Source organism: Acinonyx jubatus, chromosome E1, assembly GCF_027475565.1.
Source record: "Acinonyx jubatus isolate Ajub_Pintada_27869175 chromosome E1, VMU_Ajub_asm_v1.0, whole genome shotgun sequence".
Taxonomy (NCBI): domain Eukaryota; kingdom Metazoa; phylum Chordata; class Mammalia; order Carnivora; family Felidae; genus Acinonyx; species Acinonyx jubatus.
In genome coordinates this window covers 20,777,922-20,850,010 of record NC_069397.1, presented here as the reverse complement: position 1 = coordinate 20,850,010, position 72,089 = coordinate 20,777,922, and the positions used below count along the sequence as shown (strand labels likewise).

At 44.8% G+C, this 72,089-nt stretch overlaps 1 pseudogene; it reads right to left on the bottom strand.

Annotated features, from left to right (window-relative positions):
- Positions 1 to 42,740: 42,740 nt before the first annotated feature.
- LOC106985239 (THAP domain-containing protein 2-like) lies at positions 42,741 to 71,856 on the bottom strand (annotated as a pseudogene).
- Positions 71,857 to 72,089: the final 233 nt, after the last annotated feature.

Below are 72,089 nucleotides of genomic sequence, written 5' to 3'. Positions count from 1 at the left end.
CTCAGCCTCAGGATGAAGAGGTCCTACTGTGTGTCCCCACCATCTGCTCACTCTCAGTGTCCATTGCCAGGCCCATCCTGACTGGGGTTCCGGGACGGAGAGGTGGTATTGGGATAGGAGGCCAGTGCCCTCGGCTGGCCCTGGAGACCTGGTGCTGCCCTGTAAGGTCAAACCTGGGCATGGGAAGGCACTGTGGAAACGAGATAGAGAACAAACACAGCCAGGATGAGGCATCACAAGAGCTGGGCATGGGTCCTAGACTCAAGGTCACTGTAACATCCTGACACCTGTGTCCTTGTCTGTGGAACGAACCTAACAGTGACATTCCTGCCTCACAGGGCTATTGAGACAATCAGGTGAGAAGATGGAGGTGGCTGCAACTTGCAAGCTGTAAAGCATATCTTGAGAGTGAAGGATATAACTAAGAGTCGGCACAAGATTGGGAACGTAAAACTGGCCCGAGTTTAAGGCCAGCCCTGGGCCTGAACACCTCGTTCTGAAACACCTAGGGCTGAGTTAAGGTTGTGGTCCCCAAACCAAGCAAGCTGCTTGGGGAAGGGGACAGACGGCCAGGTAAACAGAAGGGCCAATGTGGGCAAAGGGCAGGAAGCCTCTAGTAGACTGCACCTGCATGCCAGAGGTGAGGCTCCAGGTGGATCAGGCGAGTCCGACAATCACCTGGAAAGCATGTGGGCATCATCCAGAGGACAGCAGAGCAACAGTGAAGGCGCAAGGGGAGTGCCAAGATCTGATCTGCCTAAGAGAGAGCTGCTGACTAGAGCAAAGTGGCAGACTTGGGAAAGGCCAGAGAGAGCAGACCTGAGGATGATCGCAGTTGTCAAGAGAGAGGGTGTTTCCAAAGAAAGGAGAGGGAAGCAGAGCCAATCACTGCCAGAAGTCAGGTACTCCGGGACATGAAAAAGCATGCAAATGAGGTCATCATGGGGTGGGGGGGCGGGGGGGCTGCGGGCAGCAGTTTCCTTGGGAGGGTGAATCCACATGGTGGGAATGGAGGGGTGACTGGAACGAGAGGGATCAGGACAGGGGCTCTGGCTAGTTGGGCAAGCGCATGCTCAGTGAGGGAGACAAGACGGAGCTGTAGCCAGGGAGAGAGATGTACCAGGTCGAGAGCAGTTTGTTGTGGTTTGGGTTTGTTTGTGTTTTTTTAATGGTGAACAAGCCTTGAGCAGGTTTAAATGCTGGTGCAGTAAATCAATAGAGAGACAGAGGCAGAAGGCAGAGAAGAGAGAAATCATTCAACAAATATTTCTCAGACACCTGTTATGTGCCCGGTAGTGTTTCAGGCACAGGGGACACGGCAAGGACAAAGATTTATGGACTCTTCCTTCTTGTGAATGGATAATCAATGGAGCAGCCTCTTCATGAAGGGAGAAAACTTTGGGATTCAGAGCACAGGTCGAGGATCAGCTACTGACAAAGGGAAAGGTGGAAAAGAGCACAAATACAGGTTAATTGGTAGGTGTTGTGCCAAGCAGTTGAGGGAATTCTTGTCCGATGGCTTCTATTTTTGCTTCAAAGTAGGAAGCGAGGTCATCTGTTGAGAGGACAGGAAGAAGAAGTCTGGGGAAGAGGAATGAAGATTTGAAATAACCACTATGAAGAGTCAGCAAGCGTGGGAGAAAGGGACGATCGGGGTGGCCTAGAACAGGCAGCAGTCCAGGCCTTGAAGGCATCAGAAAGCATGAATTCATGAAGGGACACACCTGCAGCGTTTGCCTTTAGCAGCCCAGATCTCAGAGGACAGGAAAAGAGTGCAATTTATGCACAATTGGAGTTTTGCAGAAAAGGCACAGGGAGGTGAAGACATGGGCAAGGAAAGGTTGATGGCTTATGGGATGGACTAGGGAAGACCAGGCCAGAGAGGAGGAGTGAAAGAGTGGTTGACAGATGATGGTTGAGAAGACAAGGACTGGGGTCTTGAAGAGGTCAAAGAGCAACCTTGGAAGGAGAAACAAGTGAGGGACCCAGAGGGGAAGGAAGGAGGCTCAAAGAGGAGAGAAAGAAGTGTGGGTGTGAGATTCTACAGGTGGAGACTTTCCTGGTGATGGCCAGATCCAAGTGCAGCCTTGGGAATGGGTGGCTGTAGGAGGGCATGGAGGGAAGTCTTTAGGGTTGAGGGCTCCTACAGTTGTTCATGAGGATGGCTTGGTTTGGGATGGAAAGCCAGGCTGAATTAAATGCCTAGACTCTCCCTTCAGCATGACCAGGAGACATTAATGAGAAGGAAAGAAGGAAGGAAGGAAGATAGGTAGAGGGGGAGGGAGGAGGGGAGGGAGGGAAGTAAAAAAAGGAAGGGAAGAAATGGTCAGTGGTCACTCCTTCCTATTGCCCTTAGGAGAAGCCCAGCTCCTCAGCCAGTCTTAAAAGACATGACCTGTGCCCAGCCTCCCTCCCTATCCTCATCTCTTGCTTTCTTGATCCTCTGATGCTATCTTGCACACTCCTCAAGTACCCTTTTCAGTTCCATGTATATGAAGCCTGTTCTCCTTCAGGCCTCCAGACATTCCCTCCTCCAGAGGCTCCACCTACTGTCTTCATTTGTGGCTCCTTCCTAGTCTTCCTGTCTTAACGGGAATTTTCACTTCCTCAGCAAAGACTTAGCTCCACCCCCCTTTAAAATAGTCCAACACATTATTATCTCTCATAGCACCCTGTTCTTTTCCTCAATACTTATTTCTCTGTGTACTTAATGTCTGTCTCTCCAGCTAGACTGGAAACTCCACCTGGGTAGGAACCATAACATTTTTGTTCATCTTATATCCCCAGCTCCTAGCAGAGTGACTAGCATAAAATGGCAACCAGTAAATACTGTTGAATGAATCTAAAAATACAATAGGAAGGGGAACCTGGGTGGCTTAATAGGTTAAGCATCTGACTTCAGCTCAAGTCATGATCTTGCAGTTCAAGGGTTCCAGCCCTGCGTTGGGCTCTGTGCTGACAGCTCAGAGCCTGGAGCCTGCTTCAGATTCTGTGTCTCCCTCTCTCTCTGCCCCTCCCCTGCTCATACTCTGTCTCTGTTCTCGCTCTCTCAAAAATAAATAAACATTTAAAAAATTAAATAAATAAATAAATAAATAAATAAATAATAGTAAAAATGGAATAGGAAGATGACAACCACACCCTAATGGGAAAGCCTGCCTATATTACTTAACATCCTTAAAAGTCCCAAGCCACCTCTAGCTTCCATGCCTTTTTCTGTCTGGAATGACCGTCCTTGGACTTTACCCACCTGATGCCAACTCATCCCTAACACAAAGCATAACTTCCAACCTGATGCCCTTCTAGCCATCCTGGGATGCATGGCCAGAGCATCTCCATTTGCTTGTCTGTCTCCTCCATTCAAGTGTGATGTGCTTGAAGACAGGGACATGGTCATATTTCTATGGGTCCTCAGTGTCTAATATACAGTAGGACATGATGAGAGTCTGATGAAAGAAGTTGATGCAAATGAGTGAAGCCTCCCTTTACTCTTAAGTCAACTGTTATTTAAAGAACTGATTGCAAAAGGATAAGGCTAGAAGAAACTAAAGAGACCTTTTAGTCCATGCCCTCAATTTATAAATGAGGACAATGGAGTCCAGAGACAGGAGGATATTTCTACTAGCCCTACAGCAAGACGGGGGCCAAGTCAGAGCCAGTATCTCCTCATACTGACTGGTAATTCAGGACTGTTTGTACTGCACCATGTGGCCTCCCAATAGATTTGTACTGTTCTGAAATGTGAATTTAGAAATTTTGAAAAATGAAGTTCTAATAGGGACTCTCAGATGTAACTGGCATGAATGTGAATGGACACATCCATTTGGGGGAGAAATTTGGCAATATTTTAAATAGAGAAAAAGGGAGCACTTACCATGTGATCCAGCAATTACACTTCTGAGTGTATATATATATATATATATCCTGTAGAACATTTTTTAACATGAGCTCAAGGATTTATTTGTATAGCAGCATTGCTGATAATAGCAAAAGATTGAAAAGTTTAAATGCCCATCAATATGAAAAATGGAGAAATAAGTTGTGATATGTTCGTACAATGGAATCTGATTTAGCAAGTAAAATAAATGAAGTACATCTACATATGCCATCATAAAGGTAGCTCAAAAGCATAATGTTGATTATAAATCTGATGACTGTGGTGGTGGTGGTGGTGCTGATGTATTCTTTTTTTTCATTTTTAATGTTTATTTTTTTAATTTTTTTTAAATCTTTATTTTTGAGAGAGACAACGACAGAGACAGAGACAGAGACAGAGCATGAGCAAGGGAAGAGCAGAGAGAGAGGGAGACACAGGTTCCAAAGCAGGCTCCAGGCTCTGAGCTGTCAGCACAGAGCCCGATGCAGGGCTTGAACCGATGAAAATGAGTTCATGACCTGAGCTGAAGTTGGACACCCAACCGACTGAGCCACCCAGGCGCCCCAATGTTTATTTATTTTTGAGAGAGAGACAGAGACAGAGTGTGAGCAGGGGAGGGGCCAAGAGGGAGGGAGACACAGAATCCAAAGCAGACTCCAGGCTCTGAGCTGTCAGCACAGAACTTGATGGGGGGCTCGAACCCATGAATGGTGAGATCATGACATGAGCTGAAGTGGACGCTTAACTGACCGATCCACCCAGGCACCCCAGTGCTGATGTATTCTTAACGTCCCTGGGATTGATAAGAGAAGTCCTCCTGCCATGATACCCCATAGGTCCCTCTGGGTAGGTCCTTGTTGGAATGGCCCCTGTGGCACCAGCACAGTTTTCTGAGCCACATACTTGAGCAGGCAGGGTGAAGAGTCTAAAGTCAAAGCTCCAGGACTGGGTGACGTTTGGTGATGGATCCATGCATTTCTTTATTTTGTGAACAGAGCTACCAAATAAGAGTTCCCCAGCTTTCCACCTCACCTCTCACTGGGAGGTGGTGTCTGTGTAAGCCTGGAGACTTTGGTAAGTGTCTTAACGATGCTAGATGTGGGAAAGAAATCAAGCTGCAAGAGAACAGGTAGTGTCCATGGGCAGCTGCTGGTGATGGCCAGGCGGCCACGAGGGAAAGTGGGAGGAGGGAGCAGGTAGCAGCAGCCACCTTTCCCCCTTCTTCCTGGTAAGGTTGCCCTGCCTCCCAACATCATTACGAGATGCAAACAGCCACAAGGTTACAGTGGGAAGTGAGGAACTGTAAGGAGACTTGGAAGTCACTGTAATTTTTAGTGTTTATGAAATCTCTGTGAAAGCCACTCTTAAGTCAAGTCTGGGCCAGACATCGCTGCTTGACCCTCATCATTCAAGAGAAGCCATTCAGCAATAAAGTCCCCTAAAACAATGTCCAATCAACAAAGCCACAACGAAACACCCACATAATGTTGAGTGAAAAAAGCAAATTATAAAAGGATGTCTATAATACAATGGTAATTATATACATTTTCAAAGCAGAGCTATCTAACAAACATATAAAAGCATGGATGGATAGGGTACTCATTAACTTCAAAATAATGTTACAGGAGGGGAAGAAGTATAATCGATGTGTCCATTGTATCTACAATGTTTTTCTTGTTTAAAAAAGATCTGAAGCAAATGTGGCAAAACTTCAACATTTATTAAGTACAGGCAGTGGGTACATGGGTATCTGACTTTTATTGTCTATACGTTTCTGGATGTTTAAGTAGGTCATGATTTCTTAAGGTCAGCTAACTGGCAGGCAAAGAGGAAGGGGAAAGAATATCTCAAGGGTCCAGGTGGAGATGAGAAAGGCAGGGCTGTGGACCAAATCAATGAGCTCATTGCCCTTGGGTGTCGATCATGTCAGCTAATGGGGAGCATAAGAGCAGTTCCGAGGGAGGGAGGAGCTATCATACTCCCTTCCTGGGAGGTTACCTTAGGCTGCCTGTGTCCCTAGACAGAAGGTCAGTGCTCCTCTCAAGGTGGCCTGCTGTGCACAGCTCTCTCCTGCCGGGTTCAGAGATTGGTCCCCTTCCTTCGCCTTGGCCCTGGAGGGGGTGATAGCCTTGCTGCTGGTGGCTCCACCATTCCTTTATAATCAATCCCTTTGTGAATAAACCCTCCTCAGATTACCTTGACCTGCGTGTGCCATCTTCTCTGTTGGGACCCCGTCTGATACAATGCAACTGTCCTCCATTAACCTCTGAACAACTCAAGGGCCGGGGAAAGGTCTGGTTATTTTTTGTATGAGGATCCAGGTTAGGACCTGGCACATTTTGCGTGATCAAAACATAATTAATGAATGAATGGGTAAACAGTACTAATGAATGAGTGGACGAATGGGGTGTGCTTTTGGGTTTGTGAATGGGGTGTGTACAGGTCTTGGGCTCTTGAGAGCAAACAAAGAAAGAGGTGATTCCAGGAGGAAGGAAAAATATGAAAGGAAAAGGAACCTAATAGTTTTGGAGCTCTGGAAGTTCTGCAGAAACGGTGCTAGGCTCTTCATTTATTCCTCTCATTTATTTCATGCCCAAAGCATCACAGGCATAAACCAGAGGTTCGGGGAGGTTACATAATGTGCCCCGCATAGTGTTCTTTTCCCCTTCATGTCATGGGTAAGTCTGATCCACTTCCGGAAGCCCCACGTAGTGCTCAGCCCCACCTGCTGCACCCAAGCCTCCACCCAGGATGGCTGGCAGTTGCTGCCTCGGGGGGTGCCTTGTCTGGGCTGTCACTCATGGAAGGGAACCTGGGGTCTGATTGCCATTCAACCTGCATCCTGCACGTCAGGCATAAATGTCACTGGCTTTATTACAGAGGTGGGCTGATGAGATGTTTATCTACCCCATGCTTTTCAAAGCAATTAGGTGGATTTAGTGCTTGGATAAAGGCCCCTGAAACCAGCGTTCTGGCCTAGAGAAAGAGCCAAATAGGCAGGTATTATGCCAGAATCCCTCATGCCAATCTGTGTCCCTGGGCCTCCCTAGTGGAATCAGATCTTTCCTGCTCGAGAAATGAACCTCTTTTTCTTCTTAGCCTGATCAGAGCCAGCAGGAGCCAAAGTAAACAGGGCAGCAAGAAGGTACTTACTGAGTATTGCATGCCCATGGACCAGACTCTGTGCTCCAGGCTGACTCATTTATTCTTGACCACAATCTTACAAGAGAGGTGTTAGCATTCCCATTCTACAGTTGAGAAAACTGGAGCTCAGGGAGGTAAAGTAGGTAGGCCAAAGTCACCCAGGACTGATGGAACCCAGAGCCCCAGGCTGCCTCACCACCTCACCACCTCACCAAAGCCGACCTGCCTTTTGTGCCTCACCTCCTGGCTGGCCCCTGTGAATGCATGCTTCCTGTTTCTTTCCTTCTCCGGGCAATCACTCTTGCCATTTGCACCTCCAGCCTTAAGCAAAGGTGGAGCCATCATTCCATTACAAAACATTCCATTCCTTACTGCCACCCCTTTGGGTTAAGGATCCAGTGAAGGAGCAAGAACCTGGCAAGGTCAAAAACAGATGGGCTGGGGAGTTCAGACAGACCTGGTTTCTAATCCGAGTCCTTCAATTTAATGACTGTGAAAATGTGCAAAACTCACCTCTTGGCACGTTCATCTTCCTCAGTGAAACGGTGCTGTGACACCTGCTTTATACGATTGTTTTAAAGGTAAAAAAGATGACTCATGCACGGTGGGTGTTCAACAAGTAATACCAGCTACTAGCCTCTGGTTTAAATTCCTGGGCACACATTCCAGCACTGTAAGACCTTCGAGCAAGTTACCTCACCTCTCCAAGCCTCAGTGTACTCATCTGTAAAATGGGGAAATACCATGACTTCGTAGGCTGTTGGGAAGATTTCATTAAACTAGCTAATGCATACAAATTGCTTAACACAATGTTTGGCACATGGAAAGTACTCATAAGACACTTATTGTTACCATAATGAGTATTAGCAAGATCTTCATTGTGGTTACCTAAGAGATGCAATAACGTTTGTGTCCACATAATTACCACATATCTCCTGTGTTATTTTCATATATGGTTGTCTTCTCAAAGTCAGACCATTCTTGACTTTTCCATATAGAAAAGGCAGTGTCTCTTTCCACAAAGCTTCCTTCTTTCCTTTACCCAAAAATAAACACTCCCTTTTCTGTACTTTGACTGCTTGCGGTACCTAACAACACGTAGTATTGTCGAGGTAGCTATTTGTTGGTACATGTGTCCTCCACCCCGCGATTCGAGTACAGGTGATAAAATCTAATTCACTTCTTCATTGCCTCCTCTCATGCAGTGCTGTTCCTAGCACAAAAGACTTGCTTTTTAAAAAGAAGAAAAAGGAAAGAACATCTTTAAAAGAAAATTAAAACAGGAGCACCTGGGTGGCTGAGTCAGTTAAGCGTCAGACTTCGGCTCAGGTCATGACCTCGGAGTTTGTGAGTTCGAGCCCCGTGTCAGGCTTGGTGCTGACTGCTCAGGGCCTGGAGCCTGTTTCAGATTCTGTGTCTCCCTCTCCTTCTGCCCCTTCCCCACTCATGCTCTGTCTCTCTCTCTGTCTCAAAAATAAACATTAAAAAAAGAAAATTAAAACAATTTGTTCGTATGATTTAATTGAAATGTATGTGGATGTTGCTTCCAGAAGACAACTCTGGTGAGTGGTGAGCTTAAGACTTTTCTCGGAGCCAAAAGCAGGGGAAATCAACCAAGATCCACTGAATTAACAAGAATCCACAATGCAAGGCCTGTTCTGCCAGGCTTCTAAAAGGCAAGTGTCATCTGTCAACAGCTAACTCGTTCAAATGACCAAATCCCAGGGTTGGTCCACCAGTTCGATGATCCCATGCAGGTAATGTCTCCTAACACAAAAAGGAAGCTTTTGAAGAGTTTTCTTGCTCTGCTGATCACAAATTGCTCCCGTGAGCAATATTTTTCAAAAATGAAGCTGATCAAAAACATGGAAAGGACAAATGTGATCCAGAGCCATCATAGCAGTCTTTCCGGAGCTGGCGTCAGAGAGGAGGCATGCTGAACACACTCAGTCCTCAGATGTCCTCTGAGCCAGCCAGTCTGGTGGGACCAAACCATCTCTTTGCCGTGCATTGGGTGGACTGGCGAGGAGTTGGACTCTCAGGGGAAAGAGAGAAAGATCCAGAACATATTTCTGAAATCCCTGAGCAGGGGCAGGATGCACACGATCCAGGAGACTTCTACAGAGCAGGCAAAAAAGCAAGAACAACAGTGAGACATAGGGGCCACAGGGAAAGTAGAGTCAGGGGAAAGCATGTACACAGGCCACGGCTGGTGCTGTGAACCCTTCTGGGGTGTCCTTTTTCACCTGTGTGGGCAAGTGGTTTCAAGGTGATTGGGTATGTGTAACTTCTTAAAGGCCCAGGATGGAGGAGCATGAATTTGCTTTCAAATTAAGGGGACCTCTTAACTCTGCAAGAAGGGGCCAACGGATGGTTTACAGCCCTGCTACTCAAAGTGTGGTCCACAAACATGTAGCCTCAGCCTCACCGGAGTCTATTAGAAATGCAGAATCTCCAGTCTCATCCTAAACCCCTGAATAGAATCTTTGAAGAAAGGGTGATTAATATGTATTTTAACAAGACCTCCAGGTACTTCAGCCTGCTAAAGCTTGGGACTGGTTTAGGACACTGACTCTTAACCCAAGGTACTCCTCAGAATCACCTTGGATGGGGGTGGGGGTGGGGCGAGGGCATGTGGATTTCTTCAATACACAAACACCCTGGCCCCATTACCAGAGCTACCGAAACAGGTGGTCTTAAAAAATTTTTTTAATGTTTTTATTTTTTTTGAGACAGAGACAAAGACAGAGCATGAGCAGGGGAGGGGCAGAAAGAGGGGGAGATACAGAATCTGATGCGGGCTCCAGGCTCTGAGCTGTCAGCACAGAGCCCAATGCGGGGCTTGAACTCATGGAGTGTGAGATCATGACCTGAGCTGAAGTCGGATGCTCAACCGACTGAGCCACCCAGGCACCCCAGAAACAGGGATCTGGTCACTTGCAAATTATCTAAAAGATCCCTGCGGGCCTAAGGAGGACAATCTTAGTTTTGAAGCATCAGTCTAGAACCTTAAAAGTTGATTTAAGACCAAGACCCATGGTTGATGATATCCCTACTGGATTCCACTATTACCCTCAATTATAGCTCTTTTCCATGGTCTAGTTCAGACACCAGCTGCTCCATGAGCTTCTTCCTGACCACCACCCCTTCCCCCAGTTAAAATGAATCATTCCTCGCTCCGAGTTCCTGTGACCACTCCATGCATATGCCCTCTTTCAGCTCTTATTCCATCCTGCTTTGCATTGTGCATTACAACTGGTTGTGCGTTTGCTCTTTGACTAGATGTTAGTTCCCTGCTCTGGCCCCCAAAGCCTACGCTTTTAGTCCTCCTTGTTTTCCAATGACATTTAGCTGAGTGCCTAGTACATTGTAGATACATAATACCTTAGCTGCTGCATTAAAAATACTGAAAAATTCAAATTCTCCAGTTTCCATCCTCAAAGTTAAGTAGGTAACAGGAAGCTGACCATATTTCCTTACTTCAGAGGAAATACTGTCATATACTTTTATTTATGGCAGCAGGTCAGATGCTTCAACTAATCTCAAAAGGAAAGATGGGTGCTATTATGATCGCTGTATTGTTCAGTGAGATCACGTGTTTAGTTCAGGGCCACAGCTAACAAGTGAGATTCTAGAGCCCAAGACCGTGACTCTCCACTGCCCTGTCTCCAGACAATGTGCATGGCTTCTGCTGCTCTTCAAACGGGGTGAGGGGGGCTTAGAAATGACCAGTGACACAGTTTCTGCTGTATTCCTTGCGTGTACCCCCATGTTCCTCCTCCTGCACCTCAGGGATCCCTGGAATTTCAGAGGGTGGGGCTGGGAAAATGCCAGGACAGTCTGAATCCAGGTGCTGATGTGCCAGGGAATCTGCAGGGCCTTCCCCCAGATGCACAGGCCAAGCTGCAGCCCTGCCTCTGCCCTAGCTCCTAATGGTCTCTGCACTTTTGCTTAGCCTGGCTCCCTACCCTGAACCCCACCCCTCCTGGCCTAGGTCCATACACTGTGCCTTTTCTACCCCAAAATGTAACCCGTGGGGCTGGACCCTGCTCCCTGCCCCACAGCAGCCAGGTCTCTGGCTGGGGTCTGGCTCCAAGCCACTCAGGCCAACTATAAGCACCTGTCTCTGAGCATCCTCCCTGCCAAGAGCTTCCTTCTGCCAGGCCCTGCCTACTTCTCAGGCCTTTCTGGGTTAGCTATGCCAGAAGGCATCCAGCCAACTTTTCACACCCATTTGGGCACTGACATGGATGGTTGGTCAGTAACCTCACTTCTCTGGGGTCCAGGCCTCCAACCAGGCTCTTTCTCCCACTACCCTGGCCTCCTCCTCTTACTCACCAACCTGTTACATAGGCTGAGCATGCTGTACTCTCCGGCCTGCAGTGCCCACGTTTCTAACAGACCCCTGATCCTGCCATTGGACATGCCTTGAGAAGGAGTCAAGACCACTGACTCTCTCAGCATAAGCAATGGATCTGCAATCAGAAAATAAGGATTTGAGACCTGACTTTGACTCTTATGGCTGTGCAACCTTGAAAAAATGAATTCTTATTTTGTTTGACCCTCAGCTTTTCTGCACAAGTGAGAACATATATATGTACATATATACACGTATGTAGATATATCTCATACATAATTTATCTCATAAAGTTGTGAGCGTTGAATGAGATAATGTATGTAAAGTTACACTGTAATTATAAAGCAGTTATGCCATAATTATAAAGCACCCTAGAAAAATGCATCATGGTATTACTGTTTTATCAAGTTCTGAAACAGAAAAAGATGACATTTCTGTTTAGTAAGCTCTGGTTTAGAACTAGACACCATGGTTAAAGTGTTTTCAAATCAAAAAAGAACCAAAACAAAATGTTTTTCTGCTTAAAGGAGCTGACTGCAGTACCTGGAAAATTAATCCATTTCAGAAATCTCATTCCTGGATGAATTGGTTGTGACTATATTTTGCCATCTGGGAAGTGGGACACAGAACATTGAGATGGTCTTTGCCTTCCCAACAGTTCCACCATCTCTGTCTTCAGCTCTTCTTTGACCAACTGATTTATTCACTGATTTGTCCAACAATATTCTGGAAGTTCAGAATCTATGCTGGCTGGGGAGAGGTGAGGAAGGTATACAACGGAACCCATCGTCCATAGCTACTTACTTCTGCTTCTCAATGACACAGCTGCTTTGCTGCTTTATTCCTAGCCAAAAAAAAAAAAAAAAAAAAAATCTAGAAGGCCATGGTTGAAAAATCCTAGTCCTGGATGAGACCTTCCCAGCTCTCTGATCTTATACCCCCACGATTTGGAGTGTTTAACCTATCCCAAGACAGTTGATGGTTTTCTCACCTTTAAAAACTTCTGGAAAGATGTCCCTCATGTAACCTATTCTCCATCTGTTTCATCAGCAGGTAATCCTTTGATCATCCTGTCCAAACTCACCTTTATTCTTAAACATTCTTTAAAAAGTATGATCCAGTTAGTACAAAGAATCCACGCTCTGTGGAAGTCTTACATCCTAGAACCCCCATGTCCTGATACTCAAGAAGTTCTTCCATAAATCTGACTGCATTCTTCCTGGTTTCAGCATAAGGACACTTTCCTTGGCTGGTCCTTCCAGTCTTTAAGCACTGAACCCAACAGCAACAAGAATACTCAGATATAGAACCTTCCTACACATCCCTGCAAGATGTGTCAGGCGCAAGAGAAGGGGCACAGCACAAGACGAGAGTCAAGAGTCCACGTTCCGGCCTGGCCTCTGCCACCACTTTCCATGTGGCTGGACATTCATCTCCTCCCTTCTCTGAGTCCCAGATCATGCACATTTCAGTGAAGCCTCCCACCCTTCCAACTCTGGAATTTGTCAGCTGACTTTTATCATCCAAGCCCACCCTCAAAGACCTCCCATTTACTACCTTTCCCGAGGTGACTTCATAATGTACATTTTCAGCCCCAGGCACAATTTTCCTGTTGAACAATTATGAAAATTCAGCATTTGGGAGAAAGCACTATAAACCAGCCTGGTGTATTACTGCTCTAACAGTCCCCTGTGCTCCTAATAAAAACAGCCAGGGGAGGCTGGAAGCCAGCATGAAATATGGGCCACTTGTTTTCTTAACAGCCTGCTTCCCTAGGTTATCCAGGAACTGTCAGCTCCAAGTGGAGGGTTGCATAAAGAATAGGGCAATTTCCTGTCTTTTATCCTGGTGTCTCAGGCCCCAGACATTATTTTAATGGAATTCCATTGTATTTTTGTATTCAAATAGACTTGAAGGCAAACAAAACCTTTAAAGGGAGAAGTTTCCTCCTAAGCAGAAAAAGTGCCTTGCTGGTGCTTGTGAACCGTGGAAAGTCCCGAATCAGGGAATCAGGTGATTCGGGGGTCTGGGGATGCACCTTGAGCTTAGTCCAAATGCTTTCGGGGGAGTTGGGGTGGGTAGGGTGGTGTCAGGGATCAGTGTAAAGTGCGGGGTAATGCGCTCAGTAGGAGAGTTCATTTCCAGGCACTTACTGGCTAATGTTATAAAAACATTTAAAAAAGAAAAAAGAAACAAAAGAAGACGAGGCACAGGTGGAGCCAATTAATCTGTCTGGAATCAAAGACGAGGGGCTCTTCATTGAAATGTTCTATTTGGATATCTTCCCCAAATGTCAGTAACAAGTAGCCCCCCGCCCTGTTTGGGTTCAAATACTATATTATCTAAATCCCTCCCCAACACCCCAAGGGGGTCTGGGGCTAGTCAGAGGCTTCGTAGAATATGGCTAGAAATGGGAAGTGCATCCCCTAAGATTCCAGAAGCCACTGAGCAAGCATAATCAAAAGCTACCAAAATCTAAAGACCTGTCGAAACACAAAGAACACAGAGAGGAAAGCCCAGCGTCATTAACTGGAAAGCAGGCTTCAAAGCCAGGGGCCTCAGGACAGGAAAAAATGAACATCAACAGGTAAAGTGTATTTGGTGGTCACACACTGGGGTGTGGTAGCGGAGGCCAGGCAGGAATGGAATGCCAGATGTATTCAGAATCTCTGAACTGAGCTGTTTTGTGCTTTGGTGTTCAGCTGCCTCTCAGAACAGTCTAAAACCAGTATGTCAACCGTGCTTTCTGAGGATTCATTTATTGTATAAACCCTTCCCACGTGCTGGGTGTTGTGCTGATTTCTGGAGACGTGGAAGAAAGGCACATTCACAAGTCATGACTGTTTGGTGTGTGCAGTATACCATAGAGACAGGCACCAGGGCTGAGAAAACACAGAGGGTTAAGAGAGAAACCAGCTGGGCTGGGGGATCCCAGGCATCCAGGGGTTAGAGAGCAGATACCTGCGAGCCTACCCCTGGTTTAACAGATGATTTCGCATGAATACTGAAATTGCCCCTTTTGGGGCCATAAGGGCTAGAGCTCATATAGACAGATTTCATGGAGTAGAGAGCCTCCTGCAGACTATGTCCTACCTGCCCAATTGCCTATACATATATTCTAAGAGAGGCAGCAGACTGCCCTCTAGTTCACTGACTGACAGCAAATGGGAACTATTGGAAGATAGTAAAAGCATTACTTTGTCCCTGATATTCTTCATTTGCCAATATTCAGCCTGAAGAGTAGCTCTGGGAGGTGGTCTTGGTCATGTGGCTAGGTAGAATAAGAAGAAAATAATACGTATGAAGATGGTCCTATAGCTCCAGTTGTCAGGGGACAATGCAACAGGACACTGAGTGGGACTGGTACATGTAGACCGATCCTGGGCCACGCTAACCCAGCCCAATGAGTTGGGTTCATTTGAACAGGCGAACTGAGGGTGTGAATACAGACTGAGTCCAATGCCAGGTTCTTAAAATATGAACCAAATGCACGGGCAGTTAGGAAAGACCCAGGATATGGGGTCCTCAGGAAGACTGAGTGGAATACAACTTCAAGACTGCTGTGTCTTAGGAAATTGCACACACAGGAACAGGAATCTGTCTTTGAATTGGGGAAGTTCAAGATGATATATAACATTAGCAAGAGCAGTGGCAAGCCCAAGGAGGTGAGTGTGGCAGGAAGTAGGTGGGAGGCAGAGGCAGCCCAAAGCACAGGCTGGGAAGCAGAGCAAGGCTCCTGTCACCTGTTCCATCCCTTTAAACCACTCCACCTCCAAGCATCAGCAGAGAAGAGACCTGGTAGAAGTCCTGGGAGGGAATACTGGCTGTACGCGATGGGGGTGTTCGCTGGAGCTATAGCTCAATACTTGCAGTGGAATCCAGTGTTTTATTCTTCCCCAGATCCTCCAGAAATATCAAAGCATGTTGACCACCAACCATTTATAGATCACGCTTACCCAAGAGGGAGGGGACATCTTAGTATCTAATCAGGCTGAATTTCTTGTGCAGAGCTCAGCCTATGGGTGGTTGGTTATCTCGTAAAGGTAGAAGTCAAGCTGCTATTTTCAAAGTGGGGCCAAATACAGTAGTTGTAGTGAGAGGTGGGTGGGAGGTCCGGGGCTGGTGGGTACCTATGCTCCTTCTATTTTATGGCTCTGTCATCCACTGGGGTATTATCCATATGGCCAGAGCTAGATCACTTCCACCTTATCCACACTCCAACCCAAGGAGAGTGGGGAAGAGGAAGCAGAGGACAAGTTAACTTTTTTAAAAGTTGCCACCAAACTGTACACATCTCTTCCACTCACATCCTATTGGCTATAATTTAGTCCCATGGCTACATCAAGATGTAAGAGAAGCTGGAAATGAGTCTTTGGCCATTAATGCTATCTAAAACCTGGTAGTTTCTATTACCAGAAAGAAGAGAGGGTAGATACTGGAAAGCGATGAGCAGTGTCTACCCCCGTGATTCCCAGCTGTTATTCCCAGCTGTCACCTTACCTAGGAAGCTTTTTCTGACTCCCAAAGCCTGGTGTTTCTTCTGGGCTCCCATAACAGTGATTAATGCTGTTAAAATACTTACCTAAATGGATGAAAATACTCTGTTTATTTGTTTCTCTTCCACTAATGTGTGAGCTCCAAGGGCAGAAAATATGTATTATTCTTCTAGGTGCCCTCAATCCCTTACACAGTTGCACATGTCAGTGTTCAATAAAGTTTTGTTAAATGATTGGGTAGATGGGTAGATCAATACATTATTCACCTGATGAGTTAACGGAGCTAGGGTATAACTGGTATAGTCAGGGATCAGGGATCTGAGGGTTTTCTTAGGTGATTTATTAAAGTCACCCTCTAATATATAATCCTGTGTATGTTTGTATTCAAACAGATAAGCCAATGACTCCTTGATAGGGATGGGAGATAGATAAGAAACAGGATGTCTGGGGCATGTATATATATATACATGCATATATATATATATATATATATATATATATATGCATGTGATATATATTATATATGATATATATGCATGTAATATATATGTGTGTGATATATCACATATATATATGGTATACATATATACATTTATATATGTCATATATATCATATATGTGTGTGATACACATATATACATATATATATATATATCATATATGTGTGATAGACATATGTACATTTATATATATCATATATATCATACCCTCTTGGTGTGTTTGACAATACATTCTAGAATATGGGTGAGCATTTGGAAAACCTGGGCATCAGTCAACTCTCAGAAGTGTGGTGCTGTGGACAGAAGTATGGTGCTGTGGACAGTTCCCCCACTGTTTGCCAACATGTGCCCTTTTTCATTACTGTTAATGCCCTTGATCATGCCAGGCAGAATCTGTCTTGACTCCTTTTCTCTGCATTGCATAAAGGGGTGGGTCACAGCAGGGCAGAGTTTGGGCAGCACCAAGAAGCAGCACCCTGGGGAATATCAGAGTGTGGGAACACTGGATGTGAGCATGTGGAAAGATCCCTGACTGGGGAAATGCAAGAGGGGTTATTTATATGGCTGAGGTTGTGCCTAGAAGATAGAATTGGCAGAGGGTAGAGAGGAGCAATGAGACCACATTCCATAACTCCCCACCCCCACTCCCCATGGGACCTGGGCAAAGCCAGCATGTCACCAGCTCAACAAGATTTCAGAGTGTGGATAGACCTGGAGGAGGGTTACGTGTTCCTTCCCAAGGATCTAATCCCATGGAGTGCTTCCTTGGGCTCTTAAACTTGCATCTGGGACTATTCCGGTAAAGCAAGAGCTGAAAGGCAGGTGGAAGTAGGTTGGTTACACACTAATATAGGGCTATGGAGAAGTGTGTTACAGAATCCAGAGTGTCAGGCTTGGAGGAGGATGCAGATGATTTAAGGATGCAACTGGCAATTATCATTTGGGCAAAGGATATGGAATTGAGAAAAGTCGAGAAAGCTCTGGGCGATGAAATTGGCTGGATGGTTGATAGTTCCCAGTAGGAAGAGTCATTGGCTCTGCTTCTGGAAACTGCAGAGTCATAGAATCTTAGAATTGTGAGGATATGAGAAGTCTAATCTCAGACTAAATCATGGCTCTGTCACTTGCTGATCCTGTGACCTTAGACGAATTACTTAACTTCTGTGTACCTCTGTTTCCTTATCTATAAAATGGAGAAAATAACCATACACCCTTCATTAGGTCACTTGGGGGTTGAAACCAGTCATGACATGTAAGTGAGTGTCCAGCATATATTTTCCATATGTACTAGAGAATCTTACAGGATCTGCAATGTTGAAACAGAAAGAAATCGACTTGGTGGTTAAGACCCAAATACAGTATCTTTGGCCATGGGTTTTCTCCATTTCTGTAGTTGATGGGACCATCTGTTCCAAAACTTATCTTTGCAACTAAGAGAAAAACTGGCCCAAAACAAAGTAATTGGCTTGCATAACTGAAGAATCCAGGAGTGGTGCTGGCTTCACTTGTGGTCTCTTCCAGAGACTCATGTGGTCACTAAGGAGCCAGCCCTGCTTTTCCCCATTCTGGCGTCATTTGCACACCAGTGTCACCCTCAGGATGCCCCTCATCAAGGAAGCCAAGAGGGCTTCACTAGGTCCAACCTTGTAGCTCCAGAGCACAGCATCCAGGAGGAGGACAAGGGTGCCTCGTCCACTCCTGGATGGGAGGGCAGTAGGTCAGTCATCTCCTTATTAGTGCCTTGTGTATTATTTGCCCAAACTGTGTCACATACCCAGGAACAGGACACACTGATGGGCTCAAGCCAATCTAAGCTCACCCCTAATGTTGACAGCGTGGGTCAATACCCAAGGGTGATGCCAGGGAGCAGTGGTGTGGACAAAGCAAATCTTCACATTGTGGACAGAATGAAATGGGACATAGATATGTAGGAGGCAAGCAAAATACAACAACAATAAAATGAAATAAGCCATTAGCTGGGCTCTCAACTATAGAAATCTAAGTAAGACTCTGCATATACTGAAAAACCTGGAATTTTTTTAAAAATATAATTTATTGTCAGATTGGCTTCCATACAACACCCAGTGTGCATCCCAAGCTGGGATTTTTTAAAAATCATTTCACAGTCCCCAGAATATTTTTGGGTCATGAACAATGTTAACCGCAAACCAAGAACTAAATGAACTTGGTGCCACCTCATATCATTACCACTCCAATGAAGACTAACCAAGAGATAATCAATTCCCAGCTGTCATCAGGCCACACTGTGGTGCAGCCCACAGGCGAGTGTTCCTTACACGGCAAAGGGAAAGCCTGGACAGACCACGCTGGCGGGCCAGCTGCTGACCCTGAGACCAGCAGGGACCGTGACCTCATCCTCACAGGTACAGCCAGCTCTGTCTGATATTCTGAGGAAGGGACACTCTGACCCCCACAGCTTATTGTGTACAAATATGGATTCACCACCTCTGACTTCCGGCAAGGAGGGATATTGCTTGGAGCCAATCTCCTTTTATCTCTCTGCCTGGATGCTTTCAGCTTCTCACCCCAGCTCCAGCAATGAGCCCGTCGGCATGCAGAGCTCCTTACATTTCCCTTCAGAACATAAAACTAAGACAAAGAAATGCGTTTAGCTCTAATGATGTGCATGGTTCCATTTTTTCTGTTTGAATCTACTCCTGTTTAATGAGCTAAATATCCACTGGGTGAATTAGAGGCACTGATCCTGTGTGCGTCTCCTGGGAGGCAGCCTCTCGGTGGCAGGATGAGCCTGAGACACAGCACATAGGAACCACACAGGCTGCCTGATAAACATGCCGCATACAAGAGCTTAGGTGACGGGGATGTGGACAAGTAGCAGGAGATGAGTCACTCACAGCTGACCCTGCGACCAGCCTAGCAGGCAAGAGACTTAGCAAAGACAAAACTGCCTTCTGATCAAAATGCTTGAATAATGGTAGGACCCCTGGGTGATCGGGGGGGAAAGAAAACAAAACCAAACTGATGAACAAGCTAAGGTAATGAGATCTCTGGAATCGACAGGCTGTTTCAATTGTCTAGCCAGAAGAGGCCTTTTGTACCTCCCCACTGACAACGTGGAGGCTGAATGATGAGGTGGCCCTCGGTCTTGCTAATATTGTCAACTCTGAGAAGGCTCTGTTAGGCAGGAATCTCATGCTGCATGCACTGAGTTATTCCGGTTCTCTGTTTTTATCAGGAAAGGAAAGACCTCAAGTTGTTTTGCTCTTAGCCTTCTTCACCAAAGGAGCCATTTGGAATGAATCCATTTTAGAGGGAAAGGGACCCTGGAAATAATATTTAATCCCTTCATCGATTGATAAGGATTTTGAGGCTCAGTTAGAGAAAATCACGTGGCCAACAGGTCGTTGACCCATGGCCAATAATACTGATGCTATTTTAGGGGTGCTTGTTTTGTAAGCAGGCACTGCTCTAAATGCTTTCTCTATATGAATCTGTCCAAGTCTGTCGACAAACCCATTTTGTGGACGATAAGACTGAGGCTCTGGAGTGTTAACTAATATGCCCAAAGTCATGTAGCCAGGAAGTGATAGAGATGGGTTCCAAACCCAGGGGACTTCAGAGCCCATTATGGTTTTGCCTTTTCAATAAAATCCAATTTTCCTGGCTCCCAGGTCAAACGTGAGGAAGCTCCAAAAATCAAAATGAAAAAATATCTTTCCCTACGGATCTTGAAAAAATTTACTTGAGCTGACAAAATAAAATAAGTAACATGAAGCCTCCTAGCCTTTGTGCTGCCTCTCACAAACTCAGCCTCCAAAGACTTCTAAACTACACTCACCTGGGCTTTACTTGAAAGCTTTCCCCCCAAGAACTCCCCTTCCTACCATACCACCTGCTTCCTGTTTCCCAACCACACCTAGAATTCGGAGTCCCCTTCGTATTGGTCAGGCCAATCCTTCCATCTGGAATCCCCCTTCTCCTCCATCCTTTACCATTGATTTCTGCTTAGCCCTTGAGACCCCGCCCCAAAGACACCTCAGCTGTGACGACTTTAGCAATCTCCCCGATCAGAATCTGGATTCTCCACTCCTCTCCCCCAGTCACTTTGCCCTCTCCCACATTCACATGACTGTTTCCTCCATTATAATTGGTCGTGGAAGGGCACACATGGTGGTTGGGTGCAAGGCCTTTGACACCAGTTGGACTTGAGTTTGAAATCTAACAGTGCTACTTAAAAGTTGTGTGGCATTTGGCAAATTAGGAACTCTCTGACCTTCGTTTTCTTTCCCTTTTTGAGTAAGATTACTTATTTCAAAGGATTCTAATGAGAATTTAATGAGATAATTCATGTAAAGCCCTTAGCCAGTGTCTATCTTACAGTAAGCTCTTTATACATCTTAGCTTTTGTTGTTGAACTATTGCCCTTATCACCACCACCATCATCATCATCATCATATACATATTAATAATATTGCTATAGACTGTAAGCTTCTGGAGGCTTTGCTCATCTTTATGCATGGCCTTTAGTAAGTGCTTAATAAATGGATGTAGAATTGAATTGGTGTAGCAGCTGTTCAATTTGCAATGGATTGTTTTGGCTCCTGGCTATAAATTGTTTTCAAATCATTTGCCCGATGGCTTGCCACTCAGTTAGGTTTTCAGCTCCGTAGAATTTGATATTTCTCCCTACAGAGTATGCACTGAGTAAATATCAGTATATGTAAAAGTATTTAATGGATGCTTAGCTCGCAAACTTCTCAAAGTTCATAGGATGCTCAAGATGTGTACCCACTTGTTTATTTTTAAAGGCTGGGGCTACATTTACAAGGGAAGAGGAAGTAGCACTTATTGAACACTTAAAAATGGCTAACGTTTATTGGCTAACGTTTATTGAGCACTTACTTCACACCAGGGACTGCACTGAGTCCTTTACACGCTTTTGTGTACTTCTCACAGTCAGTTTATTAGGGAGGCACGCATTCTCCCCACATTACAGTTAAGTAAACAGACTGAAAGTGATTCACGAGCTTGCCCAAGATTTACAGTCACTGAGCAGGGAACCCAGGTGTGAACCCATCCCTTTCTGACTCCAGTAGAAAGTGTCTGGTTCTGGGGCACCTGGGTGGCTCTGTCGGTTGGGCGGCCGACTTTGGCTCAGGTCATGATCTCACACTCGGTGAGTTCAAACCCCGCATCAGGCTCTGTGCTGACTGCTTGGACCCTGAACCCTGCTTTGGAGTCTGCGTTTCCCTCTCTCTGCCCCTCCCCTGCTCACTCTCTCTGTCCCTCTCAAAAATAAACATTAAAAAAAAAATTAAAACTAGAAAGTGTCTGGCTCTAGGCTAAGCAATTCAGGCCCTTTGCTGCATTTAGTACTCCCCACAAAACTGACAGAGGTTGACTATCACCCCCACTTGACAGATAAGGTAATTCAGTCTTGCCTGTGTCAGTGACAGAGCTGGGCTTGGAAAGGAGGGCCGTCTGACCCTGCCCCTTTTTTCCTTTCTTTCTGATTCTCCAGGGCCTCGAACTAGAAACTTGGTGTCTGGGATGATGCTCAGTTCATCTCTCTTTCCATCTATACATACACACAACCCCCAAGCTATCCATACTCCAGCAACTATTACCTGTGAGCATCTGGCAGGCTCCCCGCCCACTGCATAGTTAAGAGAGAAGGGATCATCCCAGATAGACGCATCTCCACACAGCAAAAACCCAGCGGAGAAAAGAAATGCCATCAGAAAGATGTATCGGTAGTCACCATCCAGTGGCTGGTGCAGCCTTGAATTATCACTGAAGGATGGGCTCCGAGGGTTGTCGTTATGAGCAGATTTTGTAAGCTGGGAATAGACTGAAGGGGGTGGGAGAGCGCATGATGGGAAATAGCAGCACCTTGGGGGCTGCAAAGGAGTGAGTAGATGGCGTTAAGGGGTCTTGGGGGGCTGGCCTGTTTTATAGCCCCCAGGAAGACAATACAGGGTGGGGAGGGAACGGAACATTAATGAAAGCCAGAGACCCTGGGGTGGGAAGTGCCGTCAACCTTAGTAAAGCCTGGGAAATCAGTCTGCAAAATGAAAGAGGTAGAGAGGAACACCAAAAATAACCTTGAAGGTAACGGATGAGGCAGAGGAGAAAAATCAATTCAAGGAAAACATATTAAGCACAGAAAAACTAAATGAGAACTGGGGATTGGGGGAGTCGGACGGAGACAGCAGTGGACCAGGAGCCTGGAGGTGGGGTTCCTAGTGCAGCCCAGCCACTAAGGAGCTCTGTGACTCAGGGCAGGGCGCCCCACCTCTCTGGGCTGCTGCAGGCTCCTTTTGAAAATGACACAGTTGGACAACGTGGCCTGCAAAGCCCCCCACAATTCTGACAGTCTGCAATAAAGGCTTGTACAAAAGCTTACTTTCATGGAGACAGCCCTGGGCAACTAGATGAAAGTGAGCACATTTAGTGAGTCCTCCAGATATTCCAAATATCCGGGTGCTTGTGAGATGTAAATGGAACCCCACCGGCGTGAGTGTCACTGCTCCTTAGACTTCGGGGGGATTCTGAAATTGATGAGGAAGGAAACTCATGGCATAAGTTAGCAACCATCAAAGAGGCTACTTGAAAAGGGTGCTGAGACTATATTTAAATGCCAGCACCACGAGAAATATGGTAATTGGGCCAGAGGATGGAGGTATTAAACTTACTGCTGTAACCACTTTGCAATATATGTGTGTCTCAAATCATCATGTTGTATACCTTAAACTTACATATGTTGCATAATATCCCAATAAAGCCAGAAAAAGAAAAAAAGGGAAGGAGGCCCAGTGTGCACCCTGTAAGACAACGTTAGAATACCTATGTGCAACAAAAGCCCTCCCCCCAAAGGGGGCTTATAAATGAGAACGAAACCCCTAGACCTCTCACACATGAGACCAGTGTCTATCGCGATATTAACGTGTGGCCTAAGATTGCTAACAGATAACAGAGTAATGCCTCCCTTACCCTGTGGTTATTTACCTACAAACCCCAGTTATCAAGAAAATAACCTCAGACCTGCAAGCGAAGTAATCAAGAAAGCACATATAGCAGAAGAGAATCTAGATGTTATCGGGTGTCTGCAAAGGTTTGGCATCCTTTATACACATCTCAGGGATCAGCCTGTCACCCACCGACGTGTCCACCTGAAGATATAGGGGCTTCACTGTACTGCTGTGCCTTGAGTCAAGTCCTTGGTGTAGTAGCTTCTCTGGGCTACCTTCGGTTCTGCTATAGGCCACTGATTATTATACCATTGGTCACCACACAGAATTAGCACTGTGGATGGTGAACATAGGGAAGCCACGCTGCCCTTTCCTGTCCCTTTATGTCCCACCGTACCACCACGTAAGGCTGGCTGGTTGGGTCGGGCTTTGCAGAGGTTGGAGACAACTAAAAGAAATGTCACCACAAGAGAAGAGAAAGGTTTACTACTGTGTATTTAAGCATATATTCACACAAAGATTTGTATGCAAAGGCTCACAGCAGATTTATTTGTAATAGCCAACAACTGGAAACAACCCAAATGTCCATCAACAGGTGAATGGGTAAACAAACTGTGGTATAAGCCCAGAGGGGAAAAAATGAATGGGCCGTTGTTGCATGCAACAGTAGAGTTCAACCTCAGAGTAATTACACCAAGTGAAGAGGCAGACCAAAAAAAAAAAATTACGTGCTGTAGGATTACATTTATATACACTTGTGGAAAATGCAATCTAATCTATAGTGACGGGAAGTAGATCACTGGTCACCTGGGTACAGTGCTGGGGGATGGGGGAGAACTACAAAGGAGCACAAGTCAGCTTTTGGGGATGATGGATATTATCTTACCTGTGGTGATTATGTCACAGGTGTATACATATGTCAAGGTGCATTAAACCGCACACTTTAAATATATGCAATTTCTTATAGATTGATTGTTTCTCAATAAAGCTTTCTTTAAAAAAAAAAAACTGCAAATATCCTTTGACTGTCATCATAGACCAAGGGAATAAATACAAAATTTTAAAATCTTCATGGGGAGTTGGAGGTGTCCTCGTGGCCATCCACGTTGCCCTTTTTTTCTCTGAAAGCACGTCCTGCTTTGCCTGTCCACATGGACCCCCTCCCCTACCCTTTTTTGAAATGTCCTCCACCATCCATAAGGGGTTTCTGGGTCTAGATTCCATCACCCTCCCTCAGAAAAATCGGTGGCATAGGGACACTTCCCAAAGTATGAGATATTGTAGAAAAATAAGACCATAGACTCAGAATGTAAAACCAGCCTTTTTTTTTTGCCTACAGAAAACTGCTTTACAAGGAGGAAGAAGAGGGTTATCCCCAAGGAGGGGCTAGGAAACCCTAATACACCAATGCCCCACTACATCCAAAGTCACAGGCTTTCTTTTACACATGAGTATAATCCAAAACCCTTTCCCCCATGTACTTATTTACACACTTTGAGAACTGGGGGTGGGGGGAGGAGGGGAGCAGGAAAGAAGGTTGTGTGATACTCCGCAGACAAGGGAAGGCAAACTCCATAGTGTGTTAAGTTAGCAACCTTCTGTGAGCCTGTTTGAAAGGCATGCTAATAACACACCCTTGAAAGGAGTTATGATATTTGTGCAGTGAGACATGAAGGCCCTGATATTTCCTGAGACTTTACCTTTCTTGTGCTAAATACTGACGCGTCAAGTTGTCTGGTTGGGGGAGGAGGGGCTTCATCAATAAAGAACTTGATGATTTTCACAAAAAGTCTTAATTGGGTTCTAGCCCAGGAAACCGACCCCCTTGCAGGTGCACCACACACATGACCTCCTCGTTCTTCCCTGCTGGTGAAAAGCCATTGCAAATGCACACACACACACACACACACACACACACACACACGCATGCACGCACACATACACACACCCTTCTCCAAATAGAAAACATCAATTCTCAGCGACAAATAACATATAAAACCTAGCTCCACCATCAAGATTTTCATTTGCTTTGATTTTGAGCAGGTCAAATCATTCGGGAACAGGGGCAGCATGAGGATGTGTGAACTCCTGACCAACCTCCCCGGGAGCAAGGCCATCTGATTTAAACCTCACAGTGGCCCTCTGATAGATTATTAATGTATCCATTTTGTAGATTAGGAAACAGAGGCTCAAAGAAACCAAGAACATGCCCAAGATTTCCAGCCAGGGATAGGGCCAGAAGTAAATCTCCTTCTATTAGTTCTCACTAACACTAATAGTTCTCTCTGAACAGGTAGGTGGTAGAAAATCTGAATACTAATGAGCAAACAGGCCAGCAGTTAGTGGGGTTTTTTTAAGCTCTTAGTTTACATGCAGCTCAAACTTGGTTTTCCAGGTTTTCATTTCACAGCAGATTAAAATCTGCTCACTACAAGATTTTGCATTAATTCTTCTGTGTATTCGTTCATCTAACAAATGTGTGTCAAGCATTGTGCAGGTGAGGTAGAATAGGTTCTGAAGATACAGCAGTAACTAATACCATCAAAATCCCCACCTTCGTGAACTTCTAGGAGACAATGGCAGTCAACAAACGTGTGTGAATTACCCTGTGGTGACAATTATGAGAGGTACTCTGAAGGGAAAAGAGAGAGTGGTGTGGGGTGTAGAACAGAGGACCTAACCTGGCCCGGGTGGTATGAAAGAGGTCAGGGATAGAAATGAACAAACCATTGAGGATAAGCCATTAAGAATTTTAAGCAAGAAACTGGTACAATTGGATGTGTTTCAAAGTTCAAACCGAAGCTACTCTGAGTAAAAATGGATTAAAGAGAGGGCAAGAGGGACATAATTAGAAGGCAATTGCAACAGTCCAAGAAAGAAATGTCGGTGGCTTAGATCGGGGGATGACAGCAGAAATGGAGAGGAGTGAAAGGATTCAATTATTTTTAAGACAGAATGAACAGGATTGGGTAGTTGGTTTTATGTGGGGGGGAAAGGAAGTTGGAGGCATCTCAAACAACTCCCAGGTGAGATCAACAAGGTTTATAGGGGTGCTGGGGACGGAGAGATGGAACCCTGGAAAGGAACAGATTCTGGGCAGGAGGGGACATGGGGGGGAAATCAAACTTTCCATTTGATATGACAAAAAGTTAACAGTTGGTAAATCCTGGGGAAGGATGTTCAAGAGTTTATTGTATGACTGGAAAATTTTCTGCAAGTTTGACACTTTTCCAAAATAGAAAAAATATTTGTTTGGGGATATGTTAATTTTAAAAATCCTAGGGACACGTCAGGATAGCAGTTGGAAGTGTGGGTATGGAGCTTTGATGAGAAGTCACAAGAAAGAAGAAAAAGAAATAATATTTAGGTATCTATTATATATATTCATATATGTAACATATATTTTATATATAATGTATATGTTATATATTATATATATAATAGATACTTAAATATTATTTCCAGTGTCTCCAAAATAGTTATTAGTTGCTAGCCACAATTTATTAAGCTAGCCCCTTATTTTGGATGGTTCAGCTGTTTTGAAGCTTGAGGTTATTCAGAAAATGCAGCAGTAAGGTTATTTTGTGAATCCATTTATGTAACTTTGGAACCCAGGTGTGAAATTCCTGATCCAAAGAGTACGAAGATCTTTAATGCTCTATGTCTGGAAATTTTTCCGTTAGAATCAGCAACTCTGATTTTTTTTATATACTAAAAAAGTAGTTTCCAATTACTTAGAGCATGAATTCGTATGGACCACTATATTTTCCTGGGAAGTTGATAAGTTGATAGAGGCAGTTGCTTTGACAACACAGTTGTGTCCAAGTAACTGCAACAGGGATGCTTAACAGGAATGAGATCTCTGGAATCAGCTGCATCAGGAGTATGCTACCTGGCAAGAAGCAAACAGGTGATAAGGTGGCTGTGTCAGGAACCTGCCCACAGGAAAGAATAGGGACACACAGGAGAGGGTCACACAGGAGAGGCAGCAGCATGGTAGTCCAGAAGACTACTAACGGTCACCACCTTACAGCAGCTCTTTGCCCCTGACCAGCAATAATTTCTAAAGCTGGTTGGGAGAAAGAAGACAGTTGGTTCTAGGGAGATTATCATGAGCTGAGCCCACCACTCGAAGGCATCATTAAGCTTTTCCTCATCGGGACACACTGTGGTTTGGAGACAGGTATTTACTGGCCCAGAGATAGTCTAGTTGTGTTAGATGTGTTATCCTTAGCCTGGGGCAGGAAGGGGCCAGGAAGGGGGGAAGAGAAAAACAGTGATGTTCTGTTTTCAAAACACTTTCCTACCCATCATTCCACTTAACCCACCAAACCATACTATTGGGCAGATACAATTGCTTTACCTTAACAATGGGGCAACTGGGTTGTTGGGAAATGGAGATGACTGAGAGGCAGGACCAAGAACTGACCCAGACCCCTGATATGCCTCGTCTTCTGACTAGGTTCAAAGACTGCCCTCCAGGGTATTCATTCATTCAACAACCACTGCACACCTAATCCTTTTGGGGTATGTGCGACGTACTGGGATGAAGAGACATGGTCCCTACTTGTGTTCATGCCCTACATCTGTTGTAACAAATCGCCACAAACTTGGTGGCTTAAAACAGTAGACATTTCTTACCTCCCAGTTATGGAAGCCAGAAGTCTGTGATCAGTTTCAGTGGGCCGAAATCAGTGTTGGCAGAGCCCCACTCCCTCTGTAGGCTCTAGGGCAGAAACTTTTTCTTGGTCTCTTCCAGCTTCTGCTGGCTGCCAGCACTCCTTGGCTTATAGCCACATCACTCTGATCTCTGTCTCCATCCTCAGATTGGCATCTCCTCTGTGTGTCCTGCTTATCTCATCTAAGGACACTTATCCTGGCATTTGGGACCCATATGGATAATCCAGAACCATCTCATCTCAAAATCCTCAATTTATTCACATATGCATAAAACTTTACCATATAAGGTAACACTCATAGGTTCTAGGGATCAGGACCTGATATTTTTCAGGTCACCATTCAACCCACCACATTGCCCTCATAGCATTCACAGACTGATGGGGGAAACAGCAACACATATGAGCAATTACAATACAATGGATTAGGTACTGTAATGCAGGTGCATTATGGGAGGAAGAGGGTCTCAGGAGGGCTTCCCAGAGGAAGCAACATTTGACAATAATTATTCTTCCAATCCATGAGCACGGAATGTGTTTCCATTTCTTTGTATCTTCTTCAATTTCCTTCATAAGTTTTCTATAGTTTTCAGCATACAGATCTTTAGCTAAGCCTGCCCCTCCCGCCCCTGTGCACCCTGCGGATCCACCCCGTCTAATACACCCTTGGCCAGATCCCATCGAAGCAGCATCACAAGCCTGGCAGTGTGCAAGCAGCCCAGACAGGGGCCACACCACTCCACAGGAAGCAATATTTGAGCTGTGACCTGAAGGATGAGTGGAAATGAGTCAGGAAGATCAGTGGAATGGGGTCTTTGGGGGTAGGGTATCAGACCCTTTCAGGATGACTGAATGACATGCATGCAGTTGTCTTTACATGGTGTTAATGTGTTTGATTACAGTCAAGCTACGAACTACTTGATAGAAGAGTGAGGGAAAAGAGCACTGCAGAGCAAAAGTAAGATGCCTTCTGCCTTCTGAAAGTCAGGGGGAAATGGGGATGACGAGAGGAGTAAAGGGAATCCATCTCACACATGTGGTTACCACAGGGCATCTAATGCTCCAAGAGGTCCTCTCCATGTGTTTGCAAAGTGGTCTTTGTGTGGTTCCTTCAGCACTGCCCATCTGCACCTTGCCCAGGAATCAGGCAGCCATAGTGGGTGCACATCAGCAAAGGAATCCTTACCCTGTGGGACAGTGCAGGACACATCGGGGCAAATAGACACACTATTTTTTAACCAGGCCCCCCACAGCCCAAATCCTGGTCCATTTCCCTCTATGATGAGCTACCCTGGACAGAGCCACCTTCATCCACTCCCTGAAAGCCTCCTGCCATCGGAGCCAGCTCTCAGCAGCCAGCTTCCCGCTGTCTTTTCCTTGGTCCCCATGTGGTCCCCTCAACTCCCCAAGGTCCAAGGTAATGCTAGAAGCAAAATGTGCATCCCCACATCTATTCCAGAAAGGGGAAGGAAAAAAAAGAAAAGAACCCAATTCCAAACATTCTTCCACCTGTCTTCTAGATCATCATTCCTGCATCCTTCTCACCAGCGGCCCCAATTCTCCATCCTCAGTCTTAAGGATCCTAGAAAGAACATCTGATGGATGGAGCACCTCGTGGATTGACCACATCCTGCCTTGCTCCGAGCCAGAGCCAGCCCCACCACCTCTAGAGTTGGTCATCTCCAGAGTGGCCCCTCCTCACTGCATCCTCTACATGACCTTGCTGCCCACTGGATTGTTCTTTGAGGAGGCTGGGGAAGGAGACAGGAAGGAGTAGGGCAGAACACCCACCATATTATGCCTTTCTGCTTAGCCTTTTAAAAATTCTGCCCTCATTTTCTTGAAGCCTCGCAGGGTGCAGATAAAAAAATCACCGTGCAGGACACCTGGTGTCACTGCCAGCTATCGTTCTTTCTCTGAAGCATTTTCTTCTTTCCTAGAAGCTTGCTTGCTTTATTCTGGGAACTATTGCTTTCCCAGCCCCTCCTCTAACCACAGGAGTTGTGTGCTTCTTCATTGTGACCCTAGCCACAGGTGATTGGTCCAGCGGTGGTCACCTGACCAGAACTGGGCCAATCAGAGCCCTTCAAAGGTGGTTTCTGCCCTGAGAAAAGCAACTCACTCTTCCCAGGTAGCCAGAACTGAGGACGTGATAACTCAGGGCTGCTAGTAGCCACAACCTGATTAGCAAAAAAATGTCATTTGGCAGTGAAAAAATAAAAATGAAGAAAACATAAAGAGAAGTAGGAGGCAAGAGTCAGAGAGAGGAAAATGTCTGGTTTCTTCATGGTAATCCAACTCCCAATGCTGGTTGATCTTTGCAGACATCTCCACCCTTCAATTCTACTAGATGCTTCAGTTATCTTTTTAGTAACCGTCTCCCAACGTCTTTTTCCCCTCTTCAGGCTGCCCAGAACCAGTTTCTGTTCTTTTCAACCAAAGGAGAACTAGCTAATTACAACCAGTGTTCATAGGCCCAGCTCTGAACGACCCTGACTTGCCCATTCACAACTGCTTCTATTGCTTTCCTCTCCCTAATGAACCTCACTCATCTCTCTGTCCCTCATGCCTCGTCCCTCTCATTATGGGATCTGACCGCTCACGCCTGCCTCTGGCTATTTAGTTCCAGTCTCCTGACTTCTCCATTACCAGTAGTACTTTGACAAATAGTTATACCAATAAGCACGCTCTCCTTTGACAGGCCCCCTTGACTTCTCCTGGTTAATGGCATCTTGAGGCAGGCCACCCAGGACACATCCACCACCGGGGACAGACTCTGATTCTGCTTTTCTTCAGATGCACTTAGTCTTAACCTCGCTGGCCCCATCAGGCTTTCAGAAGTCCTCCCTTGCCATCTGATTGTAGGCAATTACATGCAATCAACACTCCCCTGGGTCCTGTGCATTCACACACCAGGACCTGAACTCACAGGGCAGGCAGAAAATGAACAGGGATCATAGCTCATTCTGTAGTAATTCACCTGCAGACACCAAGTGGGGGAGAAGATGTGGCCTTTATCTCCTGGACCTGGAGACTGGCAACCTCCCCCACTGAGAAGGTCTGCCAGATTACAGATGGCTTCAGCATTGCAGTCGGGAATCCACATGGAGAATTCTAATCTTTCTAATTTGGCCAAGTGCCTGAAAGGAGTTGTTTTCTTGCTGTAGCCACAGAGGCTGGGAATCCCAGGCTCTGAGTTACAACTCAAGCTTACAGTTATTAATAAACTCTCACCTAAAATTCAGTTTCATGTCAACCATTGAAATTACCCTTGCTGGTGTAATAGGGTTTACCATGTTCAGGCTCTTGAAGGGAAAAGAAATAATTCATAAGATTAAGCCTCAAGTGCTTGTCCTTCTCAGCAGGGACATCCTTGGGAAGAAAAGTGGCCTATGGACTGTTCCTTTGCAGCATGTCTATGACACAAGGGGGTTTGTTTTCTTAGAGTCCTCTTGTCCTGTCTTTCTCTCTTCTGTAATACAAATGGTCTCCTGATCCCTCTTCAAGTCAAGGAAAGTGCCTAAGAAAATACTACATCACATACTTCACATGAAAATACATAAGGCAAGGGCGGCTGGGTGGCTCAGTCACTTAAGCATCCGACTTTGGCTCAGGTCATGATCTCATAGCTTATGAGTTTGAGCCCCACAGGGGCTCTAAGAGTTCTGCATGGGTCTCTATGCTGACAGCTCAGAATCTGGAGCCTGCTTTGGATTCTGTGTCTCTCTTTCTTTGCCCTTCCCACACCCCCCACTCGCGTATTCTCTCTCTCTCAAAATAAATAAACATTAAAAAAGGTTTTTTTCAAGTACATAAGGCAGCATTCAGTCCACAGGAAGAATGGATCCAAACAGGGGATTTAGAAGGTCAAAGTGAGTGTTCTGTATAGGTCAAAACAAACAGCATATATATGGTGCTACATGGTTTGCAACATACTTTCTCATACAGTAGTTTTGTTTGAACAACAACCCCAAATGATGGAAAGAGTCCTCTGATTTCCTATTTTCAGGGGGTCAGTGCCAAGAGAGAGCCAATGCTTGCCCTGGGGGTCACTGCTGATATGTAACATAGCCCAGACTTAACATCCTATCTTCTGATTGTATGCATGAAGCTCTATCCACATTATCATGCCTCACGGAGGTAATCCACTGCAATTTTAATTTAAAAGAAGAGTGGCAAGCTTTTTTTTCTGTAAAGGGCCATGTAGTAAATATGTTATTATACCTGTAGGCCATGCAGCCTCTGTCATAATTATCCAATGCTGATCATTAGTGCAAAAGCAGCCATAGATATGGAGACAATGGGTGTAGCCAAGTACCAATAAAACTTTATTTACAAAAACAGATGGCAAGCCATATGTGGCCTGCATGCTATAATCTGCCCACCTCTGGTTTAAGAGTATTAGGACCAGGGGGCCCTGGGTGGCTCAGTTGGTTAGGCATCCGACTCTTTGATTTTGGCTTAGGTCATGATCTCATGGTTTATGGATCAAGCCCCATGTGGGGCTCTGTGTTGACAGTGTGGATCCTGCTTGGGATTCTCTCTCTCCCTCTCTTTCTGCTCCTCTCCTATCAGGACCAAATCTTTATGTGAAAGGTAGAACTAAGGTCGAAGTCAGCAACTCCAGCCCACCTAACTGATGCTGATATGCAGGCCATTTCCATTTCCCAGTGGCACACAATTTCCTGCCACCCTACCTTCCTCATCATATGGTCAACACATTTTCATCCCTACCCTAACACCTACCCACTCCCCAGAGGACTGGAAGTTCCAGTCAGGGAGCCTGGGAGAAACACTCATGAAAGCAGTGGCTATTAGCTTGGGCATTAAGGGTAGGAAAGATAGGCTTTTTAAATTCCATATTTTCCAATAGACCATGAATTCAGTTCTTGCCTCCACCTCTGTGTCCCTGTCCCTTTCACTCCTTACTCTCTCTCATCACCTCCTGAGCTCTCTCCACTTCTCAGTCTCTCCAGTGCCCCAACTCACATCTTCCCTGGCATCATTTCTATTTCTGACTTTAAAAAAAGAAAAAGCTTATACTGTTTGGCTCCCTAATGCCCAACAGCACCTTCAAAACAAGGAGAGGCTTAGCTGACAGGTCGCACACCCAGCCTTTTAAAAGACTAAAAAACTTCCAGCTGTAGAGGAGTGAAGAAGTCGACACATCGTCTCTGCAAAAAAACAAACTATAAAACTAGGCAAAATTGTCAAAAACAACCATTTTCAAGTCTCTGGAAATTGGCCAAAGACAAACAACACATTTGGAAACTTTGAAACTTCAGGTATGAACAGCAGGAGTCTAGGGCATGCTTGCTGGCCATAAAAACTGTCAGCTTCCCTGCCAGAGGGCAGTGACTTGATGGAGAGTGGAAGGGACAGTCTGTGCCAGCTATGAATGGGGAAACTACAGCTCTCCTAGCCTCAGGTGGGGATCCCAGGCAAGGTGAACTGCAGACCTGAGGACTAGCCGGAAGTTTAACAGAGAGATCTTGGAAACAAGAGACTACAGGGGGCTTGATAAGCTCTCCACACATCCGTACGTGACCTGGCTATTCAAACACCAGGGACCTGCGAGTGCCTGGTGGAAAGTAAAAACCATGGCAAAGCTGAAAATTGCATGACCTTTAAATGCACTCCCCAGCCCTCAAACAGATCCACCTACAAAAGGTGGAGGCCCTATTGGCTAGAGGAGTTTGAGCACAAACTCTGCCCATTCTTGGATGACCGCTAAGCTAGGTGGAAACAAAGACCCTAGGATGGCAAGCTAAATTAACATGAGAAATCTTTAAGAAACTGAGCAGAGACATAAGCAGCTGCACAGCACATGGCAAAAAATTCCGCAGTTTAAGTCCAGGCAAATGGGCACAGATTACCAAAACTGATTCAAAAAGGAATGCAAAATGTGAATAGACCTCTAACAAGCAAAGGAATTGAATTAATAATTAAAAATCTTCCACACGCATAAAAAGCTCAGCCCCAGATGGCTTCACTGTTGAATTCTTTCACATTTTTAAATAGGGAATAATACCAAACCTCCATAAACTCATTCAGGGGATAGAGGAGTGGCAAACACTTCCCAACTCACTAGGTAACATTAGTACTACCCTACTACCAAAGGCAGACAAAGGCATCACAAAAAAGAAGATCGACAGATCAATATTCCTTATAAACATACATGCAAAATGTCTTAAATATTAACAAACTGAATTAACATATTAAAAAGATTATATATATTATGACCAAGTGGGATTTGTCCCAGGAAAGCAAGATTGGCTTTAACATATGAAAATCAATTCATGTAATATGCCATGTGAGTAGAATAAAGACCAAAAAACACATAATCACAACAGGCGCAAAAATGATTTCACAAAATCTAGCATTCATTCATGATCAAACTTTTTCAACAAAGTAAGAATAGTAAGGAACTTCCTCACTGGATAAAGGATACCTATGAAAACCCTACAGTTTACGTAATATTTAATAATGAAAGACTGAATGTTTCCACTTGAAGATTAGGAAGGAAGCAAGCATATTGACTCTCATTACTCATCTTCAGCATTATGCTGAAGGTTCTAACCAGTGTAATAAGGCAAGAAAAGTAAATTAACAACACACAGACAGGAAAAGAAAAAGTAAAACTTTCTATTCTGATACGGCATGATCCTATATGTAGAAAAATATGAAATCTATCAAATCTATCAAAAAATCTATGAAATCAATCAAAAAAAAAAAAACCCACGGCTAGAACTAATGAACAAATTTTGCAAAGGTGCAGGATACATGGTAATTTTTCAAAATCAGGTGCATATCTATATGATAGCAATGAAAAATCCAAAACTATAACTATGAAAATAATCTTATTCACAATGGCATCAGAAAGGGTAAAATACTTAAAAATAAATTTAACAAAAGAAATGCAAACCCTGATCACTGAAAACTAAAATGCTAAGAGAAAATTTTAAATACCTAAGTAAATGGAGAGAGAGTCCAAGTTCATGAATTAGAGAACTCAGTATTCTCTCCAAATTGACCTACAGATTCAACTCAAACCAGAAAAGTTATCAAAGTTCTTTATTAGGAAACTGACAAGCTGGTTATAAAATTTATATAGAAATGCAAAAGATGTCAAATGAACAGAACTATTTTGTGAAAGTACAGATTTGGAGGATTTAACTACCCAATTTCAAATCTTACTATAAATCTACAGAAATTAAGGAAGTTTGATACTATGCCACACTAAGAATAGACTTAGAGATCAATGGAGCAGAAATGAAAGTCCCAAAATAAATTCTTTTATTGATGGTAAATTAATTTTTGACAAAGGTGCCAAGTCAATTCAGTGGAGCAAGGATGGTCTTTTCAACCAATGATGCTGGAACCATAGGATATTAATATACAAAAAATAACAAATTTGTACCCTCACATCATATCATACACACCAAAAAATAGCTCAAAATGGATGCACTATAAAACTTTTTATAGGAAAAAATCTTTATGACTTTGTATTAGGCAAAGACTTTATAGATACAACACCAAAAAAGAAACAATTTGACAAATTAGATTTCATCTAAATAAGCATTCTTAAAAAGGCACTGTTAAGAAAATGAACAAAATAAGCCACAGAATAGGAGAGAATATTTGTAAGTAATATAAATATTACAAGTAACATAAATATTGGCAAATGATATAAAGGAGTTATATTAAGAATATGTAAAGAACTGTTACAACTCCATTATAAAAGGCAAATAATTCATTCTTTTAAATGGGCAGAAGAAGGGCTCCTGGCTGCCTCAGTCAGTGGAGCATTTGACTCCTGATCTCAGGGTTGTGAGTTCGAGCCCCATATTGAGCATAGAGATTGCTTTTAAAAAAGTAGGGGCGCCTGGGTAGCTCATCAGTTAAACATCTAACTCTTGATCAGGTCATGATCTCACAGTTCATGGGTTTGAGCCTCACATCAGCCTCTGTGCTAACAGTGATGAGACTTCTTGGGATTCTCTCTCTCTCTCCCTCTCTCTTGGCCCCTCCACCCCCTCAAAATAAATAAATAAATAAATAAATAAATAAATAAATAAATAAATAAATAAATAAATAAAGTAAATGGGCAGAAGACTTGGATAGACACTATACCAAAGAAACAACATGAATGAATATTAATAAGCTCATGAAAAGGTACTGCATGCCATAGCCATTAGGGAAAGGCAAATTGAAACCACAATAAGATACCACTACATACCTGGTAAAATAATTCTAATCAAAAACACCAACAATAGTTGATCTCGGTGACTATGTAAAGAAACTGGAGCCCTCATTCATTGCTGGTGGAAATATAAAGTACAGCCACTTTAAAAAACAATTTGGCAAGGGCACCTGGGTGGCTCAGTCAGTTGAGAGTCTGACTTAGGCTCAGGTCATGATCTCACGGTTTGTGGGTTCGAGCCCCGTACAGAGCCTGGAGCCTGCTTTGGATTCTGTGTCTCCCTCTCTCTCTGCCCCTCCCTTGTTCGCACCGTGTCTCTCTCTGTCTTTCAAAAATGAATAAATGTCAAAAAAATTAAAAAAAACAATTTGGCAATTCTACAAAAGGTTAAAGATACAGTTACCATGTGATCCATACCTACCCAAGAGAAATGAAAACATGAAGACTTGTATCCAAATGTTTAGAGTGGCCTTACTCATAATAGCTAAAATGTGAAAGCAATCCAGTTGTTTACTAACTGTTGAATGGATAAACAAAATGTGATACACATGCAATAGAGTATTATCCAGCAATAAAACAGAGCAAACTGCTGAGACATGCTGTGTAACAGAAGAACCTCAAAATCATGATGCTAAGTGAAAGAAGCCATATCCAAGACTGCATCTTATATGATTCTGTTTGTATAGGATTTCCAGAAAAGGCAGATTTATAGAGAGAGAGGTAGATCAGCATTTGCTTAGGGCCGGGAATGGGAATGTGGACTGGCAGCAAAAGGACACAAAAGAAATCTAAAGCTGGTTCATGATGATGGTTGCACAACTCAAAAGTCATTGACTTGCACTTCTACAAGGTGTGAGTTTTATGGTATGTAAATTATACCTGGAAATATCTAATTAAAAATGAAAGGACTAAAACCCATTAGAATCCAATTGCCCTGCTTTGTATCTTCTTTCCCCAGTTGTGTATAGCCTCATTTCTTGTCTTCAAGAAATGTCTCCACCATTTCTTACCCTTGACTCCCATCCACATGCCCGTGTCTCAAGTTCGTTGTCTTCTTCACTGGAAGGAGCAGTCATGCTTCCTCCACTACTAAGTAGATCCTGAGGCCACCCAGGATCTTGTAACCTCTTGAACCCTCTCATCACTCTGTAGCATTCCCTCCTGAAAATGTTTGAAAACATCCAAAGGACTTAAATTCTCCTGTGCTCCTCTGGCTCTTTATTCTAGACACTTATGGAGCTGAGGAAGAGGGAAGTAATTTATACTAGAGCACTTAAAGCAACTTTACATGGAACATTAGATTTTCTTAACATCCTCTTAAGCCATCTCAGGAAATATTCACAGGTCCTTCACCTTATCTTGTTTCAACTCCCTACCCTCTCTTCTTCTTTCTGTCCTTCTCTCCACTCCTTCTTCAATACTCCAAAATATATATATTCCTCTTTCTCACGAAGATCAGTTTATCTGCCTTCTGTGAGGTCTTATCATCTTTCATGCCAAGTGACTTATCATAGCATTGCCTCAAACCATGTTATCAGCCAGATTTCTAAATTGAAAGTTACAAAAAAAAAAAAAAAAAAAGATTCCAGATGATTTAGAGAAGACCTTTGTTGAAAGATATTGGGGTGCTCAAAGAATTGCCAAGAAGACTGTAGATTAGAATAATCCTCGGAAAATAAGCAGGAACACAGGTAGACTGTGCAATATAGTCCACACCCTAGAACGAGACCAGTGAAAAACACTGCTTCTGCCACCATGGAACCCAAAACACTGAAGTTCGCACAAATGAGTCAGCCACCCTGTCCGTAGAAACAGGATGCCACTGCACCCCTCATTACTGCTTCCAGAATTCGCTGCCATCATTGTTTCTTGGCCACAAAGTCTGGAGTGAATGTTTGTGATTGGCTGAACTCAAGTCACGTGCCTGCCTCCTAGCCACAGAGGAGACAGGGGAAATGAGTAATTGGCCTTTTCAGCTGTTACAGTGAAAGATAGTCTCTTCTTCTCACTAAAATTCATACCACAGAGAAGTCTCCAAACATAGGAAGGGAACTCAGATGCTCAAGAGCCCCAAAATAGCAAAAACAGCCTTTATGACTAATTTGAACAATTAGAAATGTGCTTAACAAAATGATTCAGAAATCCTGAACGCACTGATTTTCTTAGCAGAGTAGTTCTGTCCTGTGTGAAGACCCAAGCTAATGAAGGAGAAAAGTTGGGGGTTTGTCCTGAGTAGGAATGAAGGACATTCCCTAATTCTTTGCATTGTTATATACATCTTGGCCCTCTCAACCATGGGTCCCCTCTGTGTAAAGGCCTTGTTTTGTCACGGGCTGGCACAATTATTGAACAGCCCATACCTCCCTCCACACTGTTAAGCAATTATGGTTCTGTAAACAAATGCATACCTTGTCCTGCCAGCTGCCATTTAAAGGAATCTTGAAGCCAAACCCATCTTTAAAGGGAAGAATCCTGATTGTGATGGAAATATACATTGTGATGGAAATATCACAATTACCATGAAATTTTGCATATTGGATGTTAAGGTAGAATTCACCTAACAATATTGAGCCACCATTATAAATATACATTTCTCATGACATTTTCTGGAACTGTCCCAGAGAGCTCCTGGTTAGAATAAAGTAAAAATGTCAAATGCAAGGAGCCCTCTACTTTGAGCCAAGTTTTATTTTATTATTCAGCTCATTCTTGGCTGCCTAATAAAAGCCCATAGTTAGTTTACTCTCGTGACTTCTACGTGTTCTCTGGATAATCTTTTTAAATGTCTAAAAGGCAGGGGAATATGAAGTTGGGGATCCATGTTAGAACCAGTACCCAGTGTCTGTCCTGCCAGGCAGAATTGGAATAAGGAGGTCTTAGGGACCAAAGGGGTCTAGTAGATATGTTACCTTTGTCCTACATACTTATGTAAATTAAGGGACACCTGGGTGGTTCAGTGGGTTAAGCTTCCAACTTCCACTCAGGTCATGATCTTGCGGTTTGTGAGTTGGAGTCCCACCTCGGGCTCTGTGCTGACAGCTCAGAGCCTGGAGCCTGCTTCCGAATTTCATGTCTTTCTCTCCCTCTCTGCTCCTCCCCCACTGGCTCTCTGCCTCTCTCTCTCTCAAAAATAAAGAGACATTTAAAAAATTAAAAAAAAAACAGATATGTAAATTAAAGCACAAACCTTTTGGGGGAGCCTGGGTGGCTCAGTCAATTAAGCATCCACTCTTGGTTTCAGTTCAGGTCATGATCTCACAGTTTCATGGGATCGAGCCCGCATCAGGCTCTGCACGGATAGGGCAGAGGCTGCTCGGGGTACTCTGTCTCCCTCTCTCCCTGCACCTCCCCCCACTCCCGCTGTCTCTGTCTCTCTCAAAATAAATAAATACACTTTAAAACAAAACCAAAAAAAAAAAACCCATCCTTTTTATTTAAAATAAAACTAATACAAAAAAAACACACAAAATAAATTTATAGCTTGAAGAAAATATTACAATATTGTGATAAGACCCTCATAACCATCACGCAGGTGAAGAAATAGCACTTCAGCAGTGACCCCAGCAGTACCTTCCACGTGTCTCTTTCCGGTCACCAACCTCTCCCCTCCACCCCAAAGGAATTATACTCTGACTTTTATAGTAAACCATCCTTTATGTTTTCCCTATAGTTTTATCCCCCAAGTGACCAGAGTGACCAGAGTCACTAGTGACCAGAGTCTAGTCTTGCCTAGAGCAACTACAGGTTGCTCTCCAACCCTTCATGGTTCACACAATGTATCCTGTCTAGGGTTTGCCCACTGCTCACTCGTGAGACAGTTCAACCCGCTCCACTGTCCCCTGCATTTCTTGCAAAAGGGTAACTGGGTCCAGAGGCCCAACCACACTCAGGTTTGACCCCTTTGGCCAGACCACAAGCGATACATCAGGAGGCAACGGATGTCTTTTTTCCTTTCATGATGCTTCCAGCCACTGGTATTCAATGCTTAAAGTTCATCATTTGTTAGAGTTTACAATGACATTCTAATGTAATCACTTCTTTTCCATTTATTATTTCAAAGACTTCTATAAAGAGACACTTTCCCTATAAGAAAAGCAGAATAAATGCTTGATCCATTCTCTTTCTTTTTTTGTTAATGTTCATTCACTTATTTTTGAAAGAGAAGGGGGTGGTAGAGGGCAGAGAGAGAATCCCAAGCAGGTTCCAAGCTGTTGGCACAGACCCCAACACAGGGCTCAAACCCTCAAACCATGAGATCTTGATCTGAGCTGAAACCAAGGGTTGGACACTTAATAGACTGAGCCACCCAGGAGCCCCCATTCTCACCCGATTTCAAGATAATGAACTGTTCCCTATTATCTTCCCAAGCTGACCAATTATATATACATATAAACAACTCCCACTGACCAAAGATGAGTCTATCTGAACTTCAGTAAGCATATTGAAATGGATTAAAACCTATCACATATATTTAAATATTTGTGTTCATAATCATGCTTACACATTTATAAATAAAGTGTATATATTTGCATCTGTATCTCCTTTCTGCCAAACTGAGCCTCCTGGTTTCTTGAGGATGCAGGAGATAATAAGGTTAGAATGATTAATTGTGATTCAATGATTAATTGTGATTCATCATTTGCTTTCCCTCATATTACCCACTCAACAGTCTCAGAAAAACAATACAAATGCTACTGTCCAAATATGATTACTGAAAACAATTAGAAAAAACATATGCATTGACCCCCTCCTTGTCTCCTGAACTTGTGTAATTGTATTGTACCTGTATTTTCAAATCATATAGCCTTGCAGACTATACCCTCTGCCTTTTGGCTCTCCTTCAAACCTACTTTTTATATTAGCGTATCATATATATCAATGTCTCTTTGATTGTTTTGCTTATGTGAAGCTTATTATCTAGTAAATCCCTCGGGAAGAGCTCTTAGGAATAAAATTCCTTAGTTCTTACATGCAGATAATAGTTACCTGTGCCCTTTGTACACAAAAGCCAGTTTTTCTGGATATAAAACTCCTGAATTATATTTGCTTTCCTTAGGTACCGTAAAAACGTCACCTCATTTTCTTCTAACATAAAGCATTATTGTCAGAAAGTCTGACAACCTGATTTTTCTTTCCCTTATAAGCCATTTCCTGGTTTTTGGCTAGATGCCTGAATAATTTTCTTCTGCCTTTTTTTATTTTCTTCTTCACGTGAAGCGATTTTACCAAGACATCTTGCTATCAATCATTCGGCCTCAGTTTTTCAGGTACACTGTGTGCGTGTGTTCTTTCAATGCGTAGGGTCAGATCTTTAATTGTTGTTATTATTTTGGGAAAGTTTCCTTAAATTATCATTTCTAGTATTTGCTCTATCCCCCTTGCTTTGGTTTTCTTTTTCCAGGACCACAGTTGCCACATACAAAATATTCCAGGCATCTTTTAGTATTTTCATTTTCTCTCAAATTCCTTTTATCTTCTCTTTTTTTCCGCCTTCTTTTGAGTCTTATGAATTTCTTCCTATTTACCTTCTGTTATCTATAAGGCATTATTTATTATATCTATTCACTCTCACGTTCCCTCTACTTTGGGTCTTCCTTTCTGAAACAACTTTGTTCTTCCAATTCCTTTCTGTGATTTGTCAGGTAATCTCTGCGGTTATGATTATTATTATTCTCATTCATATGGGTGATGATGTCATTTCCTTAATGTCTTTTAGCTCATTTTGAAGTAATAGGTTACAGTTTTGATTTATTTTGTAGGCACCTCTCTCTGGCACACTTTCGCTGTCTATAAAGATGTTATTCTCTTCCTTAGTCTCTTTGTTCTAATAATAATTCTGTGTGGGTTTCACCCTTGACATTTTTATGTTTGTTTTTATGTAAATGCAATGTTCCTGAACCTTGTGAAGGAGGCCCTCATTCAGGGTAGCCTTCTAACTCCACAGGGCTCCCTCTTTGGTTGTGTTTGTGTAGTATTGAAAAACATGGCAGCTCGCCTTCTGAGATGTTCTGGCTCTACGGCCCCACCCCATTTTTATATGGACTCTTTCTTTTTATACTATTATCCCTATTCCACTCAATTCTGATCCCATACCCAGCAGTTTCTCATCAGTATGAGCATTGGGGATCCCTGGCCAGTCAGTTTTGAACAGTCATAGAGTCTAGAATGGTCCATCCCTTCAGACCTTGTCACAGACAGACCCCTTGCATTCACCCACTAGTCGACTGGGCAGACCTTCTAGTTTCTTTTCTTTCTTTAACTCATATTTAATGTTAGTTAACTCCTACTTATCATAGAATGTACTCTCCCAACATTTGTACAAAAAAAATTTTAATATAAATGAAACACGTTGTCACAGTCCTTTAAAAGCATTTTTTAATGTTTATTTTTAAGAGAGAAAGAGAGAGAGAGAGAGAGAGAGAGAGAGAGAGGGAGAGAGAAACAGACAGAATCTGAAGCAGACACCAGACTCTGAGCTGTCAGCACAGAGATTGACACGGGGCTCGAAGTCACTGACCTTGAGATCATGACCTGAGCCGAAGTCGGACGCTCAACCAACTGAGCCACACAGGCGCCCCTATGTAGGCTAATTGTAAATGAAGTTCCTCTTGGTCTGTTTTACAGAATTGGTAATGTCTGGTAATTATCTTATTGATCTTGTCCAGGAATCTCGAAATCTTCCAGAGGAAAACCACTTAAGGCAGTTGGTAAAATGTGTTCTGCTATGGCCTGGGCTAATTCGTTCTTTGCTTCCAGAGTCTCCATCGAGCACGTGACTTTGATCCGTCTTCGTGTTGCTCTGCGTTCTTTTTGTAAGCAAGTTTTCGTCGTCTTTCTTAAGCTTGTTATTTCTTTTTCCAGTGTAATTATCCCTTTTTTTTTCTTTTTGCCTTCAAAAGATTTCTAAAAGCATAACTGCGTTCAAGTAGTACTTGCTGACTTCTAATGTTTGATCTTAAACGAGGAGGTCCTGTTGGAGCACAAGTGTTGTTTTCCTTCAAAAGACTCCTTGATTTGAGTTTCACAGACTTTCAGTGGGTACACCAATCAAAAACCGTTGGAACGGCATCCATTTTAAGTGGCCAAGTTTGTCCTGTTAAGTCTAAACAGGAGGCTTCAAAGTGCTTTGAACAAAGAAAGGTGTGTTTTCCTGGCACAAAATTGTTGCGCCTAAGTGGGAGAACCCATTCTTTCCTTCTTTTAGGATCCAGGGGAACCTTGTGGAGGCTGATGTTAAGGTGCCTGTCATGGGGAGTAGCACAGCCGGCTGCTATACAATTGGCTGGCTTTCCCTTCCCCTCTGTTCTGAGGCACTGGCTGCCCTACTTCCTTTTGGCAAAGGCTGGGTAAATGAGGCAGGGCAAGGGCCCACCGAGAGGAGTCGTGGGAGCCGGGTGGGAAGGACGTGAGTGTGTATTAGGGATGGTGGTGCCAACCTTCCCTGTCTCTTTATTAATATGGAAGACTTGAGCCAGCACAGCAGACAGTCCTGGAACTCCGGTGGGACACAAGTCACCTCCTCCCAGACCCTAAAAGGGAGTGGGATTACTGGACCTCTTTGGCAGCCATCCTTGCAGCAATTAAAAAGGTGTCTCTCCCCCTTCCTCCCCATCACTATGAAACTCTCCTGCCTCCATAGAACTTTCCAGTGAGTCTCAGTTGGCCATTTGCATATCGTTCTTTTCTCAGGTCCAGCAAACACCTGACCACTCCTTCTGCTTCCTGCCACATAGATGCTGAGACCTTGCAGGGCTTAGGGTTGTTAATGATTTGTCTCCACCTGCTCGTGTGTTAGGCTTCTCATCACCTGCTTTGCTGTCAACGTCTGTAGCTTTGGAGGGTTTGGTCTCTAGTTTCCCATCTTTCTGTGGGGGAATTGCTGAAATTCGAAAACCATGCTGCCTTCTTTTCTATGTACAGGTGTTTTTTGTTTGTTTTTATTTGAATTAACAGCCTACTATTTTCCATTAAAATCCATATTTGGGGTTTATCTTGAGAAATTCCTATGCCTAGTTACACTGCACCTGCATTCCCATGTGGAATGGGGAACAGCGGAACTAAGTAGCAGCATCCCCCATTAGATGGGTGTGGGCTCTCCTGCTTGCTGTGCCCCAGCACCCTCCATTGTTTCACTGACCAGGTGACCTGTTTACACAATCTTCCTGGCTCTATATCCACAGAACATGCCTACACTGTGACTCCTGTTCTAGGGCCAATGACAGGAAGTAGGAAATACCCAGGACCCCCTTACCTTCTTACCCAGGGTTTTCCTTCCAGGTGTGTCTCCTGGAATCCCCTCAGGCATTTGGGTTTCTCCCTTCTCAGGCCTCCTCTGTCTAGCTCCTGGTCCAGGAAGAACACTTACAAATTCTAAGGCTGTCTATGGATACAGCTCCTAAGAGAAGGCACTGAGGCCCATCTGAGAGTCAGAAAGGTTGATCACATGGAAGCCAATTTCAACAAGAGGTAGGCAGGAGACAGGAGGAAAACACAGGCCAATAGCCAGGGGTTTGGTGTATCAGGCAACAGAGGACAAAGCAGATCAAAGTGCTGGTTCTGCAGGTGGGGCTGAAACAAACATTTGGCCGGGGCAGTGAAGGGGAGGGTCACCCATGGTTGATGAAAAGCAAGAGTAGGATCTGGGAATGTAGCAGGGTGGGGCGATGGGAAATGGTGAATTCTGCCTGCTGGATGCCTTCTGTATACAGCCTGGTACTCAGCCTAAAGAAGTGCTGCTTGCCAGCTGCCTTTGGGCTGCCCCCCTAAGCTGTAGGTCCCAGGAAAGCATTTACACCTGCAAGGAGATGCTTGCAATTCCCTGAAGAGCCTCAAGCTCCTACACCTGTACGTTGTACCTGCCATTCCTCTCGTACTGACTTCCCACCATCTTTACCCAGGCAATAAAACACCTAAGATCTGACCTCCTCCAGAGACTTCTTGGGCCAAGTGAAGTGCCTCCTCTGGGCTTCCACAGGTCCCCGAGAGTGGTACTCATCACATTCTATTATCTCTTCCCTTATTTGTTTCTGCCGAGCTAAGATCTCCTTAAAAAGAAGAAAAGGATCTTACTACGTTCTGTATCTCTTACACCTACCATGCTCCAGGTGCTCAAAAAAATCTATCAGTACTTCTGAGCATCTTAGGTATCACAGGGATGCAGCTGGTACCAGTGCCCATTCTTAGGAGAATCACAGGAGAGTAGCCCAGTCACCCCTGGCGTGCAGCGTTGAGATAGCTGGGTGAGCTCACAGCATCTGACTGTCTCATCAGCATCTTTCATCTCCTAGGGCTCCCTTTACAATCATTTTAATTACTTTATTGCAAGTTTCATCAGGCAAGTAACACGAAGGAGAGCAAAGAGACCATCGGGCCCCCTGACTTATTATTCAGAGACGGGAACAATGTCCCGTTAGCCATGGAAACTTGAAGATGCACAAAGGTTTTCAGAGTCAGCTGTCATCATTGCTCATAAAGTTTTCAAAGAGCATAGTCAGAGGCAGGAACAGGGTCTGGGCAGAAAACACAATGGCAGGTGGGAGGAATCAGGAGAGCTGTCCATCACTGGAACACTGAGCATCCTGTACACCTTCATCCTGAAGGTGTAGGAATGCAGAGAGGGTTTATGGGTCAAAGCTGTGGTCTGTAGAAGGTGGATTTATCTGCCTGGTGCTGGACTTCTCTTCTCCCTTCAGCTAAAGCCACTAATTTCCTTTCTATCGGCCTGTATCCTCAGGGAAATTTAGGTATCCTCTGGTCAGAAGCCGTGGACACTAAGGCAACCTGACCGTAAGTGCGCAATGACCCAGGGCTGTAATCCACAAACTGGGCTTTTTCCTTCCCCCGGGATAGAACCCTCAACATAAACTGAGTTCTAGCTCTGGAAATTGAGGCAATACCATGCTTAAGTTTTCTTGGTTGACCTACCCACTACACTCATCAGTGGTTCTCAATCTTGGTTGTACATTAGAGTCATCTGAGGGCTTTTAGACACACCAATGCCTGGAATTTACCCTAGATCAAAAGAATCAGAATCTCTGGGGGATGGGACTTGAGCATCAATATTTTTTAAAGCTCCCTAGGAACACTGATTGCCTAATGCTACACAGCAGATCACTTTATGACTTAAAGCAATAGATAGGCATCCTCTTATACCTTCTGTGTGTCAGGAATCTAGGAGTGGCTTAGTGGTTCTGGCTTAGGGTCCTTCATGAGGTTATAGTCAAGACATTAGATGGGGCTGGAGGGCCTGATTCCAAGATGGCTCTTCTACATGGCTATTGACTGGTGGCCTCAGTAACTTGCCACATGGATCTCTCTATAAGGTTGTTTGGTCATCCTTACCACAGGCAGCTGGCTTTCCCCAGAGCAAGGGATGTAAGAAGGTGGGAGCAAGACAGAAGCCACCATGTCTTTTGTCTTGGCCTGGCCTTGGAATTCACACTCCATTGTCTCCACATACCCTCTTGGGTTACATTGAACAGGATAGTCCTATTTGTTGTGGGAGGGTCTACCTAGGGACATGTATACCAGGAGGGTAAGGCTTTGGCGGGGTGGGGGGGGGGTGCGTTTTGGAAGCTGGCTATCATAGCAGGTGTCTCTAAAGTAGAGCCAAGGTTGAGAATCATTGCTTCTGGTCCCACTGAGGCTGAGGCCCTGCCTCTGTCTTTCTTAGCTCAAAGCAAACACAAGAGACTTATTAGTGTTTATTCTCTTCACACAACAGCCAGAGTGGTTTTGGTCTTTTTAACTATAATGAATATTTTTGTACATAATTCTTTGTTCTGCTAGTAGATTATTCCCATGAGGGTAAATGCTATAACATGAAAATACTTGTTCAAATCTCTTTTTTCCCCTGCAGGGAGGTCCAAGTATTTTGTGGTTTTGTTGGTTTTTTTCCATCTCTGATTGTTTATTTTATTTTTAGCATGTGAATCTAATCATCACACTCCTGTTCAGATTTGAGCAGTGACCTCCCAACAATCATGGGGTGAAGTCCGCAATCTTTCTCATGGTTGAAGGGCTCCTGTGTGATCGGCCCGTCTCTTGCCCTCCACCCCCAGCCTCATGTCATTCTGCTTTGCCCCTTGCTCACTGCAATCGGGCCACACAGGTTTAACTTCAGCTCCTAAAACATATTACTATGTTCTGCTCCTCAGGGCCTTTGCACAAGCTCTTCCTCCAAGTCTGACTCAGATAACTTGTACTTACCCTTCAGGTATCAGTTCCTAGGCCAACCCAGGGGTTCTCCCATGGGACCCACACTACCTTTGCCTCAGAGAATTTATTGTGATGCATTATAATGCACTTATTTGTGTGACTACTTGTTTATTTCCACTAAACTGGGAGTGCCATGGGGGCAGAGATCATTTACTTTTCTCTGCTGTCTGCTCCCCAGTACCTAACACAGCACTTCGCATACAGTAGGTGCTCCCAAGGTGCTTGCTGAATAAATGTTTGTAAGTATAAAAGTCAAGGCCCAGAAACATTTAGAGACATGCCCAAGGCCACCCAGGATACCTGCCTGGGCTTGATGGCAGATATGCTAAATTCAGAATCCCTGCTTCGTATCTAGTGTCGCTAGAATCCTCCACCCGTGTCCCTTGAATCCCATCCCGTGGAGAATTATCTACACCACCTGCTCTAAAGCTGGAATCAAGGGCTCCCCGTCAATGGAAGAGCCAGGCTTCTGTGGCCATCAAGGGATGACTTCTCCACCCAAAAGTGATAGCTGTCTTTGGCTGGGCTCTTGTCTTGTGCTGGGGAGGGCTCTCATCAAGATAACCCTGAGTCTCTCCGCCTCAGCTCTTCTCATTTTGAGCATCCATGCCTCTTGAAACAGCTCTGGGAGTTTCCATTTGGCCTTTGGGGATGCTGCCAGGCCTGTCCACATAGGTGAAGGGCACTGGCTACCATTATTTAATGATTCCCCCAAACCAGTGAACTGTTTGCTCCTGTGACCTGTGTTCCTATCACTCTCAGAGAACGTCTGGCAGAAGTGAGGGACAGCTCAATAATAGCCTTGAGAAGCCTTCACTGCCCCTCGGCCCTAGGCCAGCCTGTCTATGCTGGTGGCAGGTTGCAGGATGGTGGGGACAGATGAAGAGAAGTGAAGTCAGAGCCCTTATCCCTGACTAGCTCCTTCCAGCTTCCAAGTCCCTGTGCTACACCCTCTTACCCCCAAAACCACCATTGTGGTGCCATACCTGACCCTGTCTCCTAGGGGCAGGCTAGGGCCTAAGTCCTCTACCCACCAGAATATGCCCATCCTGGGAGTCACTCCATACCGTTTCTGCTGGTTGCAGAACCCATCATCAGATCTCTGTGAATGCCCAGACAGAGGTTAATGGCAGACCTGTACATAACAGATCCACCAAAGAAACAGACAAATTTCCACTTGCATCTAATGGCACCTAAGCTCAGGCAAAAGTACCAACCACCCCCTTGGCATATACATGCGTATACACACGCACGCATGTACTCACAGACTCAGGCTCACTCAGCCTGGGCTGCCTTAGCCCTGGCCACCTCTCCCTCACCCATGGCATTGCCAGATTAGTCCCAGGCACCTCACCAGGACACCATGAAGCTCAGGTTCCAATCCGGTGGTTCCCAGATGCGCTGACCATGGGTCTATCTCTTCCTTGATAGGCTACTCATGATTCTTCCTCATCTCTTCTGTCTGATGAGCCTACCTGCCATTCATCTTTCAATGTCCAAATCCCACTCATCCTTCAAGGCGCAAATTCAGCCTCCTCCATGGAGTCCCCCATTCCTGTAGCTGGAAGTCATACCTCCCTCTTCTGACTACCCATAGCATTTTAGCTCCACCTCCTCTACGACTCTTGAAACCAACTTTCTGCTTCCTAATCATGTTGTTTTTATGCACCTTTTAGCAACGCCTTTCCCTCAACTGTTTTGTACATTTTAACTAGTTTCTACCTGCCTGCCTGTGCTCTCCAGAGATAATGTGTCATGATGGAAAGGTTGTTGGCTCTGGTGAGTGACAGAATGGAGTTGCTACCCTCCATCCCCCTTCCCTCCCTTCCTTTCCTCCTTTTGTAAATATTTCTCCAGCTCTATCTGTGCCAGGTACCTTTGCAGCAGCACCACAGCAAGACAATACACAAAAGATATTGTCTGTAGCCTAATGGAGTTCTAGTCCCCAGTCCTTTCGTTACTGGCTATGTGACCCGGGCAAGTTGTTTAATCTCAACAAGCCTCAGTTTCTTCATCTACAATATCAGTCTTTATAATAGTTATCTTCTGGGTGTTTGACAATAATTAAATGGAGTAATATACATAAAATACCTAGCACTTAATGCATACTCCACAAGTATGTATATGTTCCTCTTTGTTAGAGAGAACTCTCAAACATCATAGAGATTCAAGAGTATGTGTTGAAAGAGAGGAAGGAGGGACCAAAAAAAGGGAGGGGAAGAGGGAAGCGATCACGAAAGTTCATCTGAGAACTGTCTCTGAATTGCCAGCAGCCACCCTGCCCTCTAATTTCCCACCTGGATTGTAAAAGGGGATACTGATTGCAGTCTGGGAGAGACAGCTCTTCACAAGGACCCCGGTTTGCCCAGTCCTTTTCAGGTTATCCCCTATGCACATGCAGTCACGGAGCCAGGGCTAAGAGCCCTTCCATGGACTAATCACATATTAAAAATAAATAAAATCCCTTCAGTGGCTTTCAGGGTGCCTAAAAGCTGTTGCCCCCAGGCTCCCCACTGAACTTCTGCCTTCGTATTTATAACCCACTAGCTTCTCTCCTTCCCGGCTTCCCAGACAGTGGTGCAGACAAAAGGACCGTTTAGAACAGCTTTTCTGACAGCTGGACATTATTTAATTAAAACTTCTGGCACCCACATAGTGTGCTGGAGGCTATTTAAAGTTCTCGGTGGCAGGAGGAGAAATGGGGAAACTTACAACCCTTGGGGGGCGGGGCTGAAGGGATCTCGGGTGGGCAGCAGCCAGAACAGACTCTCAGGTCCCTTACAGCACAGTGGCATCTCTCGGAGCCCTGACTTTGACATTGGAGTCTGTGGGAAAAGGCAGGCATGATATCAGCCCCCAAGGCATCTTGCTTGGGGTGGGGAGGGTGGATGTTTGGGGAACCAGCAGCACCAAACTGAGCGGAGTGTTCAGTTTTCCGGATCAGCCACTCCTGTTTTTCAGAGCGAGAAACTGAGACACCGAGAGGAAAAAGGAACTTGTTCAAAGCCGCATAGTAACTGGTGCAATTCTGGGGCTATCATTTGAGTATCCCTGGGCCTCATTGCTGCCCTTAGGTATGAGTAACACCCGTGTTGCTTACTTTTCCACACAGCAGGCACATGGTCTTGAAGGGCTGAACTGCTGCACGTGTTATTCTAGGCGTAAGCAGAAATGCAACCGTGGATGCCAACGTTTGATCATCTGGTCAACCCCAGCAGAGGCAGTGGGTTTCCACTTAGCTGCTGTAGCTACAGTGTGCTGGACTGCAAATAGCTACAACTGGCATAAGGAGACAGATCTCCCCCATGATAGGGCAAGAGCTAAGAAAGGCAAGTCTACCCTAAGGTGCTGTACCCTGGAGGAGGAGGAGTATAAGGCCAAGTGCGGACACAAATTGTGATAACAATGATCGTGAGAATAACCTCACTGACCGAAGGCTACCATCACCATCATTGCGATTACTATTAGCATATTTTCCTGTCAACATTTCTATAAAATACATGATTTACAGGATTTTACAGATGAAGAAATGGAAGCTCAGAAAATTAGCTACATGCTAATCCACCACCAGTAAGACCAGGATTCAAACCCTGCTCTGTCTGATACAAGAGTGTATCATCTTTCTACCATATTGGTAGTTCTCAACCAGAGCCACACATTAGAAACGGACTCTTTACAACAGGCAAGGGCTTATGCCTTACTGTAGGTTAACGAAGCCTTGAGAATCTCTCAAATTCAAGACCTGGAATCAGTATTTTTGAAGGGAGTCGAAGGTATAGCCATGATTGAGAGCACCCTGTGAGACAGAAGCACCCTGAGAGCTCCTGCCAGTGTGATATCAGAAGTGTGACCCACTCCCACTGCCGCATTCTTGGTTCTGCTAAAGTCCCAGACTACCATGGTGGGTCACTGCTTGGGGACCAGGGCTAAGCACCACTCTGATGACCTCTGTTGACCCCAGTCCTTACTGTGGCTCCCCTGGTCGCTCTGATGGAGTCACCATTCTGTTTGTAATATCAGTTCCTGCCCCGTCCCAAGAGATCATCACCCAGACCTACCAACTCTGACCACTCTGCTAATCTCAACAGCCCCCAGCAGCAGGCTGATACTACCCGCTAGGATAAGTTCCTCAGGAAGCACACTCCAGGTTGGAGGTTGGCATGCAAGAAGTTTAATGGGGCATGCTCTGGAGAGCAGCATCCACAGAAGGCGAAGGAAGGTGGGTGGAGTGAATCCCTCAGTGCTGAAAGAGGATCTGGGGACACGCCACAACATCCACTGTGGCTCTTAGCAGTGGCATGGGTTTTTATGGGAGCTGAGGAAGGATCTTCCCCTCCAGAGAGAATGACGTTATAGGAGTCCAGCATGGAGCTGCCTTGAACAAGGCTTTCATTAACCTTGCTCTACAGTATCTTTACAACCCTCCTGCCCAACCCTCTGGGAGCTTCACTTAATTTCCCCTTAGGGGCTCAGTTAAAAACAATTGGAGGGACTGGGTAGATTAGCACTCCCATCTGGCTTTCAGCAAAAGTCTTTGCATCTGGTTGGCCCACTGGACTCTGTCTCCATTGGTGGCGCTCTAGGGCGGGTTACGGGAGAAGCTTTATTCCCCTTCTCTCTTTTTGGTTTTATCAGCATTTGGGAGTCAGTCACCAGCTCCAACAGTTGTCATTGTTTCAACCTCAGGAGCCAAGACAGGAGTTACCTGCCCTCCGGAGCTCACAGTGAAGTAGGAGAGATAAAACACAGAAATTTGAATGCAATGCATTAAAATGGCATTCACGTAGAATGGATGCCAGACAGGGAAGGGAGTGATTGTCTCTCTCTGGAGGCAGGGCTGCCACGTAAAAAAGAATTAAGGAAGACACTGGAATGCTGGAACAAGATTTCAAAGAAGGAGTAGATGTCTGCCCAGCAAATGTGATGGGGAGAACATTCCAGGAGGGGTTCTGTGCAAAGGCTGAGGACCAAACCGTAGGATGTTAGCTAGCAGTAGGTGCTCCCGGAGCACCACCTGGGCAATTCAGGGGGGTAGACTGGGGGACTCAGGAGAGGAGACTGAAAAAACAAGCAAAGGAATAAAATGGATCTCCCTATACCCATGCAAAGGAATTTGGACCTCACCCTGAAAGTAATGAGTCCCCACTGAAGAGCTTTCAGGGCGGGCTGTCCTGTCGTTTTAAAGCATGACATGATCAAGAGGAACCTCCGTCTTGTTTTTCCCTAATATATCTTCTCCTCCCTGGACCTGCCGTAAACTCAAAAACAAACCTCACTTTTGCCTCCCATTGCTTCTGATTTCTCTCTGTCTGTCCAGAATGGGTGTAAACAACTAAACCCAGCAGGCTCTACCAGCTCTTCCCCCCACTTCTTACATTATGGTTGTTGGGACTTCTTTGCTGAGTGACTGATTCACAGGCTCAGAGACGGGCACACTGGAAGGGTCCTGGGAAACCATCTCCTAACCCCCACCTCCTGGCCGCTCTTAAAGGAGGAAGACTCTGACCCCTGCAGAGGGGAAATAACTTGCCCACATGCACACAGATCCTAAGGCCATGGATGGGACTTTCCCACTTTTTCTTTTCCGTACACCAGGTCAGCATATTATGTTCCTGTCCCAGGAAGAAAAGTCAGTCCCGAACAAAACTGTTCCACTGGGGATTTTGTCTTCCAAGCCTTCCCCCCAAAATCTCTTCCGACTCTGACCCTTCCTCCCAGCAATAGTCCTTGAATAAAACCCCCAGCACACAGACCCCTCCTGTTGACCAAAACACATGCCAGAACCCTACCCACATCTGATCTCTAGGAGAAATTTCTCTGCCTTTCGTTATGCACTCTTATTCCCTCAAAACAGCACAGTTCCACGCTCCATCTATTATATTAGTGATTCCCAAGGAGAAGTAGAAATTTCACTAAACTAAAAGGTAGAAGATAATGTCCCAACTCTGCTACCTCCCCTGACATTGTGCAAACACCTTCATTTTCCCATGTGTGGCTAAGGTTCATTTAAAATTTTTCTCCAGCAGTGCCTGTAAACTTATTTAAAAGGGCGGGAAGTGCCCGGGTGGCTCAGTCAGTTAAGGGTCTGACTCTTGATTTTGGCTCAGGTCATAATCACACCATTTGTGGGTTTGAGCCCCATGTGGGACACTGACAGGATGGAGTCTGCTTGGGATTCTCTCTCTCTCCCTCTCTCTCTCTGCCCCTCCACCCCCCTCTCTCAAAATAAATGAATAAACTTAAAAAAAAATTCCTCAGGGGCTCAGGTGGCTCAGTCAGTTAAGCCTCCAACTCTTGATTTTGGCTCAAATCATAATCTCTCCGTTTGTGGGATCAAGCCCCGAGTGGGACTCTGGAGGCTGCTTGGGATTCCCGCTCTCCCTCTCTCTCTGCCCCTCCCCCACTTGTGCACACATGTACACATGCTGTCTCTCTCTCAAAATAAACTTTAAAAAATGTATACATAGATAGATAAACAAATAAATAAGAAAATAATTTCTTCGATGTCCCTTTTAGCTCTGATACACTTTTTGCGAGACAGAGAGAGATCGAGTATGGGTGGGGGAGGGGCAGAGAGAGAGAGAATCCAAAGCAGGCCCCGGACTCTGAGCTGTCAGTACAGAGCCCCACACGGGGCTCAAACCCACGGACCATGAGATCACGACCTGAGCCGAAGTCAGACGCTTAACAGGCTGAGCCACCCAGGTGCCCCTGATACTGTGGGATCCTAACGTCTCCAGTGACTTGTTGGTGCGAGCTCTGTCAAACTTAAAAAGAATGGATTATGTGTGTCTCTTCCTAACTTCCATATTGTATGGGTAGCTTGAAGGCAGCCATGGTGGGAAGAGTCACACCATGGAAATTGGCGAATGCTACAAATCCAGTCATTTTTGTGGGGAGGGGTAGGAGCTGGTTTATTGGTATTCCCACTAAATCTATTCTCTTATACCTCAATCAAAAGCAAGTGTCTGCATTCTCACAAAGACTCCTGAAAACAAATGATACCATAACCCCAAAGAAAGGATTTCTGATGGTAGAGCAAGCAGACGAGCAGACACAACATGGTCGTCCATTTCCTGTTCTGTATCTTTTGCTCCTGCTGCTCTCTCGGCCGGGTCCCATTCGTCCATCTTCAGGTCTCAAAATTTTACTACCAATACCTTACACACCAGCTCTACAAAATCTTCTCCAGCTCCCTGGAGAAGATTAAATTTTCCCTCTGACTTGTACGATAAGTATGTCATCACATTTTGCTTCCCACCTGGACAGTACATTCTCCGAAAGCATCTCTTCCACTTCCTCCCTGAATTGGGCTAGCGCAGTGTGCTGCAAACAATGTGTGTTCAACAAATATCTGGGGCAATGAGAGGCTCAGCATTTGGCAGATGTGCAGAAGGCATATGCTTCCTTTTTATGATACACTCTTTTTGTTGAGAATAGAGTACAAGCTTATGATAATGAATTTAAATGAATGCAAAATTGTATACAAAGAAAACCCAGCCTCCTTCCTTCTCCATTCCTTATTCCCTCACCACCATTCCCAACCCAAAGTAAAGCAGTATTACCATTCTTTTTTTTTTACAATTCTTTTTTTTTTAATGTTCGTTTCTGAGAGAGTGAGAGAGAGACAGAGCATGGGTGGGGGAGGGGAAGAGAGAGAGAGGGAGACACAGAATCTGAAGCAGCCTCCAGGCTGTGAGCTGTCAGCACAGAGCCCGACCCAGGGCTCGAACTCACAAACCATGAGATCGTGATCTGAGCCAAAGTCAGATGCTTAACCGACTGAGCCACCCAAGTGCCCCTCAGTATTACCATTCTTATATATACCCTTCCAGAAATAGTTTAAACATATACAAGCATATATGTCTGTGAATAGACCTTTGCAGTTTGCACAAATGGAAGCACACTGTTCTGTAAGGTTTCTTTCTTAATATGTCCCAAAGATAGTTTCATATCACCACAATTAGATCAGCTTCATTCTTTTTCAAGGCTCTGTGATAGTCTTTCATAAAGACAGATCATGTTGTGTAACTAGTCCCCCATTGATGGATATGTAAGTTCCTTCTTTTCTTGCATATTGCCAAGAATTAATGTCCATGTTCATGTATCTTTACCTACCTGTACCAGTATATCTGTAGGAAAAAAAACTAAAAATGGAATGTATGGATCAAAGAGTAGACATGTCTTTAATTTTGATAGATGTTGCTACATTTTCTTCCAATAAAGAATGTAGAGACTTGGATGCCATTATTTCTCTAGTGGTCTTTATCTGCTTTTTCATTCTTACTCATTGCTCACTTCCACCTTTTCTGGCATTAGAAACTGCTGTCATTATTTTAACGATCGTTCCACCAAGCACCCGAAGGAGACCGAGCCAACCACCTTTTGTGGTGTCATAGCATGAGGTTGGACAAATCATTCATCCCTCAGATGAACAAAAACCCAGCCTCAGTGGGCGTACTTCTTGACATTATTTCTTTTGAGCACACCCAGTTCAATCTCTCTGAGCTGCTTTTCATCTTTACCCATAGACCAAGAGCCAAGAGAGGGAGGAGACCCAGTACACATCTATCACCCATCTTTGCCCTTCCCCTCCAGGGCAAGGAGGAGAGAGACCGACAGATACAGCAATGCTACCCCATCCCCCTCTGGCAGGCAAGGCATAAGTGCCTCATGGCCATCTTTTTTACATTTTTATTTTCTAAGGTAGGTATTCAGTTTAGGTCTGGATGTCACAGACCTTTCTGTATAAGGAAACCAAAGATTAACCTGAAGTTTGGTACTATCCATATGGTGTGAAGCCAGAGGCTTGGGAATTCCTGAGTTGTACTCTCCTGAGAGTCCCTCAACTAGGGAGTTACTGCAAAACAAGAATAACAAGATAAGCAAGGAAGCTGAGCAAGTCTCTAATTCCCTTGACATAGGAGGGAATCCCTTGACATAGGATTTCTCTTGTTAGTCAAATGGTCCCCACAATACACACACACACACACACACACACACAGACATGCCAGTAACTTCTGATTCTAAGAGGGTGGAGTCAACAAAGTAGTCCTGACCTGGTTGTAAGCACATAAGAGGCAGAACAGAGAAAGCATGGTTGAGTCTATCCTGAGTAGTCCAGCCCTGCCTGGCCTCCTTACTTCCTGGGGACCAGGCTGCAAAGGGGAGATGACACTTGCATTTATGGTATGAACTCTTCACCCACAGTGGCCTTACCCACAAGTCAAACAGGGCCCAATGAGCATCCTGAATCCTGAACTGCCAACCCTCTCTTCTTGGGGGTGAGTTAGGAAGGAAATGAGCAGAGGGGTGGAAATGTTGGAATAACCAGCCATGCGCGGGCTTCCTCCTCAACTGCCAGCATGGTAAAGGGATTTGAAAGTGTGTCCTTTGAGGTACCTGTCCTCAGTCTCACTAGACTTATTTCTCTGTGTATCCCCAGCGCCCAGCATGAAAGAGCCCTCTGAGGAGACAGCCTGGAGGAAAGAAGTCTCAAAGAGAATGTGGTTACTTTCTTTCTGCTGAAGGCTGTTAAAAAAATTCAACCAGTAAATCTGAAGATCTAATTGACTTTGTTAAGTGATTCATGAATCAGATAGCATCCTACCTAGGAAGAAAAGGAGCTCTTCAGAGCTTCGCAAAATGGAAGGTTTTTATAAGAAGGGGGATGGGCAAGGAGCTATTAACAAAAGAAAAGAAAAGGTTGTTTAGGGCAAGGTCACCTTCCCTTACTGGGAAAGGCAGTGGGGGTCTTACCTTGCTGATTACCTCATCTTCCTTTGGGTGGGGGGAAATGGAGAAAGCCCGTGTCTGATTACCTCATTCATACTGATGAGAAAATTCAGATCGGCTGGCTGAAAACTCCCCTCCTAGAGTAGTTACAACTGCAATTAAGTCTTGGTTTGCTATCCTGGGGGCAAGTGACTCCAGCTTGACCTGTGGTTTTCTTTTTACCAGAGCCATTAAGGAGAGGGAGTGGATGTGGTCTGTGTGCTTCCTAAACTAATCTTGATCCAGTGGGTAGAACTTGCAGAGAGAGACAGATGTCAATTCAGCACTTAAAAAAAAAAAATGCTTTCAACAGACAGATTATTCCAAACAGGGCATCATCTGCTTTGAGAAGTCGTGATTTCGCCATAGCCGTTAAGCATTCCAATATAAGGAGAAATGTTCTAGCGGGGATTCAAGGATTAGAGGTTTGGACTGGGTTTAGGATTTCACAACTCCTGGGAATTCGAGATTCCATGAAGTGTCCCTCCTGCCTAAGAAAATGGTGCTTTATTTCCCTCAAACACCCTGTTCCTTTGGCTCCTTGCTCTAGCCCAAGTGTGTTGTAGGACTATCTGAGGCAGCCAAAGGAAATGCATACCTCCATAGAGAGCTATCTCCATCCAATGAATACCCAGTCTCCAGAGGACTGGAATCTTCTTCTTGTTTTCCATTCGTTCCTCCCTTTGGCAAAGAGAGGACCCGGGTTGAGCCATTAAGCTGCCTCCTCGTTTCGGAGCTCGTTCGCTGTCTAGCACAGGCAGGGAGGCAGCTGTGGCATATTGGTTAGCTCCCAAATAAATATTTTATCTCTGGCCTCAGCAGCGGTGGAGAAATGGGCCTTTCAGAGATGAGCGGGCGATGGGGCTTCCTATTGGCCACACCATCTATTTAGAAGAGAAGGGGGACCTGTCATTCACTCGGGTCATCAATCTTGAAGCCCGAAACCACTCCAAACCCAGGTCCCCTAGAGTCAGAATTTGACAAATGGCAAAATAAACTCAGCATGTGCAGATGAATGAGGGGGGGCCCCCAGCTATTAAAAAGCCATCGCCATCTTCCTGCAACTGCACAGCCGCGCCGTCTTCAGCTGCCTGTGTGGGCAGGGCACCCGGGGGGGCACACAGACGGGCACCTGCAGTAATGAGCAGCTCGTCCCAGGCACCGAAGGCTGGCTGGCTTCCCAGCCCCCATCACCCCTGTGGGAGGCTGTCCTCCAGGAGTCACGAGACCCTCAAAATTAAAACAGAATAATCACACAGCAAAGATGAAGGCCCCTGGGAGAAGACAGAGATTGGTGATGCCAAGATCTAGTTATTCACTGGCAAGGACCCCGGAGTGCAAATGGAAAACAGAGTAAGTGAGAATGTCGACTGGTATGATGAATGGTCCAAGCTTGGTCCATTTGTGCAGTGAGGGGAGGACAATGAAGAAATTAATGAATTGTGCGTCTGTTAAGACTTCCAAGCCCTGCCTTGATTTTGGCCTCAGAAAATGGGTTTGTTGAGTCACCTCCAGAGCAATGACATCTCAAAACGCATGCGTGAGTCGGAGCAGGGGGCTGTGTTCCGCGGACTCTCAGGTGCTAGCAGCAAGTGCAAAGCAGAAGGCGTCGTGTCCAGGGACAAACGGTGTTGCTCCCCACTATACGCACTAAGTAGAGGTGGACTCACGTCACTATGGAAATGATTTTCCTTATGGAATGCACTTCACCCCACAGGACCCACACAAGTTCCTTCAAATATCCTGGGAAAGAGAACAGGCTTCTCTTCCATCCTGGGCTTTCAGAAGTCCCAAAATGAGGTGCAGCGTTAGTGTCTTGGGGACAAAATGTGATCAGACTCCTTTCTCTTTCACCCACGTCCCTCTCTCTGCTCTATTATTCCTTACCTAAGTATCTCTCTCTGCCTCTCCCTCTTTGGGTCTCTTTTTTCTCAATCCCTGTCTCTGTATTTCCCTCCAGGATGTCATATGTAGCTGCTATAGTTTCCACCACACTGGCTCCTGCAGGCATGAGGTCGGTGGACAGTTAGGGGAACTTGGGCCCCCTTGAACTGAAGGACTTCTCTACCATCTGTCTCTGGCTCTGTCTCCCTCTCCCAGACGAATCCAAGGGCACTCAAATGAAAGTCCCGAAAGTCTGTCTTACTTCCTAATCCAAGCCCGCTCTGTTTTCCCTGAGTGCCAGAGAGGGTAAATGACTTGCCCAAAGTCAGAGAGTAAATCAGTGCAGGTAAGGGGAAGGTTGGGATGCTACTGGACCCCAAGTCCCCTGAGGGCGGTGTAAGGGGGAAAGGAGGGGGGTAGTGGAGAGGGACCAGAGGACAGAAAGGAAGACTTTGAAATCTGTTTGATCTCAGGACATATCTGGGACATTCAAGACAGTGGGGACTATTGTGATAGTCATGGAACCAAATTAAAATGTAAAAGAGAAACGTGTTTGGCATCCTCAGTGTAAATGGACCTTGACAAGTCCTGGGAAGTCCCTGCCTTCAGATTACCATGGCCTCAGAGGGGGAGACATGAGGCCCAGAGCTAACAGAGGAAGGGAAGAGCTCCCCATGGCAGATTCTCCCTCCCCAGGGAGGGACCTCCCAGTGCAGGGAGCCTACACTGCAACCTCTGAGGTGGGAGTAGGTAGGAACCATCATAGTGGACATCCTCCACACCTCCTCCCCTCCCCATGGGCACTGCTAGCAGGCCAGCCTAGAAACATCCCCTTCTCCCTCCTCCCCATCCAAACTGGCCCCACGTCCTCTCTGCTCTACCCACCAGATTCTCCCATAGCTGCTGCCTCCAGTCTCCTGGCTGCCACTGATGGCTTAAACCTCTCCAGTTCCCTCCTCCCCTCAGGCACAGCTCCCAACAAGCTCCCATCCTTGCATCTTCCTGCCTCCAATGTATTAGTTCCACAAGCACGCGGAGTCTCAGGCAGGGGGTTGGAGAACCAAGCAGGGACGGGACTGGGTTAGGTGAGAAATGGCGGGTGAGCAGGGAGCTTGGACCGGAGTGGCAGCTGTGGAGGGGGAGATAAGTGGGCAGCTGGGAGAGATGCTTAAGAGGTATAATCGACGTATTCATGCCGCAATGAGGACCAAATTGGGGGCATTTACAAAAGCTTGTTGATTGATCTGTGGTTACTCATTGGTGCTAATGGTTTTAATCAAGGGAAGAGATCTCAATAAAAACAAATGATTACTCTTTATAATAGAAGTGTCAATGGGCACTTAATGAATGAATTTGGTAATTCCTCTTCCTGCTGAGACATTCAGTCTTGGGTGAGAATATTTAGGACCTTAACCCTGACTGCTTTTTGGGCTGTGCCCCACTTTGCGTGACCTTGGGAACCTTGGAAATGCACCCCCAGGGACACAGCAGAGTGCTCCCCAATCACCTGCTTCCTGTGTCCCCATTTCTGGAGAATCTGCCCATCGACCCTTGTCTCGCAGAAGCCAAGAGCCTTTCAGGCATAGGAACAGAAGCATTTCACCAGGAATGAGAAAGAATAAATAGCAGCCTGCCCGTAGCACCTTGCCTGATACTGAAGGCAGGACACTGGCCTCACCTCCACCGGCCCTTAGCTGATTCTCAGCACCCTTTCACACCCTGGTCCCTCTCAGAGCCCCAGTCTTTGACCTGCTACTGACCACAGAGAGCCCATTCTTCTCATCCAAATTCATGGTCCCTTTCATCTCTCTATGGACCTATCACAGGGCACCAACTTCTCTCTCCTCTCACTCCCAGAAGCAGCAAAGATGATCCAGGCAACCTTGCCCTAAGCCTGTACTAACCTAACCCATCCCCAAAGATATGGCCCATATCCAGCCCAGAGACCACAGGAAAAACAGAACTGTCGCCCCCTCTAACAGACATTTCATGGCTCTGACCTCTCCAAGACCAAGATTTTAATTCTGCCTCTGCCTCTGCCTCCCTGTCTGACCTTGGGGAAAATGGTCTGACCTCTCTGGGCCTGCAGTTCTGCAAAGGAAGATCAACGTTGAGCTCAAGGACTGTTGTGGTAGGGAAATGCCTAGCAAGGTGCCTGGCCCATAGGATCTGGGAGAGATACTTTGCTCTGTTCAGTGAATTTTCCTCTCTCCCTTTCTCTCTGCAGTACCACAAACTGTGGGAAGGCAGATAAGGAACATCACCCATAACAGCCAAGTTATCAACGGAATTCCAAGAACCACAGAGGCTGTGGGGCCCCCACTGTCAGACATGTGGGCTAGGCAGCTGCACATTGAACCCTCCAGCCCCTGCCCCTTTGTTTTCAGCCCCGTAGATAGCAGTTTTCAGCAAGGAGAGCTGAAAAGTGGCCCAACCAAGGTTTGAGCTGAACAAATCAAGAGCACCAAGCAAGAGGAGCCCGTGCCTAATGCAGCTTAGAGTTACAAATGGTAACAATCTTACAATCCAAACTTGAAACAATAGGGTGGAAAATTGCTCCTAATGAAGATTCTGAGCAGAATTGCGACAGAACCATGTGCACTAGCCCAGGCCAGGTTGGCCATGCCAGAAAATCCGCCTCGGTTCATTGCAGCATTGACTGAACTGTGGTCATCCGTGCATCATTTATTCATTATTGCATTCAATCATTTGCTCACATATTGTTTCACCTATTCAAATTGCTATCCCTGCTTCCATTTCTTACGCATTCATTGACTTATCCTCCGTTCATTTATTTGCTCTTTTGTTCTTTCATTTATTCACTCACACATCGGTTCAACAATATCTTATGAACATCTTTGTGCCAGACACAAGTGCCTGTTAGTATCCGCTCATATCCACTTCGATCCTAGACATCACTGCCCGGGTACAAAGGAAACTTTTGCCCTTGCAGAGTTTTGGAAAGCACCGTCAGCCCAAGAAGAGCTGGGAAGGGAAATGTGCTATGCTGGATGCCCTTCCCCTGCTCCTCAAAGATGATACAGTATTATAGGCACAGAGCCAGGGAAGGACATCAGAAAGCAACCCATTCAGGGAAGGGCCTTGACAAAGCCCAGGGTCTAAGAAAAGGGAATGAGTAAATGGAGGAATGAGCGGACATTAAGCCCCATGATGAAGACAGGCACTGTGAACACAGCCTGATCTGATGGGCATGGGCTAGGAAACTGAAGGTAAGGCACAGGGACGGGCTGGTGCTCACTCAGGGATCTTGAGTCCCGGGTGAGGGTGTCCCTCGAAACCAGTAGTTCTCAAACCCTGACCTGCAGAAGAATGTGTTACTGAGCTAACCTGGCTTATTAATTTTTTCTCAACCCAGGGAAGAAAATAAGCTAACAGATACGGCGTTCTCAATTAATATTTTCCTCCTCTCACTTATGGTTCCAAACTGTTAGTGCCTCTTATTTATTTAGACCAGGGTCTACTCGGAGAGGATATCCAATCAAGCACAAAATTATGTATCTGTTATTTCGAGTTTTCTGGTCCAGAATTCCATGGCTTCTGGATGCTGTGGCCCCTCATCACGTTTGCCTACAAAAGCATTGCAATTCTGATGGAGAGAGGAGACGAAAAGCAGCTGGTTATTGTTAAGCCTGTGTTGTCGGGCATTTAATTCACACGAATAATTACTTAAATAGAGTTTTCTACTCTACCATTTTTTCACGTATGACTGGAACTGGGAAGTTGATGTCTAACACACATTTTAAGATGAGCAAACTGAGAATCATATAGCAAGTACCAGAGCCATATTCAAACCTTGATCTGGCTTCTTTTCTTTACACTACACCAGAATATCCTGCCCTCCTGCCACCCATCACCTACAGCCACGACCCAGAGATGGACCCAGAGCTGCCTGTTGCCTCGTGTTCCCTCCACTCTATCACATTGCCATGACATTTGTCGGGGAATGAAAATCAGTCAAAACAGAAAAATGAAAGCTACAAATGAAACAAAAGTTAGTTATTGAATTAAGCTGCTTTCTCTTTTTTAACATAATTCACTCACATCAATTTATGTGCATAGGCCCAGCAGGTGGCCTCTGAGTATTCAACTCTGTCCAGTATCTGAACAAAAAAAGGAAGCTCGTCAGAAGCGATTTATTGGGGCTGCCATTGCACGGGTCACCGTTCTTACAAAGGATGGGAGTCACAGTCATGAACAGGAAGGATTTGAAAGTGACATCATCATGCTGACATCTGATGACATTAAGGACCTTCTGACAGCTGAGTTGCCAACTAACTGCCTCCTTGCCTTAGCCTGGCATTTGATCCAATACGTAAATTGACCTGGCTGTGGACTGTGTGGTTGCTATCAGGCCAAGTCAGTCCCAGCTTGGCTCCCAGAATTCCTTGGACTTTTCAGATCTGGTGTTATTGCATTAAATCCATTAGGAGTAAATCATTTATCCAACCTAATGTTCTTCATCTGCAAAGACCTGCAGTTCTAATTGTGTCTGTAATCAGACTGTTTCATTACTAACTTTATTGAATTAATTTTTTAATTAACGTGCCTAGGACCCAAGAGGACTTTTCCTTATTTCCTTATCACTTGAAAAAATATATAAAGTTGAGAATTTTAGGATAATTTGGTATACACATGCCAGGAACAACACATCATGGCATATCACTAGGCTGGGGATGAGAAAAAAATAAAATGCTTGGAAGGAGTCTTAAATGATCCATGGCTATTATCCCAATAGATCAAGGATATTAATAATAACAACTATTGCCATTATTTGAGGACCTATTGGCTTCAGCACAGCTCTGAGAGATTTAGCATAAAATAACAGTTATTAGAACAGTCACTGGGTTCAAATCCCAGCTCAGCCACTTTTTGCTGAGTGACTTAGGACACTGAGTTACTAAACTTTCTCTAAGGTAGTTTCCTCACAAGACTCACAGTCCAGTGCCCAACACATATCAAGTGCTCAGTGAATGTCAGCTATCATTATTATTATTATTTATTTCTCTCCCATCTTCTCAAGTTTTGTACACATTGTATGAGTGAGGAAACTAAAACTCAGAGAAATTAACTAACTAGATTACATGGCTAGGAAACAGCAGAGCCGGGAAGTCAGTTTGTCCAGATTTTGAACCTAGGTCCATCACTTTCTCTTGTCCCTTTTCCATCTGAGAGTGATTAAAGGCCAAAATATTAGTCTGCTATCACCTTAAACATGTCTGTTCATCATCTCGTGCAAATACAGTTTCACGAGCAGCCCTTTGACCTCCCAGAATGCTCTAAGCTTCCATTACACTTGTAAACTCTTTAGGGGTAGGAACATACCTTCCACATCTTTACAGATTCCAAAGTCTTCCCCATAGCAGGATTCAGAAAGTAATTTAGCAAATGCTTGCATAGTCCTTACTCTGTGTCAGTCAGTGTTCTAAGTGCTACACAAATATTTATCCTTGTAATCTTCATAGCCACTCTCCAAGGGGGCTACTGGTATTATTTCCACTTAGGGATGAGGAAACTAAAGCGCAGAAACTTTAAGAACTTGAAAAAGGACACACAGCTAATAAGAGATAAAGTCAAGATTCAAAGTCTACATTGTGTTCTGGTCTATGTTTGATAGAACAAAAGAAACAACAGTCAGAACCAGACCTTGCGGAAAATTCAATCTTATATAGGTAAGACCTGGCCCAGACATGATTATTCATAATTTATGCCTCATCTCCATTGCAAAAGGAATGTTAACAGACTGGCTTTAAAGAACTGAAAGTATGCACCAGACATAGCACCCTAAAGGTCCTGTCTCACCGACTCTCACCACACACCAAGTGGGCCAGGGCACAAGCTAGTTTTACTTCTGGAATACCCTTCCACCTGGAAGATTCACAGTCGCCCATCAAGCTTTACCTACCTGTATCAATTGTACCCACAAGATTTTAATTTATGGAGGTGATGGAGTAATGATGTGGAGAGGCTAATGCCACCGAAAGACATTTTTTTATTATATTTCCTGAGAGAAGGGAACACCAGTCTGGTCAGGAGACAGAGGGGGTGAGGAGAAAGCATGGCCTAGTGCCTTTATTGCATTTTCTTTTTTTTTTTTTAACGTTTATTTATTTTTGAGACAGAGAGAGACAGAGCATGAACAGGGGAGGGGCAGAGAGAGAGGGAGACACAGAATCGGAAGCAGGCTCCAGGCTCCGAGCTGTCAGCACAGAGCCCGACACGGGGCTCGAACTCACAGAGTGCGAGATCGTGACCTGAGCTGAAGTCGGACGCTCAACTGACTGAGTCACCCAGGCGCCCCCCTTTATTGCATTTTCTATGGGAAAGGCAAGTCAGAACAGTAGGAGTAGCTGAGGACTGACTAGTTTGTGTAATGCTGGTAGGTCTGGACTCCAGGAGTGGTCTCTGATTGTCTAGACCTGGCTCTAGGATGATTTAGGGCAGAAGACTATTGATTGCCTCCTGGAATATAATAGCCAGAGAGAGGAAGGGGTTCAGAGTTTGGGTTCTGGATTGGTTAGTTTACATATGAAAGGTGGAGCCCTAAGAATTGGCTGGCCCTGGGAGAGAGAGTCACTCCCCACTCAGTGACGTCACAAATGCCAGAGCATCAAGAATACAGAAAACAAGGAAATATAATTAATACACTATCCTGGAAAGTTGTCCCCTATTTCTCTATTCTTACTGTTTCCTCCTTTCTCTACTGCCATAGTATATGGAGCAGGCCTCTCTTACGGAATTCTATTTGCACTTATTCCCATGACTCCTTCTGTATTTTATCCATCATTTCAACCCCAGTGCCTAGAATGGTCCATGCTGTGTGCTTAGAGAGACACTTGATGATTGAATGAATGTGACAGAAGGACCAAAAGTGGACCAGAGAGCAGAGAAAAAGTTAAATCAGAGATGACACTATATATTTCACTCTGCTCTAACTGGTGTGGAGTGTCCTGGCAGTCTAGACAAGAAGGAGAAGAAAGTGGAGGAATAGAGGAAGAAGGAGAAGGAGAAGGAAGGAGAAGGAAAAAGAAAAGGAGAAGCAGCCACAATGGGCTCAGTGCTCCCACTGTTTATCAAATAAGTCATTCACCTTTTTGTCAGGTACTAAATTCTATGGGGTACTTGCTAAATTAGGTCTCATGGGAAGAACGTCGAGTAGTTTATACAATGGCCAGCAGTACCTGTATAGTCTTCATGTGGTCATTTTATTCATTGAACTTGGATAAAATAGAAAGAATAGTGTTGTAACAACTGAAAAAAGCATTTCATGGGTATCCAGGCTACTGAAGTACAAGCATCCTTCTTTCTGGGAATCTAACAGGACATCCATAGCCCAGAGGATTGTATGGCTAGCACAATACATATGGTGTCTTCCTTAAATGTCACCCAATTCAATATGCATTTTACAGAAGCTGAAGAGCTGTCAGATCAAGACTGAGCTCTGAGACAAGGGTCTGGAGTGTGATTAATTGAAACTTGAGCCATCTGCTTCAGACGTTGCCCATGGGTCCTGGGGGTAGACAGCCATCAAGAGCCTAAACACAAACCAATGTGGAGACCCAGGATGTATGGTTGACCTCTGCTCTCATCCTGAAAGTGTTGTCTGAGCCCTCACTCTGGGTCATCTTTCTTTCTTTCTTTCTTTCTTTCTTTCTTTCTTTCTTTCTACTTTTTAAAAAATACCTTTATTAAGGTATAATTGACATGCCACAAAATGTATTCATTTTAAATGTACAATTGAACAAATGTTAGTAAATTTACAGAGTTTAGTAATTTAGTAAATTTGCAACTACCACCGCAATCAAGTTCGAGAACATTTCTATCACCCCAGAAAGAAACCTCATGCCCATTTATGGTCACTCCTAGTTCCCATCTCTGGTTATAGTCAAACACTAAGCACCCTCATCTTTTCCTTTTATCATTTAAACCCTTCCCCACCCAAACGTGACAACCTCAGGCTCTTGAGGTCTTCTAAGCAAGAGCATCTCTTTGCTTTTTATGGAAGTCAGTGTAAAAGAATGAAACTTGTTTTCACTTAGCAGGGAGACTTGGCAAAATTGTAGCTTTGCACGAAGCTAGAAATACCAATAGCCAAAAATAATAAGCAACTCTCCGTAAGTTCTGGTTATCCAGAGAAAGCCGTCTTTCTGACTGCCCAGCCACCGTCCCATTTTGGCGTTCACACAAGTCGCTTCCTCTCTTTGAGGCTTGGCTTCTTCACCCTGTTGATTGCCAAGGTTCGCTCAAGCTCTAGGTTTACAAGAGCCTTTAATGGAAGTGAAAAGGGGACAGCAAATGATGATGGTTGTTTTCTCCCTCAACACTAACTCTTTCTTTTCAAAGGTCAGCAAATCCCACACCTGCCTGAGAGATCATTTTCACCTACTCAGGTGCTTGTAGCCAGTTCCACCAGATGAGGCTTTTCACAGAAGGATAAAATACCTTTAAACATATTTTAGTTTCTTTCCTTGTTTAAAATACTGTGGGCTTTTTTTCTGTGCAAGAGAGATAGGCAGCCTTAGTTTAACTAAAGCAGCATGTGGCAGCCACACATAAGTAGATTCCTGTTGAATGCAAAGATAAGATCAACCCAACCAGACAACTGATGGGGGGAGAAATGTGAGAGTGTGACCTTCTTAAATGGAAATGGAAATGTGGTCCCTTCTGATTGGAACAAAGAGTCCTAGAGAGTGGGAAACCGTGTGCCTGCCTTCTTTCTCTTCCAAATCTTCACCTTCTATATAGTGCATCTATTAATATGATGAGACAACTGTATTCTGTTAATACTAAGAATAGTAACCAGATAACTTTCTCATAGGCTGTACCTCAGTCTGCTCATGAACGCTGGGTAAGCCCTGCGTAGTCATTGACAATGGGCTCTACAGTCAGGGCCCATGCTGGAGTTTCTGAGCCTGTTAACCAATAGCAGGTAGAAGTGGCAGAACCAGGGGAAGATCTAAATCTTAGTAGAAGTGAAAACACTTGGCCATAGAAAGTCATGGTCAAAAAGTATCTAAGGGTAAGGCAAGACCATAAAATGGAAGAAAGACTTGAGGCTAAAAATAAGTCTATGCATGAAGCCCACCATGCAGTGTGGTTGCCCAGAATTAACCCCCCTAACCCCAGCCTTCCATCAGCTTTCCCAATGAACTTGGGGCTTATAAGAAGGTTGGTCCAGAAGGAGTCACACATGGACCCCAAGAGGGAGGATTGCAAAGATCCCCAAAAACATTCCTGGACAACAGCTTTCTTGCTCTGTGAAATAGAGGGCTCTGGAGGAAATTAGAGTCAGGTAAGAGAATCAATTCTCTCAGAATCTTTTGGGTCAGGCATCATTTGAAGATATCTGAAGCTCCCAGAAAGGTCACTCTAAGGAAAGAGACCTCCCATAACTTAATTTCCTTTTGTTACAGTGTGAGCTTTATTTTCTCCCACTCTCACCTTCCCTCTATCTCTTTCCCAGGCCTGCCAAGTCCTGTTTATTAAAAGTGTTGTGTCCAATTTACCCAGCTTTTAATTAAGCTGTCAAGTTGAAATGGGATTGTCTCCTGGGAAGCGAACAAAAATTTTATGGTCATTTAATTTTTGCTTAAGATTAAAAATCCTACTTCTGGCATGCTTAAAATTATTAATGAGATCCAGGAATTCTTGCCCATTTGTGTCCATTACAAGACATAAATCATTAAGCTCAATTAGGGGTAAGGGAAACGTGTGAAGTTACAGCTGGAGGTTGTGTTTAGTCACGTCTATTCAAAGCAGCCAAGTGATGAAGATATGACCATCGGGGGGCAGGTGGGGAACAGAAGGACGGAAGGGGGAGATAGCAGATGGCCGAGTTAGGGATAAAGGAATGGACACAAAGGGAGGAATGGAAAGAGAGAACGTTAGAATAACCAAGGGGTCAAGGAATAAAGTTCCTATAGAAGACCAGGGTGAGCAGAAGGAGGGAAAGGAATAGAGAGGTGAATTACAGGAGGTAAGGGACATATTTGTAGTTCTCACCAATAGTTGTGATTCTCCTCTTCTTCCAAACACAAGGGAAGATTATACATCCCTGGCCCCATGAAATTAGGCATGACTATGTGACTTCCTTTGGCCATTCAACTGAGAGCAGAAGTGATATGTGTGAGCATATCATAAGTGAAAGCACTTAAAAGCACTAATTCCCCTTGTTTCCTCCTCTGCTAGAGTGTTGAGATTGTGATGTCATTCACCTAATTTACTCTCTGTCAGTCTGGACTCCTGAGTGACTAGGACGGTGAGAACCCTCCCGTGACTTACTTAAAGTATACAATATGACTGAGAAATAAACCTGTATTGTTTTAGGCCACTAAGATAACAGAAGTGTTTGTTCCTTCATCATAATTCAACTATTGAGACTGACACAGGTGGGTTGAAAGCAGAGATACTGACCTGTAATAGGGAGAGGCTGTGGACAGGCCAGGTAGAACCATAAAGCATTAAGAGTGAGGACATGTGAGAGACAAAATCTGAGCAAAATCTGAATTCTCAGTCCCGGGACAATGTTTTGCATAGAATAGATATGTAGAATGGAATCAAATGGACATGAATCAAAGTTCTTTCTACATTTCTAATCATATGCTGTTTGCATGGTAGATGGTAGATCTTTCTCAGCTCTCAGTATAAAGGTTCCAGTTTCTCCCCAAAGAGAGACTTCTGGATAACAAATCTCCCCATTATCAGGCCCACCTTTGGAGGAAGTAGGGTTGGAGAGATCCACAATGCTCACAACCTCATCTGCTCCAGCCAATATTCACCTTCTGTGCTTCTACCTTATATCCCTCCCCTCGAGACCTCTCCTATGTTCCTCTAAGCTTACTTCCCCTTGCTTGGTCTTCCCAAGACCAAAATTGGTCCCAAGATTGTCCACATACTTGAAACTTTAGGTCCTGACAGACCCCTGGGGCAGTGTTATTTCCCTGCAATGAAACTTCAACCAGACTGTATAGATAGAGCAAGGAACATAATGATTGGCACACATTGACAACTGTTAGCTCCCACCTTCCCTCTGGAAGATGCTTCTCAGGAACTTTCCAGATATCCTAATCTAGCAATCCCTTGTCAAGATGGCTTTGCAGCTCAAGGAGAAAAGAGAGAGAAGTTGATGGGAAGGTTCAGCTTCAACCCAGACCAGGCTCCTTATGATCAACAGAGAAATTAATAATGTATGGTCCAGAATGGACTTCTGACCCAGACACAAGTAGACAGATCTCTAAAATAGCTCAGGTCTGCATATTTTGTCCCATGCTCACACAAAATTTTGGGGAGGTAAACTAGTGAGGTAGATAGGGTCCCAGGCTTATCTGAAAAAGGCTCGTTTTTCTATTTCCCAAAGACACAAGTTATCAAGTGTAGGATGGGGCAGAGTGATGGCCACACTGAACAGAGGTCACTTTTTGGCACTGCCTACTGCTATCATGGACACACACACACACAAACACATACACACACAAACACACACACACACACACACACACACACACACACACCCCTCAGGAAAGCCCAATCATGGGCTTTCTACCCATGCCTGTCTCTCCAATAGAAATTCCTGAAAGCTGGGGAAGGGACACATATCATGCGATGTGGCAAAAATGTAATCGCACTGAAGACAGAAGCTGCTTCTCAGTCACCTTGGGGCTCCAGCACTGTCCCTGCACATGATGGCCAGCATGAACTGGAGAAACAGTTCATGATCTAGATGGGATTTTTAAAATCTAACTCCACCTAAGGATGGAGAGTGGGTTTTCTGGGTCAGAAGAGAGTGTAGACAAAAGGGGTGGAGTGGGATTGGGGTTGTAATCACTCAGGAGCGCAAGGTCAGGCCTTTCACCTTATTGCCTCCCTCCTCACACTCCAGTGTGTCTCTGCTTGACCTCAAGTGTGGGGGTCTCAGATGCGTGATTTCCTGAAGACTGTGCAAACAGGCTGCCAGAGATGCTTGAAGAGGACAGATTCCTAGTAGTGCCAGATTAGACAGAGTGGGTTTTATTATACAGATCCCAACACCAGTAGATAGAGAAGGGGCTCATGAAGGACAAGACCTTGGACCCAGAAAGTCATCAGGAACCATGGTGCCCATGACCCCACCTTATCTTCCCTGGACCCACCTGATCTCTCATCTCTGCCCATCTCTGTGTATCTGTTTTCTACTTTCTCCCTCAAGCCTTGCAATCACTGCTTCCTTGGGTAAACAGTGGAAGGTGGCCACCATAAAATGGCACCATCACTCTTTGAACCTGCATCACCTGCAAGTGAGGCATCTGCAGTGAAGTGTTCAAGTCTTTGACTCCCAAATCCCCAGGGGAGAGGAATGTAGAGCCCTAAATTCTGGCACACAGGAGGAGATCAGTAAATGGTGACTTAATATGGATGACAGTAAGACTTGAGATGCAGTCTTTGTTCTGCCTCTGATGGCTGTGCAGTCCTGGACAAGTCACTTCATTACTGAAATCTCTGAAAATGGTGGCAATAGTGTTGGCCTCTGCTACCTCTCAAGGATGTTGTGAGCATCAGAGTTAAAAGGATACAAAAGTGTTCCATAAACTCTGAAGTTCCATGGATGTGAAGAAGTTTATGCCCTCTTTATTATGATCATCACCATTGTCATCATCACCACCATCATCATCATTATCACCGCCACCACGACGACCACCACTACCATCATCACCACTATCATAAACATCACCACCACCATCATCACTATGACTACCACCACCACCAATAAGGCCAATGCCATCTTGGTTTCCACAGGCTTCCAGAAGTCATGAGTCTGAAACTTTGTTTGTAAGCTAGGCTCCCTCTTTTCACTCAGAGTGGCTTCCAAATCTTTCATTGCATTAACCTGGACTACTTCTAACTTATTCAATTATACACTCAACAAATATTCATTGAGAACCTGCTATATTCCAGGCTCTGTTCCAGATGTTGGAGATGTATCAGTGAATAAGATAGACAACTATTCCTAATCTC